General features: G+C 35.1%; 1 protein-coding gene across 6 annotated transcripts; it reads left to right on the top strand.

Annotated features, from left to right (window-relative positions):
* Positions 1-18,299: 18,299 nt before the first annotated feature.
* On the top strand, positions 18,300-35,459 carry LOC115716376 (ACT domain-containing protein ACR3). 6 transcript variants are annotated; one of them, XM_030645161.2, is made up of 9 exons: positions 18,300-18,625; positions 18,881-18,946; positions 19,802-19,918; positions 20,241-20,286; positions 20,431-20,545; positions 20,713-20,780; positions 21,191-21,823; positions 22,190-22,294; positions 34,919-35,459. In XM_030645161.2, the coding sequence occupies exons 3-9, from the start codon at positions 19,848-19,850 to the stop codon at positions 35,243-35,245; spliced, it is 1,365 nt and encodes a 454-aa protein (XP_030501021.2). In that variant the 5' UTR covers positions 18,300-18,625; positions 18,881-18,946; positions 19,802-19,847; the 3' UTR covers positions 35,246-35,459. The 6 variants fall into 6 exon arrangements, with proteins under 6 accessions (XP_030501021.2, XP_060971545.1, XP_030501020.2 ...); XM_061115562.1 differs by having other exon boundaries at positions 18,881-19,033; positions 19,786-19,918; XM_030645160.2 differs by having other exon boundaries at positions 18,301-18,625; positions 19,786-19,918.
* The last annotated feature ends 36,630 nt before the right edge of the window (positions 35,460-72,089 follow it).

The raw sequence follows: 72,089 nt of genomic DNA, 5'->3' as shown, positions 1-72,089 counted from the left end.
TTATTTAAGTATTTTCGAAAAATAGTATAGTTTTATACTTTCTTTTTCAAAATACAATAAATATATTCTCATGAAAATTTATTTTAAGTTGCAAATTAATTTAAATTAATACAACTTAAATAATTTTCTTAATATTTATATATCAAAATTATTACTAAGATGGAAATAATTCAATTTATTTCAATCACCATCTAAGTATAATTTTATAAATATTAAATCAAATTCTAATTTAGAGTTTTAATTCTAAATTCGATATTTAATGAATATATTTTATTATAAATAATAAAGAAAATACATTTTAAAGAATGAGCTTTATTATTATTAAGATATTCGATCTCCATTGCTGGTTTTACATAGCGTTTGTTTTAGTGAGTAATCCTCCCTAATGGAGGAACGTTCATTAGCAAGTTCGCACCGTTTAATCTCGAAAGATAAGTAGCTTTGTAAGTGTTTTATATGGTATGGATCACCCTAATGGTGGCGACTATATTTGACTTACAAAATATGAAACAATGGTAGAAGCTCATAAGATAGAATAGTCTTGACTCTCGCCTAAACGGGACAACGCTGGATTCCAATCTTGATCGAATAAAAGGTTGCTAGAATGTTTAACATTTTAGATGAGCTGACAACTCTATTCAATGGATGGTAGCTTTGACTCTCTCCTAAACGGGACACTGATATCAGTTTGTTAAAAGCCTTGGAAATTATTTAGGATTGTATTTTTTTTAGTATTTTCTCTTATCATTCCTACATGCTATGTGCTTATAATTTCTAAATTGGATTTTGTGTTAAACCATTATTGATTTCTATTTATTATTTTGTAGTATCCTGTATAACAATGATGAATTCCATGTTATCACTCTTGACCGAAAATAAGCTAAATGGATCTAACTTTCCAAAATGGAATGAGAACATTAATATTGCTCTCATAGGAGAAAGTGCCTTGTTTGTGTTAACTGAGCCGTCTCCTGAAGTGCTGGGGGACAATGCATCCAAAGCTGTGAAAGAAAAGTATGAGCGTTGGCAGAAGGCTAACGACAAAGTTGTTGGGTTTTATGCCCTAAATAAAACTCATTTCAATATAATCAGATTTACTTATTCATATAGATCAGAAATAACATTTAATGTTGCATGGTTCACATGATTTATTTCATGATTATATGTACATGATGTATAAATTCATCTGAAACCCTTTTCACATACTTGATCCTGTTTATTGTGTCATCAACACATTCGAAAGTAAACATGACTATGTGAATAAAGTTTCCTAGATTTATCAGACATAGGGTTTTACTGATATGATAATCTACAACAGAGTTTACTTGCATTTGGAGAAGTGCTATGTTCTTTCCAGAGCATTGGTTAAAGTAAAGCACAGGTTGGATGCATGGAGTATGCATCGGAAGGGACCGATATTGAACTTTGACTTAGATTTATTAAACTTACCGTAATATCTATTCAAGTCAATATCGCCTAGTTGATCCTAGATCAAATGATCTTAATCCTGATATGATTAGGCTCAATCTTGAAAGGCTATTCGTGTTCTTTGATTTGTTAGTTAAGCCTACTTTTAGGTCAGGGTGAAACGTACATTTTGGGAACACGGTAGTGCAATTGAGTGGGAGTGCTATCATAAACATGGAATCTATAGCTTCTATCTGGCGAATAGTAAGCACAGGATGATCTCCTTCGAGCTTGACCAAACGAACATAAATGGTGGAGTACTCATTTCACATAAGCTGAAATATCATTTATACGGGGTCAAGTGTTTTAAGGAATAAATACATTGTAGGGTGTAAGGGTAATTTAATCCCTTTACAGTGCAGATCATTCATATAGAGGATCAGTGATCACATTAAGATTATAACAATGGATAACTAATGATGCGTCTATATGGTGGAACATATAGAGCATTCTATATACTGAGAGTGCAATTCTAAGTTCTATGCGTGGATTCAACGAAGAATTAATAAGTTAGTGAATTTTAGTGCTAAATTCTTGATCTACTTATTGGAAGCTCGGTTATATAGACCCATGGTCCCCGCACTAGTTGAGATAATATTGCTTGTAAGACTCATATAATTGGTTTTGATTAATCAATTATAATTCTCAAATTAGACTATGTCTATTTTCACTAAGTAAGGACGAAATTGTACAGAAAGAGTTTATAGGGGCATATTTGTTAATTATGATACTTTGTATGGTTCAATTAATAAATATGATAAATGACAATATTATTTAATTATTATTTATAGTTATTAAATAGTTAGAATTGGCATTTAAATGGTTGAATTAGAAAATTGGCATTTTTTAGAAAATCAGATGCAGAAAAGATAAAACTGCAAAATTGCAAAAAGTGAGGCCCAAATCCACTATGTAGGACCGGCCGCTTTTATAGGAATTTACCTCTGATATTTTCATTATTTTAATGCCAAATAATTCAAACCTAACCCTAGTGAAGGCTTCAGGAAAATTACACTTTTCTTCTGACACTTTCTGAATCAGAAAAACCTGAGCCTTCTCTCTCCCTATCTTTGGCCGAACCCACTCTCTCTTTCTTCTTCCTTAAATTTCGAAATCCTTAGTGTATGAGTAGTGCCCACACACAGCAAGTGATACCTCAATCATAGTGAGGAAGATCGTGAAGAAAGACTTTCAGCAAGAAGGAGTTTCAGCATCAAAGATTCAGAGAAAGAGATCCAGGTTCAGATATTGATAATGCTCTGCTACAGAAAGGAATCAAGGGCTAGATATCTGAACGGAAGGAGTCATATTATTCCGCGGCACCCAATGTAAGGTTTCTTAAACTTTATATGTGTTTATTTCATCGTTTTAGAAAGTTCATATTTAGGGTGTTAATAAACATACTTGTGAGTAGATCTAAGATCCTGGTAAAATAAATTCCAACAAAAGCTCTATACTTCATGCTTTCCAGCATGGTTGACACCCTTAAAACTCAGTTTTCTAAAACCGAAAAGGCTGCTGAAGCTATGACGAAGTTAACTGAGCTATTCGGTAGGGCATCTCTTCAGTCTCGCTTTGACGCGACTAAGAAATACACCAATGCACGGATGGCACCCCATCAAAACGTGTGTGATCATGTTCTCCTCATGGCAAGTTATCCAAGAAGCCCAGGATCATGGTGCTGAAATGGATCACACTACTCAAGTAAGCCTTATCTTGAATAGTCTGATTCCAGCATTTCTGCCCTATACATCAAATTATGTCATGAATAAAAAGGACATAGACTTTCATGAGTTAGTCAATGACCTTCAGACATATGAAAATTTGATTGGAGGACCCAAGAAAAAGAGTAAGCCTCCTAATTCTGGCAATGGTAATGGGACGGTCAAACTTGAGGCAAATGTTGCCTCTGCTTCTAAACTCAAATCAAAGAAGTGGAGAAACACCAAGAAGCGTGCCAAAGCCATGAAAAACAAAAAGGTTGCTGCTTCTGGTGATGCACTCAAAGGAAAGTGTTTCTACTGTAATGAGAAAGGTCATTGGAAACCCCAATGTCCTAAACTTCTTGCAAAGAAACAAGGTATTTCCTTCTATAAACTTTAAGAGTTTTAGTGAATTATTATCCAATTGGATTATTGATTCTGGACTAACTTTGTTTATTTGTTTCTTCTTCTTGTAGGCCAAGCTACTTGAACTCAGATGCTATCTTAGTGAGTTGGATCGGAAAGCTGGACAAAGGGTGAAGATCGTCCAAGATGAAGATGAAGCTCATTTATCTATTTTTGAATTAATTGTTTTAGTTTAAAGACTATTTGGATTTCGAATTTTAGTTAGGGATTTTTATCGTTTTTCTCATATTGTTGCAATATTTTTTTTATTATTAATAAAGTTTATTTTATTTACTATTCAAACAAATTGCAATTTATGAGATTGAGCTTCATTTACTTTATCTTAAACAATAATTACCACATTATATTTATATGTTTGTATGTGTAAGTGTTTTTATTATTGATACAAATTCTTTAATATTTACAACTCTTCATAGAGTTATATTAAATAAACACTAGAAATTATTTCTATGTTTATTAATAATTGTTAATTCTAATACAATTATTAAGAATTTGTTTAATAAAAGGATCTTTTGATCAGATAGGGGTGGAGAAAAGTTAAGAAAACTATGCAGTTCAACGATCTTTTATATCTAATGAACTCTGGATTGTATTCAACTCCACATAATCTCTATAACACTTAGAGAATTATGATCTTTATAACCTTTAGGGGTGGATCATAATCTCTATATACTTAGGGGTGGATTTATCCACAATACCCTATGTAACACACATTCTCTTAAAACATGGAAGTAATATAATGAATTAGCTATTATCAGTATAAATCCTTGATCTTTATTGTATGTTCCAATTTAGTTTTACTGTTGTAGTAAATAATGATACCAATAAAAGTTCTTTGATAATGTTTCACACTACCTTAATTGAGTGGGAGAATTTTAAAATTCTTTACCCATCTTTGTTAGGTTGACACTTGTGATAGGAACTTAAGAACACTACTGAAAAGCAAATCTAACCATTCATGTGGATAGATATAACTTATCAGAATTATGAGAATAAGATAAAAGAATTCTAGTTCAGTCTATTCGAATGACTTAAGCCAAGAATTCTTAATCCTCATAACATTTTATGGTATCTTAATTTTGATTACTTAATCTCTGGCAAGTATTTTTCACTTCAAATACTAGTCTGCTATGTTGATGATTTAGTCTTAAAAGAAACTTAAAGTTTCGGACTAAGACAATAAGTCACAACTAGATAACTCTCCAAACAATAAGAGGTTAAAAGAATTACTTAACCAGACATCTGCTATTGAGTGGGAGCTATCTGAGATGTAATCAAATAAGGAACATTAGAAGATATTCAAGAAATATTTATGAAAGTGATCTATATGTTAGATATTAAGGAACTGTATATAAGTTATCCTTGTATCTACCCCAACTCATTCGAATTTTGAGATGGTGGTTACTTTGGGGGTGGAGGAATTATTCTATAATAATTCAAGCTCTACCAGAGAAGATTTATAACTTTGTAAATTTGAAATTACCAGAAAGTTATATTACTGAAGAAAAGTCTACGCTGTATTATCTCAATTCCATATTTTAAAATATGAGAGATATGTCTTCTGTTTATTCAGATGTACTTTAAACAGTAAGGATTTTAGTATCACTTGATGAGTAATGCATATAGCAAAGGATGTTTCATAAATGTATTTATGAACTAATTTCCAGAAATTTGGGTGGATTCAAATATACTACACTTGATCTGAAGATCAAGACAACAGATTGATTTATTTGCACAGTTTGTTTTATGTTAGTGCAAGTGGGAGTTTGTTGGGTTATGTGCCCTAAATAAAACCCTTTTACAATCTGATTAGTTATCAATATAAGAAATTTGAAGTGATTTATGTTTGCATGAATTTTACATGCTAATGGTTTAATATGTTTATTACATTTATACACAAAATCAGTTAAGTCCAGATCATATGTTTATTCACAATTACAGTATCGTCAACACAGTGGAATGTGATTGTGATCATATGAATCAAAAGACTAAGTCCGTGTTTCATTAGTGTTTTGGATTTACACTGATGTGATAATCAGCGATGATGTGTACTTACACTTGGAGTAAGTGTTATGTTCTTTCCAGGACATTGGTAAAGTATACTAGTTTCGAATGTATGGAGTATACATTGGACTGGACCGATATTGCAACTTAGTTAAGGTATTATAAACTTACCGTTATATCTTTCCAAGTCAATATCAGTAGTTGATCTTAAGATTAAAAGAATCTAAATCCTGATATGCTTAGGCTCAACTCAGGAGTACTATTCATGTTCTTTGATTTATTAGTTAAGCCTACTTTTGGGTCAGGGTGATACGTATATTTTGGGAACATGATAGTATGATTGAGTGGGAGTGCTGAACATAAATATGGAATCTATAGCTTCTACTAGTGTATAGAAGTCAAGTGATGATTCCCTTTGAGCTTAGCTAAATATAAGTAAATGGATGAGCTCTTGTTTAAGTGACTAATTCTTAGATCACTAAACATCATTTACAGGTAGCTAAGTGTTTTAAGGGGCAAAATACGTTGAGGGGTGAGAAAGGTAAAATTATCCCATCTCGATGTAAATCATCTATATAGATGATCTTTTATCACAATAAGATTATAACAACGGTTAAATAAGATAGCATATCTATATCGTGGAACATATAATATGCTCTATATAAGTCTGAGAGTGCAATTCTAAGTTCTAAGAGTGGATTCAACGAAGAATTAATAAGTAGGGATTTACTTAGTAAATTCGGTTCACTTATTGGAAGCTCAGCATATAGATCCATGGTCCCCATTCTAGTTGACACTATACTGCTTGTAAGACTTAATAATTTATTTGTGATTAATCAATTATAATTCTAAAGTTAGACTATGTCTGATTTGTGAATTTTCACTAAGCAGCGGTGAAATTGTAAAGAAAAGAGATTCTAGGTTTATTTATTTATTAATAGACTTTATATGTCTAATTAATAATTAAATGAAATGAAAATATTATTTAATAATCTTAATTAGTTATTAAATAATTAGTTTTGGCATTTAAAAGGTTAGAATTTGAAAATTGGCGTTTTTGAGAAAATAGAAATAAAATTTGTAAAAACTGCAAAATCCAAGTAAGGCCCATTAACACATATGGCCGGCCACTTGGGATGGTTTTTCAAATTGATATTTTCATTATTTTAATGCCAAATAATTACTAACCTAAACCTAGTAGTTGTCTATTAATAGAAAGTGATGGCTCAGTCAAATAACAAGTTTTCATAAGTTTTCAACAAGCTTTCTATCAGAAAATTACTTTTTCAGAAAACTGAGTCTTCCCTCTCTCTTCTATAGCCGAACCTACCCTCTCTCTTTTCCTCTTCATAATTTTGAAACCCTTAGTGATAGAGTAGTGCCCACACATAGCAAGTGGTACCTCAATCATAGATTGGAAGACTGTGAAGGATCACATACAAAGAGAAGGACATTCGGGCTCAGATCTTGATAATACTCTGCGACAGAAAGGATACAAGGGTTAGAGATCTGAGTGGAAGGAGACATTATTCCGCTGCAATCAATGTAAGGTTTTCTTAACTTTATATGTGTTTATTTATCGTTTTAGAAAGTTCATATTTAGGGTGTTAAACAACATACTTGTGAGTAGATCTAAGATCCTGGTAAAATTCCAACAGTTTATGCCTTTGGTGGAATTCAGTCAGAAGAATTGAAATAGAGGTTAACCATTGCACCAATGTTAACATTACCAGTCAGTAAGGAGAAATTACGATTTGATGTGACACTTCTGAACAAGGATTAGATTGTATTCTTACACAACTTAGGAGAATTGTTGCCTAACTACCTAGACCATTGAAGGAATATGAGCAGTGGTATTTCAGTCATTATATTTAATTGGCCGTAATTGATTTGTACTGAAAGTTGGGCATATTATCTGTATGGTGAAAATATGAAGTCTACACGGATCACAAAAGTCTCAAACACTTCTTCTTTTAGAAAGATTTAATTAGGAGGCAAAAACGATAGTTAGAGTTAATTGAAGATTATAACAATATGTTTCTTTACCGCTTTGGGAAGTAAATTGGTAGTAGGTGTTGTAAATCAAAGAGGTCTAGGACAAGTTTGTAAAGCAAAAAGATCTTACCGTCAGTTGTTGGGGATGTAACCAGAATAGGAATTGAGATCGCGATTGGAGAACTTGTTGATATTACATTGTAGTTTAATTTGTTAGAAATAAATAAAATGGCTCAGTGGAGTAACTCCGAACTTTAGAAGCACGAGAAGAGGTTTGGTACCGGCTTGACAAAGGACTTTTGGTTTTGTTTAAAGGAAATTTTATGATATAAACCAGATTGTTGTATCAGTCCAATAAGGATACTGAGTGGAAGATTCTAAATGAGTTTTCATGTAATGACACTTATTAGAGTACTGTTAAAGTGATACTGATGCAGTTTAAAGATTCAAGTTTGTGTATTGCTTATGCAATAGATGAATAGAGATATTAAATTTCAAGTTGGGAATCCTATCTTTCTTCAGGTGGTTCCAACGAAAAGAAAATTTGGAAGTTGGAACAAAAGGAAAGTAAGTCCTAAATTAATCGGTCCGTGTGAGTTTCCAGAAAGGGTAAATCGGGTAGCTTATTAGCTAACCATACCCCTTGTTTTATCTGATAATATATACTTCGATGTTTCAGAACTACAAGGTAGAAGCAATCCATACACAGAGTTGCGAGAATATTGAATTTCAAACAGACTTGTCATATGAGGAACAATTAGTACAGAATTTGAACAAAAAAGAGAGAGTGTTACAGAATTAAGATTATATCACTAGTTACAGTGTTGTGAAAGAACAAAAATAGTGAAAGGTGATGTGGGAGTTGAAGTCACAATGGCAGGATTCGTATCCCGGATTGTTTGAGTAAATTTTGAGGATGAAATTTCTATAAGGAGGGGATAATTGTAATATCCCGAGAATTGTATTGATAATTATTTGGCCATATTTTATTAAATATGTGATTATGTGGGTATTAGAGTAGGATTATAATCCTACTTAAACTAATCATGAGTTGATTAGGGAAATATGAATTAATGAATAATAAAGAGTAATTTATTAATTACGGAGATTGTATTAGAATATGTGGGTATCGTAGATACCGTAATTTGAATAAAATATTTTGGGCCAGGAAACTGTGGAACTTGACAGGAAGGTCAGAAATTTCACGACAATAAAAGATGAATTGAATTGGAATTATATCAGACTAGGTTAAAATGTCGGGAAGTACGAATGTTGAGTTGAAATGACCAAAATACCCTTAAGTTAAGTGATAACTTAAGCTTTAAGGGAGGGGTAGATTAGTCATTTTGTAATTTGGGATGTTTTTGTATTTTAGTATTGCTTTTGGCTGATTATTGCTTAGGGTAAGATATATATTACCTTAAACATATTTCTTTTCTACAAAATAAAAAAATATATATATATAAAAAGAGGATAACCTAGACTATGTTACATAATGTCTTCTCTCTCTCCCTCTCGTGGCCATAGAAAACCCAGCAAGAACTAGGGATTTCTTTGCTACTTCAGCTGTGTTCTAGCAAGGTTTGATCAAGGATTAGAGTTGTCTACACTTGAGGTAAGTTTTCTTCCTTTTCCTGGATTTTTTTCTAAGGTTTGAGTTTGAGTTTGGATAGGGTACTCTATGGATTTTGGGGCGTGATGTCAACAAAGGTTAGATAATGTTTTTAGGTTTGGATTATGATTTGTTAGAGTTTAGTTTAAGTGATTTTAATGGTTGTGGTGCTGAAATTGGGAATTGAGTGTTAGAATTCAATTTCTTGGTTCTAACATGGTGACTTGGACAAATTGTTGAATTGAGGTGATCTGATGCTTTGTGAATGTTGTGTACTTGTACTGGAGTTGTTGGACAGATTTGGAGAGAGTTTGGTTCGAATTTGGGGAAGAAACTCGAAATTTCCTGGTCTGCCAGAACCGGTCGACCGGTTGGTTCTGGTGTACCAGAACCGGTCGACAGGTTTGGGTTTTCCTTGGAATTGATTTTTGGCTCAGGGTTGTACCCAGTATCCTTTTTAGGCTATTTGAGTATTGTTTGGCTTACTTTGGAGCTACTGGAAGTTAGGTTTGGTCCGGTTATGGAAATTAGGGTTAGTTTTCAGAGTTTTGGTTTAAGGTATTTGTTGGTTTTTGTTGTCGTGACATAGGACCCAGGATTGCCAAGCTTTGATTCCATTTAGAAGGGATGCACACTAAACTTCTGGACTGAGGTAAGAGAAGTATTAAATACTGTATAAGGTTAATGTTATGATTGTTACAGTTTCGATTAAGATCGAAATCTTGTCATACGTTGTTGTGACTTAATCCTAATCGAGGTTAACGATATGTACTGGATGTGACTCAATTATGATCGAGGGAAATAATAGGAAACGATTATTATCGTTTCACTCGATTATGATCGAGGGGAAATATTATGAAACGATTATTATCGTTTGACTCGATTATGATCGAGGGGAAAAATTATGAAACGATTATTATCGTTTGACTCGATTATGATCGAGGGAAAAAAATTATTAAACGATTATTATCATTTGGCTCGATTATGATCGAGGAAAGTATTATGAAATGATTATTATCGTTGTGGCTCGATTATGATCGAGTAAAAGAAACGGTTATTACCGTTATGAGTAATTACTCCTGAAACCGCGGATAGGTTTCTTACTTATCGTTTGTTGTATCAGACAACGATAGTGACATATACAGCTCGTGATTAACGAGTGGTAGGGGTACGTTATGAAGTACCTAAATTATGTGGTTATGAAGTTGTGGAACGATCAAGTGTGTTATTATGTGATGAGTTGTAACTAAATATATTGTGTTATGGTATGATTGAATGAACGTTATATTACTTATGAAATTAGTCTCTGTAACTGACAGGGGGTAAAAATACATGTTGAAGGGATGTAAGAATTGAGTGCTTTATGAAGCACTAAGATTATGTGTTTAAGTGCTTTATAAGGCACTGAAATTATGTGGTTACTGTAATATATGAATTAGAGTGATTTACGAAGTACTGAAAGTGAGTGTTTATAATGATGTGTGATTAGAGTACTTTATGAACCACTTAGATGGTTGATTATAACTAGTTATAAATATTCTTTATTACACTAATATCAAATTAATTTTAATAAATCCAGTTAATTTAATTCTGATAATTAGAATTGAAATAGGAATAGTAAATATCTAAATACAAAACTACACGAAAAATCGGAAGTTAATTCCATGAAATAGTATAAAAAACGAAGAAAAACGAAAAATTTGTGAGCTGTACGGATGGTATGCTATTGCATAAACATCAGCGTGCGCCACAAGGGGATCTGGCCGAGAAAACTCGGCGTTGAAGTGTCCCAGCATGATTTCCGCGCGCGGAATGGGGTATGAGACACCCCTGTACGTGTTGCTCGGACAAAAACATGTCCTAACACGCATCTGGTCGAGTGAACGGGCCATCCGCGCGCGCGTGGGATAGGGTGATCAACTTATCTTTTTTCAAATCTTCAAAAAATCATAACTAATTCAAATAAAATCGAAATTGAGTTCTGTAAAAAAAGTAAATTGCTTAATTTTTTCCAAACTATCCAATAAAAATATTTCTAGAAACTAAAATTCAATTATTTTTTACAAAATATCACAAACATTAATCAATCATCATATAACACACAGATCAACATGAAACCATCCAAATCACACACAAATTGTTTTAAGTCTAAATTTCTTGCAAGCAAATCAATTACCATGGCTCTAAGGCCAGGTGTTGGAATTATTTTACCAGGATCTTAGATCTACTCACAAGTATGTTATTTAACATCCTAAATATGAACTTCTAAAACGATATGAAATAAACACATAGAAAGTATAAGAAACCTTACAGTGGTTGCAGCGGAATATAATGTCTCCTTCCACTCAAATCTCTAACCCTTGTATCCTTTCTGTCGTAGAGTATTATCAAGATCTGAGCTCGAATGTCCTTCTTGTTGAATCTAGATTCTTCACGATCTTCCACACTATGATTGAGGTACCACTTGATGTGTGTGGGCACTACTCTATCACTCAAGGGTTTCGAATTTTAATGGTGAAGAAGAAGGCTTAAAGTGGCGGCTAGGTTTAGGGAGAGAAGGCACTCAATTTTTCTGAAGAAAGATGTGTTGTCTTTTCTGAAACCATCACTACCTATTTATAGCAAACCACTAGGGTACGGTTAGAATTATTTGGCATTAAAATAATGAAAAAATAAATGATAAAACCCTATAATAGTGGTCGGCCATGTATGTGAATAATGGGCCCCATTTTTGCAATTTTGTTGCTTTATCATTTCTGCATCTGATTTTCTCAAAAACGTCAATTTTCCAATTTAACCATTTAAATGCCAATTCTAATTATTTAATAACTAAAAATTAATTATTAAATAATAATGTCATTTAATATATTTATTAATTAGACTAATCAAAGTCTCTTAATTAACAAATGTACCTTAGAAACTTTTTCTTCACAATTTTGCCCTTGCTTAGTGAAAATTCATAAACTAGACGTAGTCTAATTTTAGAATTATAATTGATTAATCATAATCAATTAACTGAGTCTTACAAGCAGTATTGTCTCAACTAGTATGGGGACCATGGGCCTATATATCCGAGCTTCCAATAAGCTGATCAAGAATTTACCAAGTAAATTCACTAGCTTATTAATTCCTTGTTGCATCCACTCATGGAACTTAGAATTGCACTCTCAGTTATATAGAACGCTCTATATATTCCACCATATAGATACGCTATTAATTATCCATTGTTATAATCCTAATTTGATCAATGACCCTCTATAGATGATTTACATTGAATAGGGATCCAAATTACCGTAACACCTTTCAATGTATTTTATCCTTAAAACACTTAGCTCCGTATAAATGATATTTCAGCTAAGTGAAATGAGTACTCAACCATTTATCTCTGTTTAGCTAAGCTCGAAGGAAATCATCATTTTACTTTCTATTAGATTTGCTTCTCGGAAGCTCGATTTTATAGGCCCATGGTCCTCATACTATTTGAGATAGTACTGCTTGTAAGACTCAGTTAATTGATTTTAATTAATCAATTATAATTCTAAAATTAGACTATGTCTTATTTATGAATTTTCACTAAGCTAGGGCTTAATTGGGAAGAAAAGAGGTTTAGGGTTTATTTGTTAATTAAGAGACTTTATTAAGTCTGATTAATAAATATATTAAATGATAATTTTATTTGACAATTAATTTTAATTATTAAATAAATAGTTTTGACATTTAAAGGATTGAAATTGGAAAATATGACATTTGTGAAAAATAGGATAAACAATTGAGCAAAATGGCAAAAATTCCAATTTAGTGGTGCCCACTATGTGGCCGACCACTTAAGGGGATTTTTGCCCAATTTTTATCAATATTTTAATGTTATATAATTTAAATCTAACCCTAAGTGAAATAGTATAAAAAGAATAGGATGGTCTCATTATCCAACTAATGACTCATTTCCTAGTTTACTAATTGTCAGACAACTAGAGAGTTTTGAGACCTCGTTCTTCTTTCTTCTTCTTCTATTTCAAAATCCCTAGAGTGTTCTTCAATAAAATTTCGAGCCTCTTAGTGATTGAGTACATGTCGACACATAGCAAGTAAGTACTCAATCATAGTGTGTAAGACTGTGAACAATCCAACACTTGAAGGAGAATCGGGCTCAGATCTTGATAATACTCTGTGACAGAAAGGAACAAGGGTTAGAGATCTGAGTGGAAGGAGTCATTTAATTCTGCTGCAACCAGTGTAAGATTTCTTGAACTTTATATGTGTTTAAATACCATTTTTTTAGAAATTCATATTTAGGATGTTAAACAACATACATGGTAGTAAATCTAGATCCTGGTAAAATAATCCCCAACATTAACTTCTTTTGTTAGACATGTAGCTGACCAGGCAGCTTATGTCTAATCTAAAGTATGCCAGTCACATTTACTTAGCTCTTAATTTTTTGTTTAAAAAAGATTTAAATTTTTTAAGTTTAGCTATGCTTGTTCGATGTCGTACAGTGTGGGTGCCCCACAGTGATCGATTAGACTTATGGTCTCCTAGTCACATGCAATTCACCAAATACTATAGATCTTTGCTTGTGAATTTTCTTAGAGGGACCTGTTTGTATGCATGTAGAATTATAAAATAAAGATCAGATTTAAGAAGTTCTCTTATTAGCAAGTTGTTTGACACAATTTGGAAAGAGAAACTCTTTTATCCATTTATTAGTCTTACATATGTGTTGTTGCTGTGCAACATACATTATTTTTGATAATAAAAGCTTACAATTATAAATTCTGCTTTCATTTATCATTTTGGCTACCCGCACGTAGCATACGGGGTAGGGGCCTTAGCTCTTTTATACTAAATCCTGTACGGTGAGCTGTACTGGAACAACTCCTGAAGAGTAGTGTTTTTACACTGGTTGTACTTTCTGAGGTGTTCTCTATTCTAGTACCTTGGTAGGACAACTAGTTCCATGTTCTCAATGTACCTACCAAGTTTGTACGCACCTTGACTTGTTATCTCTCTAACTTTGAACAAACCTTCCCAGTTTGGTCCAAACACTCCTACTGTAGGATCCTTGGTATTAAGGAATGCTCTTTGAAGCACTAAGTCACCTACGAAGAATTTCATTTCCTTGACTTGTTTATTGAATTACCTAGCATCTTTTTACTGGTAGGCATGCAACTTTAAGTTAGATTGGTCTCTTCTTTCTTCTATTTCGTCAAGGGATTCTGCCAGCAAGATGTGGTTTACATCTTGGTCATAGTAGGCCAAAAGTACCCTTGTATAAGTATCTTTTGGGATAGGCTTTTCCCCCCGGCATGATTTCCATAGAAGCCTTTATGCACTTCTATTAGTAGCCATTCAACTTTGGTCTTAGTGACACATCTTAAAAGTGGTATTGAGAAACCACATCTGTACATGACTTCCTTTTCAATAAAACCACCTCTTGCAACTTACAATGTCACTCAGGCAAACTCAGCCTAGTGTACCAAGCATATAGTATGGACTACCCAATCAAACCTTGTACTACGTCGATAAGTTTTAAACATTTTGTTGTGCCTCTCTACAATTGCACGTGGTAGTTGTCTTTCTAGCATCCCTGAACTTAACTCAAAGTAACTATCATCATCTCCTCTCAAAGTAACCTTGCTCTAACATTCAAACCATCTCAATCCTTCCACATGCCTACATCCCCTCTACGATAGGCCAACTAGGTTCACCTTCCACTGAGATGAACTTGGCTTTGACACCAACTGTCACGGACTCACCTTTTCAGGTAGCAGAATACCCGTGCAACAGCTTGACTTCTCTAAGCCAAGGTTAGCCTTCCAATCATCCGAGTAATAATGGGCTCATTTTTTGCGTAACCGTGTGCCTCGTGCACACTTCCGTCTCTCGAACAACTCCTGTCAAGTCATGCTCGGAAGCATCCATGAGTGCATCCATGAAGCGAGGCTCTTTAGCCAAGATACTCACACTGTCCATAGGTTCTCACTATGATAAGGAAAGTCCCAACATTGTCGCTCACTTAGTCACTCGTGACCAAGGTAGCATGTGTGATAAGATACCAACACTAAGCTGAAGTCTTGATGCTTCTAATCATGCCCCATTCGATACTGTCTAAACTGTCTCCCTCATCTCCCAAGGACCCATATACGTTCATGGTCCAATCCTCAAGGCACCATGCCTCCACGCATGTTGGCATGCCCTCGAGATAAGCCACCAAACTACTAGCATACGTTAGACCCCTGTCTCTTTCCAACATGGTGCATTCGCCCCATGCGCGTATGCAAACCAACCCACGAATGACTACCCATATCATCTCGTGTTGAGACTCGTGGCCAAGGTGCACCACAACGTCTCTTAGAGGTTTAGGCCACGTTCTGTGCAAGCAGCATATCGGCAAGCCAATGGAAACGTACCTGCTAACCTTTGGCAGCATTCTTAGACGCACTACCGGGTCGGCCCGATAATGTCTATGAGTATTCCAACCCATGGAGACATATGAGTCCTCTCGCGGTCCTCATATGCCCGTGTTACTATTCCCACTGACCAGTAGTAGCTCACTTAGCATCAAGGTGCTAGGGGGTGGGGGGAGAGCTGACACTAGGTACTCCCCCCTTAAAGAGCATTCTAAGCTTTAGTCTTCTACCAGGAACATATATGATTTTTGCTATGTAGACATATGGTCATCACCATATACCAAATCATAGAGTTTCTCAAATCTAATTGCATCATTGTATTCGTAGACTCAAATAAATGATGAATACCAAGTTCTGTCCCAGTCCGAACAACATTGAAGATATTTACGAAAATACCACTACCGTACAAACTTAGCATCAACATGCCACTAGCATATACACTAACATGCGCCAACACTTGACTACAACTTGGCCAACTTATGAGCATCACCTAGCTTATAACGTACCATCTTGGCACACAGGTTACACTAAGCATTTATTTATATCTACTTTGATTATGCACATAACTGGTAAAGACAAAACCTAAGGAAGTAATTGTATACGACAAAGAGGAATAATAATATGATTTCTTAAGAATGATCATATTTACATTATTGTTTATTTATTTATGTTTTAATGTTTGAAAGTTGGCTATGGCTATACTTGGAAATTATTTTGTGAATTGGGATTTATTGAGTAATTCATCATGCCAAAGCACTTTAGAAATACACAAACATTGAGTAATTAATAAAAAAATAAAAAATATAAATCATTGTCTCATTTGTTTTAAGTATACATAACAAATTTATTGGGAATGATAGCAACAACTATAAGTGAGATATAGTAATGATAACGACCTTGAATATAGTGGCGATTGTAAATGTGATACGTTGATAACAAGTTTGAAATCATATCATAAATTTACTATAAATTTATCAAATGCCTTTTTAGATATCTACTTTGTGTGAAAATTCTCAATTTCTTATGACATTTAAAGATGACCCTTTGTTTAGTTAGATCAAAAATTGTACAATATATTTTTTTTACAATATTAATTTTTTTGAGTAAAAATAATAAAAAATTTGTAGAATAGTGGCTCTTATTATTAAAAAAACCTTGTATAAAAAATATAAAATTTAAAATTTTAATATGGTTTTATGATTTAGTCATCATTAAATTAAATAAACGCATTTTATCTCCTAGCTTTATATATTTTTGGTAAATCAAATATTTTAAAATTTTAAATTTAGCCACGTCAAAATCGTCGGAAGCTTCAGCTAGTTCATTCCCTTCACATTGTGGGCTAGTAATATTACCCGCAATGACTACGACCGATTCATCTCCAATCTCTTCCGTCGTACAAACAGTGGAAGAACAACTGACATAAATTAGGGCAACCTTGGCCCGACAAAATTAGATTATAACACAAAGGGACGTTGAGATTATAGTCTCCAAAGCCCAATTAAATGCAGCTTTGGAATGACTGAGAGTTGCCTTCACTCCTTTCACTTCTCCTATTTGTGCTTTTACATTAATTTTTTTATGAAAACTTTTACAATACTTTATTCATAAATAATAACACAAAATAAATAAAATAAAATTATAAATATTTAAAAGAAAATTAAAAGAGAAATTTGATTTTCTATACTTAGAAAATCAAAAAATTTGATTCCTAAACCAATAATTTAAACCCTAAAAAAACTATAACTTTTTTTTTCAAAACCCCAAAAATACCCCCAAACTCTCACAGCATCTCTCTTTCTCTCTCTATCTCGGCCGGTCCCAAGAATCCCACACCCCAGGTCCGATGGTCGGACCATATCGGACCCCATCGGACCCCATGGTCCGACCATCGGACCTGGTTTTTTTTTTTTTTTTTCCATTCGATTTGAGAGAGACTTAGAGAGAGGGGGCCCGATGGTCGGACCATGGGTCCGATGGGGTCCGATTGGTCGGACCCCATCGGACCCATGGTCCGACCATCGGACCTGGGGGCTTTTTTTCCTTTTTTTTTTTTTGGCTTTCGATGACCGGCGGTGAAGAGGGGGCCTGGGATTCGTGGGCTTCGACCGCCGGTGATGGGGGGCCTGGGATTCGTGGTCGACGGGGGTGAGGGTGGTTCGGGTTGGGGTTGACGTGGGTGAGGGTGGTTCGGGTGAGGGTGGGCGGTTGGGGTGAGATAGAGGGAGAGAGAGATGATGCAGAGAGAGAGAAAATATTGTGAGGGGGGGTATTTTTGGGGTTTTAAAAAAAAAAGTATAATTTTTTTATGTTTTAAATTTTTGGTTTAGGGAAATTTTTTTTTGATTTTCTAAGTATAGAAAATCAAATTTCCCAATTAAAATTTAACCTGTGGCACAAAAATAAATATATATTTTTTTTTTGAAATGGATCAAAAAAACAAAAATAAATATTTAAATTCATTGCTTAATGGAATGATTTCTTCTAAAAACTGTGCACGAGTACACGAGTAAAATAAGATGTTTGAACGTGTACACACGCGCCTAAATAGAACGCCAGGTATAAAATTAAGAACATGCCCAGAATCGCCCCAATTAGTGGCCTCGCAATTTACTTATAAAAAACTTAAATTAAATTAGTGGAAATACTGTTTCAAAAAAAAAATAGTGAAAATGTTCGATTAATTAAAAATATAAAAGGAAAGAGAAAAGGATTTATATTGTAAAATATGCCATATCATATGGCCTCATTCCCAAGGGGATCGTCATTCGCCAGTGCCACGCTCAAATCTTTAATATTATTTATGAAGAGAAAAAAAAATAAAAAAAAATAGAGAAAGTGGTATGCCGACGTCGAAAGCAGCTTAGTCTACTAGCAATTTGGCTTTAGAACACACCACCCACTTCCACTTCTTTTTTTCAGCACAAAATATCTTTTTCTTTTCTCTTCTCTTCTCTGTTTCACGATGTGAGAAATATTTTCTTTCTTCGGAGTAACACTTTCTAGAGGTTATAATATTTCTCTTTAATCGCTTTACAATTGTAATTGAATCGGCACTTGGAAGTTGGAATTGGACTCTGTTGGAATTTCTTCGTCCTCACCTCTATTCTAAAAAAATTCTCTTTGTTTTTCTGTTTTTTGTTTCTCATCTCTATTTCAGTGGACATATAATATTAACATATGTATATATTATTGTTTTCTGTACATAACTGAAGTAGAGGTTTGTTATGGATAATTATTATTTCTGGTTAAAACTTTGGCAGGTTTTTCCTTCGCTGTTTTCATTTCGTTTCTGGTTTGATTTCGAATTTGAAGCGCTCGAAAATTTGGTAAGTGATGTATATATAATTCTATATGTTTGTAACAGTTAGCAACGAGTTTGCTTCTTCTTCAGTTTAGCTCGTCTCTATTACTTGGTAATTTCAGATTCTGAGTTTGATCTCTAATTTTTTTTTTATGCTAATTAGGTTGAAAGTAATTTAACGCTATTTTTCATTTTGGCCAATTATTAAATTAATAATGGACGGTAATGATCTATCCACAATTTGATTGATGGATGCCGACCGTAGAGATACGTATGGTCGTGGTTAATGCTTAAAAGTAAGGAATCAAATCCTTATTTTACATCAAACTCCTCCTTTTCCCCTTTTTTTACAGCCCCTGCTTTTCTCTCTCTCTAGCTTTTTTTTTCTTAATAAATAAAAGTCAAATGGGAAGTGTATTTATTTACGAATGAAAACTCAAAGGAGCTTTAATCAAATATTCATGGCAGTTGGCAGGTAAATTAGTTGTGTGATTAGACTAACCCAATTTTTCTAAATATTGAATTTACACATAATCCAATAGAAGTACACGTATTGGAATCCATGCAACTTGTGACCCCCTTTCATTTTCAATCATTCAATGGTAGTAGTATGAGGATAACAAAATAATGCTTCCTTTTCCTCATTCAAAAATCGTTTTTATTTTTTTCTTTTAACAACTTTTGGTGGAAAGCATCATTCGTACTCCTCCATATCCAGCATAAAGAATCGGCCTACAGTCCTTGATTATTGTTTATACGCATTTTTCAGTAACTAAATTACCATAATTTGTTGTGTCAATAAGTGACGGCCCTTCATACTCAAAGCAGTAGTTCCATCTATGATTGAAGTGGGAAAGTGTGAAGTTTATTTGTGGCGCAGGTAAGGAGAAGCTTCAAGTTGATTTGATTAAGTTGTTTGAGATTTAATGGCAAGAGTTTGTGGACCGTACTTTGATCCTGAGTATGAGAACTTGAGCACCAGAATCAATCCACCCAGGTGTTTATTTTTCTTTTACTTTCTTTTTTTCTGCCACCTCGATAAAAATGTTAGATGTGTTTTGTTAAGAAGGAAAAAAAAAAAGAGAAAAAAGAAAAGGGTGCTAGAATTGTTGAGTTCAAAGAGTTGGGGAAGCTACCACGACCAAAAATCTCAGTAGCACCTTATGATCTAATTGTTTCAGGCTTAATAACCTGCTTTTGTGACCGTGGTGCTCAATTTATTTGCCACATAACGCAATGCTGGAATTATCTAGATTTGCTGTATATGTCAAATTGGCGTTGCCAGCTATATAATTTCTTCTATTTTGTTCTCTTTTCAGGGTGTCAGTTGACAACTCTTCATGCTCCGACTGTACTCTAATCAAGGTAATGCTTCTTTTTTGTCCTTATTTTCCATAGAGGTAAGAATAATACTATGGTTGGACACATTTTTGTTTTCACTAGTGTACGTCCCCTTCCTAAACCTTTTATAATTATAACGAGTAAAATTGGTATAATTGAGATGTGTAGGTGGATAGTGTGAACAAACCAGGAATTCTGCTTGAAGTTGTGCAGATATTATCAGACATTGATCTCATCATCACTAAAGCTTATGTATCTTCTGATGGCGGATGGTTCATGGATGGTAAAATTGTCGTATTTACTTTGAACGCTTGGATTGTAGAGACATCACATATATACATATAAATGCATATATATGTATATAATTATCCTCGTTCTGTCATTGGAAATTCATTTACGTTAGTAAAATATTAAACTATTTCTGATGTTCTGGATTTGCTTTTGGTCCAGTATTTCATGTCACTGATCAGCAAGGAAACAAAATTACAGATAGAAAAACCATTGAGTACATAGAAAAGGTAAGCCTACTTCTTTATCATCCTCCTATGCTCTTGTGTCCCTTACTTAGAAACCAAAGAAAATGTTCATCCTAGTTAGCTAAACCAGAAATCAATATAAATATGATTGTCAGAATAGTTTTTATGAATTTTTAAGCCGACATTCCAAAGGGAGAAAGCATCATCAACCATCAGGGTAAAAGCTCTTATATACATGTTCTGGCAATATTGGAAACTTTATTTTCTTCATGACAGATTACTTTATACCCCTTCTTTCTGCGTGCCAGAAAACGGACTTATTCTTGTTTGACCAAAAGAGCATACAAAGTCCTTTCATGACATTATGAAAAGCTCCACACGAAGAGAAACAGATTTTGCCACAGATTGGGCGAAATTTGTCTTACATTGTCATCACTTGTTTGTTACAATAGGCTTTAGGACCAAAGGGACAGACCAGAGAGGGAGGACAAACCAGAGAGGGAGTGAAGACTACACCAGGGAGACAAGTTGGTGTCCATTCTATTGGGGAACAGACGGCCATAGAACTCATAGGCAGAGACCGTCCTGGTCTCTTGTCTGAGATCTCAGCGGTGCTGGCCAACCTCCACTTTAACGTGGCTGCTGCTGAAGTTTGGACTCACAATGGGCGGATCGCATGTGTTCTTTATGTTAATGATAACATGACATGTCAAGAGGTACAGGATCCTACCAGATTGTCTTTAATGGAAGAGCAGCTAAAAAACATTCTACGGGGTTGTGAAGATGATGAGAAAGCGGGTTACACTAGTTTCTCAGTCGGATTTACTCACATTGATCGGCGACTCCACCAGATGTTATTTGCTGATAGGGATTATGAGAGTAGTGGAGTTAATAAAGAGATTTCTTCTCCTTCCTTCAAACCAAAGATCACAATAGACCGTTGTGAAGAGAAGGGATATTCTGTAGTGACGGTGCGGTGTAAAGATCGTGCAAAACTGATGTTTGACATTGTCTGCACACTGACGGACATGCAATATGTTGTTTTTCATGCTACCATCTCATCAGATACCCCTTACGCATCTCAGGTATGTGTATAGTTAATCTTGATACTAGCTTTAAATCTAGTACTATCGAAAGATCATATCTTGTACTAAGACTTGCTTTGGAACATCCCAACTCTTCAATATGTCACATATGCATTGCTTGGTGCAGCACTGTAATCTAAATAACTTCTTTATTTTCGAACATCCTCGATAATTGACTATTAGTTTGTACCCACCAATGAAAAGGGGTTATCAAATAAAATTCTGTATTGACTTGAGACTTGAGCTGTTTGAAGCAATGTTTTTTGCTGCCTCTTAAATCTAAATCAGTTCCGGTACCTTTGCCATATATGGCTTAATTTACTCCTAGAAATTTGATTGAAGTTATTGAACCATATGTAACTGTAGGAGTATTATATCCGCCACATGGATGGATGTACACTTGATACTGAAGGAGAGAAGGAAAGGGTCATCAAATGTATCGACGCTGCAATACAAAGAAGAGTAAGCGAGGTTAGTGACAACCTTTCACAACACCATATTAAAGAATCATCTAAGTTAATTTTTTTGCGATTTGAAAATGTTTATAACACGTATTTGACAGTCACAATCATTTATATGTCTATCTACTTAATAGAAACATGAACAACTTTATTAGCTGTCATCCATCTTTTTTTTTTGTTTGTGGTGTTGTCAATAGAAATATGATGATTCTTTGTGTAGGACATGTGTCACATGGCTTTAGGATATTTTGTTTGCACTTGTTCTTCATTAAGTAAATATACATTAAACAACAGAGTCAAGATGCCTGATAAAAATAGTGATGTTTAAACAAATCTAAGTTTAACATTAATTTTTTATTTATTAAAAACTTAAATTTTTAACTGAATCAACAAAAATAGTTAGCATATTTAATATAAATTAAATTAGTTGACTTGTCAAAATTAAATTGGTTTAGAACACAACTTTTTGACGGGGATGTTAGTGTTAGAAATTTATTAGTGCTTCTATAGAAAGACTAATGCTAAAATACAACTCAAAGACAAAAAATACAAGAACAATAATATTGATATAATAATATTATAACTTGATAAAATATACACATAAATATAGAAAAGAAGATGAAAATTACAAAAACATAATAAATAAAAGCACAATATAAATAGTAGTATATATAGATGTGAGAACAATCTCAACACAACTAACACCAAGTTTCAAGTAGGAGAATCACAAAACTTGAATAAAGTTTTACACCTTTGTCCAATAGTTTATTTTTCCTACCACAAGCACTTAGGGAAGAAAGAAATGAAAATAATTTTCTAGATGTATCAAGCTTATAGTTTCTAGCAAGGTGTTTTCTTTGATAGAAAATCAAAAAAATGTGTTTTCACAAGTGAACCAAAGACATCTATTTATAGTGTTTATGATCACACACTTTGAAATTCAAATTCATAATCTCCCATGGATGTTAGTGAATCAAGTGTAACTCATGCATACACCATAACTCCGATAGCATCTAGAATTTAAAATTAAGAAGTGTAACACCTTTCTACACACTTAATATTGGTAATAATTGTAGAGGTTACAAAATGTAAGTAACTCCACCTTTTATGTTACATTTTATGTGAATATTACATGTATACTCTCAATCACATTATATACATTAATCTCATATTAATATATAATATGTCACATTTTAATATTTTAATCTATCTTATATTATAACAAATATAATATAATATTTTCCCACTAGATTAAAACTTGTGACACACAATTGTAACATTATTTAATCAATCAAATATTATATATATCCTCCACTTTAATTGAATAAATTAAGCACTCTTTGCATAAAGTAAAATGTCTTTCGACTTGAATTTTACCTTTAAGCACTCTTATAGAGATCTTGCTTAGATGCATAAAATAAAATGTCTTTCGACTTAAATTTTACCTTAGTGTAGTTACCACAAAGTTTATTGAAATTTTAGTTGCTGTAGCATTGAACCACTATTCTTTTAATACAAACTGGTGATAACACATACATCTTTGCTAGAATTTACTAGAGACCTCATTATGTCTGGCTTGTGCACCGTTAATGGCCATTTGCAATATCCATTTCATGGGCTCTCTAGAGAATAGCTTCCAATCTTCATAATAGGCGGCACCACCTCTAGTCCATATAGAAAAAATAGTTTTTCTCAACTTCTCTTAAGGCACACATCTTTCCATTAAAAATCCTTTCGATTTTAACCCTTTAAATTTTACCATTAGTACTCATTCATAGATGGGACAAGTTAAGTACTGTTTTTCACTCTATTGTCTTATTATTACCTATTGCATTTAAGACTAAATTTTTACTAGTGTTAAGATAAGTTAATATCAATAGTAAAACTCTAAAGGAGTTTAGGTTCCATCTTCGAAATTTTATGTTTTAATGATTAAACGATTTGTTATAACCACACACTTTTTGATTCCAAGCGAATCTTGCTAACCAAAATTAGTGTCTATTATTACATGGCAACTTTTCTCCTTAAGTTTACTTAAGCTTTGAAAATTTAATCATAGAAGATTAGTTTTCACTGTTTCTCAATTTCTCACACATTTTAATACTAAACATATCAAAATTATGTATTAACTTTAGACACTAAACATGTCTAAGTTATACTCAAGTGTTAGACATCAAGCATACATAAATTTCACATATTATTCATTCTTTTACCAAATTTGTTTAATAATATTGGATATCACACCATACTTTTACATTTAATAAATACCACTTTATCTCTAACACTTTTTATTTCCTCCTCGAAATTATTTTACACTAACTTTGACACTAAGCATGCCAAAGTTTATCATCTTTTGCACTCATAATCAATTAAACAAACTTTGATTTATTTTATGGATCTCACTCCCATATTTCTACAATAGGTCAAATCACCATATCACTGTACAAATAAAATTTCTTCCATTTTATTTCTACATATACACACACAGTTTTCATGAATCTTTTGAGATTTCATGGTAATCTCTCAAAAGATTAAAAAATGAACTAAACCACTTTATTAGTTTATTTTTGCTCTTTATTTGCCTAAAAGCAAACTATCAACTCTTAGATTACATATTTAGGTGTGTGCAATATTTTCTTCAAGAAATAGTCACTAAATCACATTTAAATAAAACACTTCCTTGTTTTATTTTATTTCCACATATTATCTTTTCAAGAAAATAATTTATTCACAGTTTATCATTAATCTTTTAAAATTATATGATAACTTCTCAAAAATACAAAATAAATACACACCTACTCAAAGACAAGAATTATAAGAACAATAATATTGATAAAATAATATTACAATTCTTGACAAAATATACACATAAATATAGAAAACAAGATGAAGAGAAAATTACAAAATTACAATAAATAAAAACACAATATAAATAGTAGTATATATATATATAGATGTGAGAACACACTCAACACTACTAACACTAAGTGTAAGTAGGGAAATAACAAAACTTGAACAAGGTTTAACACCTTTGCTCAAAAGTTTATTTCCTCCTACCACAAGCACTTAGGGAAGAAAGAAATAGAAATAATTTTCTGGATTTATTAAGCTTATAGTTTCTAGCAAAATATTTTCTTTGATAGAAACTTACGAAAAAGGTGTCTTCACAAGTGAACCAAACATTTCTATTTATAGTACTTAAGATCACACACTTTGAAATTTAAACTTATAACCCTCATAGATGTTATGGACTCAAATGTAACTTATGCACATACCATAACTCTTATAGCATTAAAAATTTTAAATTAAAATGTATAACACTCTTTTACACATTTAATATTGGTGATAATTGTGAAGATTACAAAATGTAAATAAGTCCACCTTTTATGTGAGTATTAGTTATATGTAACTCTCAATCACATTATATATATATATTAATCTCATATTAATATATAATATATTACATTTTAATATTTTAATTTATCTTATATTATTACAAATATAATATAACACTTGATTCCAACAACTCTTCAATATGTTCGTTCTTTTGTATATATGAGTATTTCAACAAATGCTATAAACATAGATTTTCTCTAAACAGAGTAGAGAAGATTAAAATTGATCAAAATATGCCATACAAAAGATGTTTTGTTTTATAACCATGAGTAATAACTGCTCTACATGTGAATAAATTTAATTTATTAATTTTAAATTATTTTGGATATAAGTGATTATATATTTATATTAATATCATATATTTAAAATACATAAAATATATTAAAATATATAATATTAGAGAGAAAAAAAAAAGAAAAGCTAATAATGTAAAAGTTTGTTAAAAGATAGGAAAACGTACTATGCGGGTGCCTAGCAGTCCAAAAAATATATATATATTTTTTAAAAATACATATAATTTTTTGGATAAATATTATTTTAGACTTTCTATCTTACAAAAGTTACCGATTGAATCCTCTATTTTGTTAAATAACAAAATAGATTTTGTATTTTTTAAAATAGTAAAAATAAGACTTTGAACAAATTTTTTGTCAAAATAAAATTTATTAATAATCCTATCTAAAAGTGTTATGACAAAATTGTTTATATTTTCTGTATCTCTTAAAAAAAATTGTCAGAAATTAAGCTTAAGGTCTTATTTGTACTATTTTGGAAAATACCCTGTATTTTGTCATTTAACAAAACAGAAAGTCTAATTGATAACTTTTGTAAAATACAAGGTTCAAAATGATATTTACTCTATTTTCTTTTACAAATTTTGGAATACATGTTTTTTAAACAAGGGTTCAAAAAAATTTCTTCTTCTTAATGCCCACTAAAATTCAAGCCGGCCCTGGAAGGGCCCAATAAATACTTCTCAACAGTTATTATCCATTAATTGTTACTAAAAAAAACTAAGTATCGTTTTAAAATGTTAAACCATTATTTTTATCCAATCACCAACACTAAAAGAGAAATTTGACATTATGCACATATCTGAAAAAAGAGCGTCTGCCCAATTGTTGCTCTGCGGCAGTTAAAGTCCATTATTGGTTTTTTTGAAGTTTTTTTTTTTTCAGTTTCCTAGCAGTTTTCTGCAGTTACATACTGCTATCTATGATTCCTTGATGTTCTAATCTCTCTTGTGCATTCCAATTCGAGTACCAGATTTAGCCCATTCATTCTTCCTCACGATGGATCCTTACATAGATAAGATGAAATCAACTCTGACCCTTACTGATGAGGAGCAGTCGGTGTATGAATTTGATTTGGGAGATCCTATCTCTTCTGGTTCGGTTGGTAGCCATGTTCTGTATGCAAGAATTATGACCTCTAAAAAAGTATGGTTATCAACACTACAAAGGCAAATGGCGGAGCACTGGGATGGTCGTTTCCCGGTTAAAATTACAGAGGATGATGAATTATTTATGCTGTCTTTCGGTTGTGAAGGAGATAAACTGAGAGTATTGGAGAAAGAACCTTTCCATTTTCAAAATCACCATATCATTTTGTTCTCTCCAAGTATTGGACAGAATATTTCTCCTTCTTTTCTCACCCACACCCCTTTTTGGATTCAAGTTTATCGCCTTCCTTTTATGAGTAAAACAAGAGGACTGGCTGTGGCTCTTGGTAATTTAATAGGCGAATTCATTGAAGTTTTTGAGGATTCTTTATTTGAAGGTTGGGGTCCTTTTATGCGCATCCGAGTTAAGATTGATGTTACAAAACCTTTGTTGAGAGGACGTATGATTGCTCTTACACAAGTAAAAGATAAATTCTGGGTTGAATTCCGCTACGAAAGGTTGCCGGAATACTGCATGGAGTGTGGCAAAATTGGTCACCCTTACAACAAATGTATGGTTTTTCTTGAACAACTTGACAATGGTGCTGAACCTGAATTACCATATCGACCAACAATAAAAGGCTCACCGCTGCCTTCTTCGGGTTATGATCGATATCGAACGGATTTTGGGAAAGGAAATGCTTGGCCTCTGCTTACTCGTTTGGCGAAATCATCTTTAACTGCAGCAGTTCCATCTTTGAATAAAAGATCATTGCCACATCCTTCGATCCTGTTTCAAGGAGAATCATCACAAAAAGGACTGGGAGTTAACTGCTCAATGCCTCTCCATGGATCTCATTCATACCAGCAACAACCACCGAGTTCTGTAGCATTAAACAACAATTCTCCTACTGCTGCTACTGTTACTTTTGCACCAGCCACATTCGTGCCAAATGCCTCCCACATGAATCCTACTATGAACTCCCACAACACACTTCAAAAGGGACTTATTTCTGATGTTAATCGTGGCAAAAGTCTTTCTAAACCGGATTCCTATGATGATTTAACCACTATATACACTCCACCTACTGCTGCTCATAATCATCATAATGTTGTTGCTACTTACCCACCATTACCTTGCACTGTGACTAGTCAAACCAGCAACTACATGACTCTTCCTCTAACTGATATTACATCCTCTCTGTCAATCATTACATCAACAAATTCTGGGGCTGCTGGGAAGGAAAATCAAACTCCAAACATTAGTTTTAAGAGGCACCATGACAGAGAGTCAATGCGTGAAACACTTAAGAGATGCAGGGGATTACCACGGCCAAATCTTACTCCTAATGAGTCTGTTGGGAGGGATCGAAACCAGCATGTTTCCAATGATTTATTGGATTGTTCTGGTTCTAAAGACTTTGCAGCGGAGGCTGAATTTCAGCCCCGCCATGAGCCATGAAAATCCTTAGCTGGAATGCGCGTGGCTTGGGGAATCCTAGCGCATTTCGTCATCTTCGTTTGCTTGTCAAAGAGCAAACTCCTCATGTACTTTTTTTAATGGAAACTAAGTTAGGGTCTAATGTTCTTTCTCGTTTTCGTAATAGTTTACATTTTAGTAATGGTCTTGATGTACCTAGAATAGGTTTGGGGGGAGGGTTGATGTTGCTTTGGAAGGATGATGTTGATGTATCTATTCTTACTTATAATACAAATGTTTTTGATTGTTATATTGCTTTTCATAATCAACCGAAATGGCATTTTACGGCTTTCTATGGGGCTCCTTCTGCTCAACATCGAGTTCTAACTTGGACTCTATTGGAACGGCTTAAGGATGTTTCTCCTTTATCACCATGGCTGGTCATTGGTGATTTCAATGAAATTCTCTCCAATGATAACAAATTGGGTGGGGCTCTCCGTAATGAATCTCAAATGGAGCAATTCCGAAATACAATTGCGAACTGTCATTTAAATGACTGCTCTTTTCAAGGGGATCCTTTCACATGGATTAAAGGACGCCGTACATTGGATACGATAAAGGAACGATTAGACTGGTGCTTTGTTAATGATCATTGGGCATCTGTCTTTGAACCGATTGTCACACAGCATCTGGACTACTATAATTCTGATCACAGAGCTATAGCAGTCTCGGTTAATCTCAAAAACCAGCAGCAGCAAGTTGTCCAAAGGCGAAGCAGGTTTCGTTTCGAACAAATATGGTTGCAGCATGATGAAGCTAAAGCCATTATTGAGAATCAATGGAAGTATTGTCAACAATCGGGTACTGCTATGGACATTTTTCTGCATAATATTGCAGCATGTGCTTCATCTTTACAACAATGGCATGGTTCAAAGTTTGGTAATTTCAAGAAAAAAATCTCTAAGGCACAGAAGGAAGTTGCACGACTCAACAACCAGCAAGATCGAACTCAGGTTTTACTGCATGATTTACAAAAATCTGAGAGTATTTTGGATGAACTTTTAGAGCAAGAAGAGCAATATTGGCAACAAAGATCTCGTGTTGATTGGCTACAAAGTGGGGATCAAAACACCAAATTTTTTCATGCTCATGCCTCATCTCGACATGCCAAGAATAAAATTACCTCTCTCTTGGACAGTAATGGCAACAAAACAACTTCTAAAGACGGAATTGCACACATTATCACCACCTATTTTGCTGATTTATTTTCTGCAACTACTGTTAATCAAGAAGCAATTACTCACGTGGTAGATACAATTCCAGCAAGTATTACATCTGAAATGAATGTGTTCCTGACTGCCCCTTTTACTGTAGCAGAAGTTGAGATTGCTTTGAGAACGATGAGCCCGGACAAAAGCCCCGGTAGTGATGGTATGTCTGCTATGTTCTACCAAAACTATTGGGATATTGTGGGAACTTCAGTTACTGAAGTTGTGTTGAGTGTGCTGAACCATGCACAGGATATGGAACAAATTAATCAAGCTATCATCACTCTTGTTCCTAAAATTAATTCTCCTCAAGTAATGGCTGATTTTCGTCCTATTAGCCTTTGCAACGTTGTCTACAAGCTTATTTCTAAGATGATTGTACTGAGATTTAAAGAAGCTCTTCCTCTTGTGATTTCGGAGACACAAAGTGCATTCCTCTCTAATCGGTTGATTACTGACAATATTCTAGTGGCTTTTGAGCTTGTTCACAATATTCAACATCGAAAACGTGGAGCTAAGTGTTTTTCAGCGCTGAAATTGGATATGAGCAAGGCGTTTGATCGAGTTGAGTGGTCTTTTTTGTGGGCTGTTATGGATAAAATGGGATTTGCTCAAGAATGGATTGATCTAATTGCACGCTGCCTATCTTCTTGTAGCTTAACTTTTTCTATTAATGGTGACATCAAAGGACATGTGAAGCCAACAAGAGGACTCCGTCAAGGAGACCCCCTCTCACCTTATTTGTTCTTGATATGTTCGGAGGGTCTTTCAAGACTGCTGCAACATGAGGAGGCTGTAAATAATCTTCAAGGGCTGAGAATCACAAGAACTGCTCCATCAATCTCACATCTACTCTTTGCTGATGACAGCTTGTTATTTTGTGAAGCTACTACTTCTTCTGCATTGGCTATTCAAAAAATTTTGACCATATATCACAATGCCTCGGGTCAACTCCTCAATTATCAAAAGTCAGTCATGTCTTTCTCCCCTAACACGCCGCAATCGACTCAACAATTTTTTCAGAATACATTGAACATGCCAATAAGTGAGTGTCATGAGCGATATCTTGGTCTACCTTCATATTCAGGTCGTGATAAAAAGGCTCTCTTTAGCCATATTAAAGAAAGGGTATGGAAGTTGATGAATGCTTGGAATGAGAAGTTGTTTTCAGTTGGAGGAAAGGAGGTGTTACTAAAGGCGGTTGTTCAGTCAATTCCTACCTACGCCATGAGTTGTTTCCGCTTAACGAAAACACTTTGCCAACAATTGGAAAGTATGATGGCTAACTTCTGGTGGGGTTCTTCTAAAGATGGTTCTAAAATACATTGGAAGAGATGGAATTTGCTTTGTAAGTCTAAATTTGAAGGTGGTATGGGATTCCGTTCGTTTATTCATTATAACCAAGCCTTACTTGCCAAACAAGCTTGGAGGATCTTTGACATGCCCAATTCGTTACTTAGTCGACTACTTAAGAGCAGATACTTTTCAAATAATTGCTTTTTGGAAGCTCGGCTTGGTAACACTCCCTCCCTTACATGGCAGAGCATACTTTGGGGGCGAGAATTGCTTCTTAAGGGTCTTCGTTACAAGGTTGGTAATGGCTATAATATCCGATGTGGTGTCGACAAGTGGATACCTGGTCATACTAATTTCACTCCGCTCCATTACACTGGTCCACCTACATTGAATGTTTCTTCTTTGATTACTGACAGTAGGGAGTGGAATCTTCAGCTCTTAAAAGATAATTTTAGCCCATTGGATGTTGAAAGAATTTTATCAATTCCATTATCTTTTTTTCCATCTGAAGATAGGCTGGTTTGGCATCATGCAACATCAGGAATTTATAATGTCAAGTCTGGTTACCACTTATCTGCTACTTTGGATGAATGTGACCAAGCTGCAACCTCGGATCTTCATTGTTCGTGGTGGAAAACCTTTTGGCATTTGTCTCTCCCATCTAAGATCAAAATTTTTGCTTGGAAAGTCATGCACAATGCTATTCCTACTGCTGCTGCATTACACAAGCGAAAAGTAATAGATTCTGCAGCGTGTTCGCTATGTACTTGCGCTTGGGAATCTATCGGGCATGCCCTTTTCTCTTGTAAGCATGCGAAATCTGTATGGCTTAACACCTCCTTCTCTTTGGACTATAGGCAGGCACAACAAATGTTTAATGGTGACTATCTTTTCCACCTTTCCAAGCTATTCTCACAGCAAGATTTTGAGCTTCTCATTTGTACAATGTGGGCTATATGGACAAGTCGAAACAAAGCTGTTCATGGTAGCTCTGTTCAGAATGGAAAAGATACTGCTACTTTTGCAAAGGGCTATGTTGACAAGGTTCGGGTTCACTCTGCCAAGCCTCATCAGCATGCTACCAAATCACCTGGCCCTTTTTCTGCTGCTGTTCATAGCAGTAATGTCCAAGAACTGCCTGCTGCAACTTATTGCAGAAATGTCCAGGATCCTCCAGCTGCTACCTCAAGCAGTTTTGCTCCAAATGATCATGTTTCATGGCATCCTCCACCACGCTCGGGTGTAAAAATTAATGTCGATGCTGCTGTCAACGCAGTGTCTAAACAATTGGGGATTGGAGCCATTGTTCGTAATCATCATGGGGAAGTTCTTGCTGCACTTTCAATGCCTGCGCAAGGTGATTTTCGATCGGATGAAATGGAAGCTAAGGCGTTATTTCATAGCCTGAATTGGGCATTGCAACACCAAATGCGCATCTCCCACATTGAAACTGACGCCCTTAGAGTTTACCAGGCTTTAACTTCTTCATCTAGAGACTTATCTAGCTTTTCAGATTTGATCTCTGATGTTCGTTGTCTTTTATCCTTTTTCCCTGAAGCATTTATCTCTCATGTTAAGAGAAACGCTAACCATGCTGCTCATGGTTTGGCGAAATATGCTTTAGCGTTGGATCAAGACGTTTGTTGGTTTGGGGAAATTCCCTTACCTATTTTCACTTCTGTTGTTAATGACTGCTGTTGATTAATAATATTAGTGAATTTTTCTCAAAAAAAAAAAAAAAAGAGAAATTTGACATTTTATGTTTAATTTACTAACTTAATCAAAAAATATCAAAAAATATATATTTTTACACTATATCAACAATATACTTCTATTAGTCAAAAAAACAAAACAATATACTTATATTATAAATATCTAATTTAAATTTAACTCTTATTTATCTCTCTCAAGGTAACAATTTTAATATAAAAATGAGAGATTTTTTATTTATTTTTTTTACAAAATTAAATTAAGTTCAAATTTTTAAAATAGAATCCATATGTAAGTAATATTTATTAAAAGTGTAACGGGGCAATTAATTATGTGTAAAGTGTGAGAGTTTATCTTAAGTACCATCTCCATACAATTATAAGGTAAAGTTTTAATACAAAAATATGTTAGATAATTACACTTAACTATTACAAATTCAATACCATAGACTCAATTAGTGATAATAATATATAAATCATATCTATAATCAAATACGATATTTTTCGTTTTCGTAATAAAACTGTTTTAAAATCTTAATTTTAACTACTAAAAACTCACTGTTATACATAGAGAAACATAATATGTTATTTTTTATTCTTTTTAAATGAAGAATATATATAATATTTCAATTTTATAAAACAACAAAAATTGATCACAAGTTAGAGCTTATATAAGTTCTAAGTTCTTAATGTACCTCTGTTGCTTTAATAATATAGTATCAATTCTAAATTCTATGCTCTTTTCACTTGTATATTGTATTGCATTTGACTTGTGTATATTTGTAGTAAAAACATTGAAATTGATTTCGGACCAATTATTCTTAAATAAATAATTTAGTTTTTTAAAGATAAATAATAATTTACTTGTACATTTAATTTTTTTTTTTAATAAAAATACTAGATTTTGTTCATTTTTAGAAGGGTTAATTTCACAAATGCACAAAAACAACAAAAAAAAAAACAACAAAAATACGGTTTCACGGAATTTTAAATATTTTTACGATTTTTTTGATTTTATTTACATAAAATACGGTTTTTTTATGTTGAAATTTTGTTCATTTGTTGTTAATTTTTTGTTATATGTATGTTATTTTTTATTTTTATTTTTTTGTTGTTATTTTCATATTACTTTTATGTTGTTTTCTTGTTGATTTTATGTTGTTTTCGTGTTATTTTTTGAAAAACTGTAAAAATGTAAAAAAATATTCTTTGAACGTAAAAATGTAAATATTTTACAAAAAATGGTGCCTTATGTAATTATTCCTTTTTAGAATAGGGCGGTTGGGTCGGTGCCCAGGGCCTTCAGCCCAAGCCTAAAGGTGTCCCAATCTATTTTTTCTTTAGGCTTTATTTTAATTTGCACAAAAGGCCCCAAAAAAAATCGGCATATTTTTCAAATTTTGTTTGGGCCTCCTAAAAGCTAGAGAGGACTCTGCCACAAAATAAATTAATAAATAATAAGTATATAATTAGAAAGAGAATTGATAAAATGAATTATTAGTATTTATTATTTTTCTCGATGTCATATAATTTAAGAAAATAGTTTTTAGGAAATATTGTTAATGTTACTATTACATCAGAATATTCACAATAAGTGAGGTGAAGAGAAGAGGGATTTTTTTTTTTTAAGAATTAATTTACAAATATGCTACATTTTATAAAAAATTATTATTCATGATATATATAATAATATTTATTTCTTTAAGTATATTTTATTAATTGTTTTATAATTCTTTTTTATATGTGAATAGATTAATATTATATATTTGAAATGAGTAAAATATATGAAAAAAATTATAAAAAATGAAAATTTGATGATGTATTTAGAAAAGGCTAATGTTAGTATAATGTAAAAATTTAAAATAAAATTGGGAAAATGAAGATTTTATTATGTATTTTAAAAGATAATGTATATATAGAACTTGTTGGGAGTATTCTTATCTTTTTAATTTTTATCAAATTGGTGGCACATGCTATTTACTAGTATATATAATAATATTCTGACCTATTCATTCATAAGCTGCCGAGATGATACAAAATGGGAGCTATAATGGTTGTAGAGACAATATATGTAGCATATATTATTCAATGCTTTTTCATAACAAATGCAAATGGAAATATAATCTCATGGAAGTACAATGGTTTATATTATACATGTAATCAGGGCCTGAGATTAGAGCTGCACGCAAAAGATAGAGTAGGATTACTATCAGAAGTGACAAGGGTTTTGAGAGAGAATGGGTTGTCAGTTTCAAGAGCAGGAGTCTCAACAGTTGGAGAAGAAGCAGTGAATGTGTTCTTTGTCAGAGATGCTTCAGGTAACCCAGTAGACACCAAAATAATTGAGACACTTCGAAAAGAAATTGGGCATACAATGATGGTCAATGTGAAGAAAGTCCCAACAAGTAATTCTAAGGCAGCTGAATCAGCCAGTGGGTGGGCCAAAACAAGTTTCTTTTTTGGGAACTTGTTGGAGAAGTTCTTGACTTAAACTGATGATGATTAACTGATAATTTACATATCAATGTAAAACTTTGACTGCAAATGTACAGAATAACATCAATCTGCTCAGTACCTTGTTTGGATAGAGCTTGTGTAATTGCATGTTCATTGCAAAAAGGTATGCTTGTAACTTTTGATCTTTTGTGGCTCGGACTTTCAAATTAGTATTATGACATCCATTTTGGCAGAGGCCGAGTTGTCCAGTTTTGGATTAGAACACCTCTCAGATATTGAGTAGTCTATAATTTTTATTTTTGGGAATATGTTAAATATCCAAAATTAATTTGGATTATGAACCTGGCCTATTTTACTTTTTTTAAATTTCCCAAGGCTCAACAACATTTGTCAAAACATGCTGGTATTAAGCAAAATTAATGAAATACAGGAGTTATTTTTTTTTTAATGAAGATATATAAGAGTTAGTATTTTCAAAATAGTCATTTTTTTTTTTCATTATTGTACACTTAAAAATTTGGACTAGACTTTTAAGCCACACTCGCTCGCTAGATTGGCGTGAATAAATAAGTAGTTAAATATTTATAAGAGAGACAGAAGAAGTTTATAGTTTTCACCCTTATATCACGATAGTAATGAGACTACGTTTACTTTGAATTTTTATTTCTCACGAGATGGTAATTACAACAATAGACTAAGTGTCACAAGCTCCAAGTTCTAGAGAGAGAAGCTCTGTCCTTGTGGATAGTTTTCTGACCTTGTCAGTAGTTTTCTAAATGTGAAAAATGAACTAAGACAACTCTCCTATTATAGGTGAAGGAGGCCATCAAAATTAGGGAAAAATATAAATAAATTGTTTTTGACCATTGTTTTTGACCTATAAATGATACAATAGATTCCATATCTATGATCAGCGCTCCCACTCAATTGAACTACCATGTTCCCAAGATGTAAATATCCACCATAACCATTAGTTAGCTATCAAATATGCAAATCTTAGTTAGCAATTCTAGCTTTTCTTGAGGTCACGATCAGGAAATCCATGAATCTAGTAATGGTTTACACTAAGTACACAACTATTCAATCATTCTGAAATTTTCCTATCACTAGGATATTTCCTAGAAAGTTTTAGGCAACTGCTAGTAACTAATCAAAGACCCTTCACTTTCATCAACATGCAATCCAAATTTTTAGGGAGGTAAGTTTGGATACAATTTAAAAATTCAACTCTATGATCTTTGAACTACATATCCACCATATATTTCTCCACCCCTATTAGTTGGTGTTGACCGAGGTTTTCGGCAACCAATAAAATAATAAGAGTTAAAAGAGCTGTAAGGAATTAAGAGAAGGATTTTTACGTGGTTGGGGCGTTAATGAGCCTTAGTCCACGAGTCTGTATATTTATGAGTGTATTTAATACAGAGAATGTTCTTGGTGAGTATTTACTCTTTTTGCACTTATGCAACCCAGAATTCTCGACCCCCATTAATGAGCTTTGAGGGGGTATTTATAGTGTTTTTGTGGGGTGATCCCCAGAATTATAGTACATGTATTTCTGTAACTATCAATAAAGTTAGGTATTCCCAATGAATATACCATGGGTAATGCATGGTCAAATCTCTAGGTACTGTAGGGATTTTATGAGGCTTGTCCTTATTCCTTTTTGACCGATGTGATTCTTCACAAAGTAGCCGTCATTAGACTCTAGAGGTCATAGTCTCGTAGGTGCAGAGTGGGGGTTGTGTCATCAGACTTTATTGCGTGTGGCAGTTCCAACACGCCTCCTCCCATGCGGCATTAAATGCGAGATGACTGCTCAGAGGAAGCCTGACATCTCGCGGAGATGCTTTGATGCCACCTTGATCTCCGAGAGCATAGAAAACCTCGTATGCCTTCTCCGAGAGGCACGTCCGAGATAATGTCTTTCTTTATAAAGACTTAGCTATTTATTTTAGTGTTAAAACCTTCGTGTCCACGTGTCCATGTGTCCCTGTCTGGTTGGTCCACGTATTTTGGGCAAAATCAGGGGCAACATTTACCCCAAGCCTTGTTTAATTGTAAAATGAACAAGGCTTGATCAGATGCCTCCGGTTGGCTCCTCGGTTTCCTGGCACGTGCTTCGGGCGCGTGAAGGTGTATTTAATGATCATCATTACTGCAGCGATTCACTTTTTGCAGGTGTCGATTCGTTTCTTGCACATTAATTGATACGGCGCATTAATGGGTGTTAGACGGACACTCAAGCGTTTCCACTGCCTTGATGACAAACCAATTTAGCCGTTGGATCCTGGGAATTCGAATCGTGTGCCTTCCCAACCGCACGATTGGTAGGTGATCACGCCTGTTCCACATGCACTTCGGCCTATAAAAGCCACCATTCTTACTTCATTTGGTTACTTTCAGACTTTCACCAATTTTCTTCGAATTTTTCAGAGAGAAAGAAACCCTCAAACCCTCAAACCTTCAAACACCATAGGTTTCTTACTAACCTTCCTTCGCTATTGTTAGTCAACGTGTCACCGTCGATCAACAACAACGCCCAGTTCTAAAGCTTTATGTAAGTTTTTCGCATCCCATACTTTGTTGTTTGTGCTCATTGCGTGCTTTACTGTTCATCTGCTTTTTCTGGGTTTGATGTTTGAAGTTTCTGGGAATTTTCGTCTTGAGTTTCTGTGTGATACGTTAGATTCCTCTTTTCTGGTGTTTTAGTCACTTTTATTTTGCGTATTATATTTTTTCCAAAGGCCCATCTTTTCTTTACGTGATGACCTTCGAGGGTTCAGAGAGGACTTTGTCTTTCTCGATTTTTACCCTTTTTTCCTTTTCTTTTCTTTACTTGTTCGTAATGTCACCATCTGTGAGATTCTTCCACCCGACTTTTGTCCAGGAAAACCTTCTAAGGCTTTCTTACTGACAACCGTCCGGAGGGGGCCTCTTTCCAGCGGTTAGGGGACCCCCATTCCCTTTTTTGACTTAGGGTTTGGTATGGGGCCTGACTGCTGGAATTTCAAATCTTTTTCAGAATCAAAATGTCTACATCCGGTTCCAAATCTTCTAAGAAAGGAGGAAAATGCCTGGCCACCCTGGAGGAGGTGATGAGAGGTCCCGTTGCCCACGAAGGGTATAAGCCTCGTGCCACGAGGTGGGAAGCGGCCGAGCTTCACTCTACCCTAACTTGCCCTCATCAGCTGGAGCACATTGTGTTGTTGGCCGGCATCAAGCCTGCGACTTCCGGGACTTACCACCGGCCGCCCCGGGACGCGGAGACGCCCAATCACAATTACGGCGGCTTCAAAGCTTGGAGCCAAACACACTTGATGACCGGGGCTATGCTTCCCCTTCAAGATTACTTCATAAATTTTCTTGTATTATTCGGCCTTGCGCCATACGAACTTATTCCTCAAGCTTACCGCCTGCTTTCAGGCTTGTTCATTTTTTACTCTGCCCGGGGCTGGGGCTCTCCCAGTTCGACAGAAGGGGGACAAACTTAAGGGCGACTTTTATGGTTTCCGGGCCCACCCTTTGAATGAGGGCCCGGTCCCCTTTAACCAGCAAAAACACGTCAAGGAGTATCGTCACCGCTTCTTCTTCTCCTCCGGGTTCCAGGCTGTGGAACACCTGGAGCTTCTCACGGAGTAGGTTAGGATCCCTCCTTATGAGCGGACTGCACCTACTCAGCTCTTCCTCCAATGGGCCAAGACCTTCGCCACATATGACAAGAAGGACCTTGACGTCGGAGGGTTGGTCACGACGGAGAATTGTCGGAAGGCCAAGATGAGCCTGGGGCACCAGTCGGTGGAGGACTCCGATCTTTCCAAGGTCATCTGCTCGAACGTAAAGGTTCTGGCCGCGGAGAAGGCATTCCGGGATGGCATCATCGCCACGGCGGAGGATAAGTACCAGGAATACCTCTTCCAAAAGGCCCAGGAGCAGGCTTACGCTAAGGCCCAGGCGGCCGCAGGGAGGCCCCTTCGTATTGGGAACACGGTGGAGAGGAGGGCCCCCAAACCAAGGCCTACCATCCAGGTGCCGAATATGAGGGCTCCCGATGCCAGCACTTCTGGTTCTGGTAAGTCCCCTTTAATGATACATTACGTCCCTCCTGTTCGTGAATATGCTAGCCTTAGGCCTATAGGGTTCGATGAACGTCTCCTTAGGTTTGGGATGCCCTCTACTCGGTGGGGGGATCATGCAAAGGAGTATTACTTCTCCAACTTAGGTGATTATTTAGGCCGTTTCCGGATGAGTTCGGGGCCTCCGGTGCCCGTTCCCTTGGATCCTTCAGCCTATTTGTCTTCTAGCTGGTTCCGTCCCTCGGAAAACTACCTCGGGGATGATGCAGCAGTGTTAAGATTCGGGACTTTGCTAGGGCCGAATTAGAGAGTCAGGGTAGGACTAGCTTGACTGCTTTTTAAGTGTTCACTGCTTTCACAGACATTCTAACACTTGATTTTTTTCTCTTGTTGCAGCAGTTGATCCCATCGATGCGTTCCTAGCCACCCTTGCCGAAGCCCACAGTCCTGATGCTTCCCCTCCCCCTACTTCTTCCCAGATGGTCACCCCCGGGAAAGCTTCTTCCAGTGCCCCTCCGAACACTATTAACTTAGTGGATGAGGAGGAGGTACTTCTTGAGGAAGCTGAAGAAGGTGAAGAAGAGCAAGGGGCTCTTGCTGGGGAAGTTGAAGAAAGTGAAGAAGAGCAAGAGGTTGCTCTGGTGCGCAAGCGCAAAGGCAAGATGGTAGCAGAGGAGTCTTCTAAACAACCGCGGAGGGTGGACACTCTGGCCCCGAGTCATGACTTCGGGATCCCTCCCGAGACGGAAGAGTTTACAGTGTCTCATGGCATTGTGCTGACTCCGGTCCCCGGAGATGAGGAGAGGCAAGAGCTTAGGATTGCCAAGTATAATTATGCCCTTGACGAGTACATCCGGGGGCACGCTGAGGTGGAGGCCTTGAGGAGGGTTTTGCGAGATGAGGTGCAAAACTCTCTTAACAAGGAGAACTACCAAAATCCGTGGGATCTGAACATGGACCCCCTAACGGACTGGTTCAACCGTTTCCTCTAGCCCACCTTGGCCCCTTTTGCCTCCGAGATGACCAGTGAGTACGTCTCCCAGCTGACTCGGTGCGCGCCTAAACGGTACGCTGCTTGTGCATCCTTGAACTCCGTCTACCAGGTTCAAGACATCAGCCATGCCTAGGCTGCGGTAAGTACTTTGTGATTTATTTCTTTCCTCATTATTTTACTTAAGGCCTTCACTCACTCTTACTTCCTTTTCCAGATTACTGCAGAGGCCGGCCGCCTTTCCAAAATCATAATTAATCATGGCTTCGTCTTGTCCGAATTTGGGGGCATTGACGAAGTCGTGAAGGGTCCTGCAGGACCTGTCCGCTGAAAGGCAGGCGTTCTAGGAGGAGGCCGAGCGAAAGGAGGCTCTTGCTAAGGCAAAGTTCGAGGAGGAGGCTAAACAAAGGGAAGCCCAGGCGGAGGCGATGATCCGAGAGGAGGTCCTTCAGAGGGATAGGCTGGAGGCGAAGCACCGGGAGGCGTTGAGGGCAGAGGGCGAGGCTACTGCCAAGGCGAAGCGCGAGCTTCGGGAGGCCAAGGAGGCCTTAGACGAAATGGCCGCCAAGGTGAGGTCCTTAGAGGAATTGCACAAGGCGGACTTGGAGTCCAGGGCTAACTTAGCCATGGAGATGAAGGAGCTCAAGGACTTTAAAGACCAAGCCTTAAAGAAGGCTAAGAGAGACGATCTCCTCTCCCCTGTTTCCTGCAGCCGTTGCATTAAGCGCTTTGATGACGACGTCTACATGGCCTGGTCGACAAATGGCCAGAGTATCAAGCTTAACTTCTACCCAAAACATGCGGAGATGATTGCCAAATTTTGGGAGAAGAAGAAGAAGCTTGACGCCATGCTTGAGGCACGCATTGGTCCTCGCCTTCCTCCTCGCATTGATTAGGCCATTTGAAACCAGTTCACTTCACCAAACTTTATCTTATTTTTTTATATTTACAGCCATTTTTCATTTATTTCAGACAACCTCTATTTAAATACCTAATTTATTTTTTACGGGGAGACAATTATTAAAGCCTATCCCCGGGCCCTTTGTATATATATTTTTTTGACCTGTCCTTGGGAGCAGGATTTTTATATATATGATCTTTTTTTTTTCGATGCATATTATTTCTTTTGGACCTGTCCTTAGGGTCAGGATATTATTTTTTTTTTGGACCTACCCTTTGGGTTAGGATATTTTACTTTTGGCTTGTTTTTCGTCTGTCCGTGTGATATGCCTTAGTACCCCCCTGAGTGGCATGAAAACTTAGTTTTTAAGGCACTCAGTTTTATTTAAAATACAGAGGTTGCATACACTTAGACGGTACAAACCCTTTAAACAAAGCCTAAGTTACACATTTGGACTATTGGTAATATTTTCGGAGGTGATCGGCGTTCCAGGCCCTTGGCACAATGGTTCCATCCATCCTTTTTAGCTTATAAGTTCCGAAGCCGATTTCGTCCTCGATTTCTTATGGCCCTTCCCAATTTGGCCCAAGTACCCCCACTCCTGGTTCTTGGGTGGCTGGGAAGACTCTTCTTAAGACCATATCCCCAATAGCGAATTTTCTGTTTTTAACTTTGGAATTAAAATATTTGGTCACCTTCTTTTGATAAGCTGCCATTCGTTTTTGTGACTCGTCCCGGAGTTCTTCAACTTGATCCAGCACTTCCTGTAATAAAGCTTGGTTTGTAGCCAGATCATAAGTCGTTCTCCTATGGGACGGGAATAGCGTTTCTACCGGGACCATTGCTTCACAACCGTACGCCATTGAGAAAGGCGAGTGACCGATCGTGGTTCTGGGGGTCGTCCAGTAGGACCATAACACTCTTGGCAACTCTTCGAGCCAATTGTTTTTGCAGGCCAGCAGCTTTTTCTTTAGGGTGTCCTTTAGAATTTTGTTGACTGCTTCTGCTTGTTCGTTTGTTTGCGGCCTTGCCATCGCGGAGAAGCTTTTTACGACTCCGTGTTGGTTGCAAAAGTCAGTGAACTCTTCGCAATCAAATTGCTTTCCATTGTCAGAGACTATTTTGTGAGGCAAGCCATATCGACACACTATGTTTTTAATAACAAAGTCTAGTGCTTTTTTAGCAGTTATTGTCTTCATGGGCTCAGCCTCTGTCCATTTGGTGAAGTAGTCTACTGCTACTATTGCATACTTTACTCCTCCCTTTCCTGTTGGCAGGGACCCAATAAGATCTATCCCCCAGACCGCGAAGGGCCAGGGGCTAGTCATCAGGGTAATTTTATTGGGAGGAGCTCTCGGTATGTTCGCGAACCTTTGGCACGAATCACATTTTTGGACGTAGTCTATGCAATCTTTCTTCATTGTTGGCCAGAAGTATCCTTATCTCAATATTTTCTTTCAGAGACTCAGTCCTCCTGTATGATCTCCACAGAACCCTTCATGGACCTCTAGCATAATTTGCCTAGCTTCAGGGTCCGATACACACCTTAAATAAGGCATGCTGAGTCCTCTTCGGTAGAGAATTTTATCCATCATTACATAACGATGAGCCTGATACTGAATCTTTCAGGACAGTGCCCTTTCTTGGGGCAACTCACCTTTTGTTATGTATTCTATGATGGGGACCATCCAGTTGGGTTCTTGCCTAACCGTTACTATGGCCTCTTTTATTTTGACGCTTGGCTCTACCAAGCATTCCACGGGTACTACCCCCAGTCCTTCAATTTCATTGTCTGAAGCTAACATAGCCAGACAGTCCGCGTGAGCGTTCTTTTCCCTTGGGATTCTTTCTACTTTATAGTCCGTGAACTCGTGGAGCAGTTCCCGGACTATCGTTGCATATGCGGCCATTCTTTCGCCGCGCGTTTGGTACTCTCCCGATATCTGGTTCACGACCAGTTGGGAGTCGCTGTAGACTTCTACTCTTTTGGCCCCCACAGGCTTCATACTCGGCTTCGTTGTTTGAAGCTGAGAAGTCGAACCGTAGGGCTGCCTGGAGTCGAAGTCCGCGTGGAGATATCATTGCAACCCCCGCTCTAGATCCGTTTTCATTGGAGGCTCCGTCCACAAATACTTTCCATGTGGGGACCGATGGGACCGGCGCGTTCGCAATTGCCTCAGCTTCATTACATTCGGTGATGAAGTCCGCCAACGCTTGACCTTTTACGGAGATACGGGGTATGTAGTGCAAGTCGAATTGACTTAACTCCATCTCCCACTTGAGGAGCCTTCCGGACGCCTCTGGCTTTTGCAGGACTTGCCGGAGTGGGTGATTGGTCAACACCTTGATTGGGTGCGCTTGGAAATAAGGCCTCAATTTCCTTGAGGCCATTAGGAGGCAAAAAAACTAGCGTCTCCGCCCCTATCATGCGCTTGCTGACGTAGTACACGGGGTGTTGAGTTTTCTCTTCTTCCCGAACTAGGGCCGCGCTTACCGCGTGCTCGGAGACAGCCAAGTACAGGAACAGGTCCTTTCCGAGAACGGGTTTTGACAGGATTGGAGGCTTGGCCATGTGCTCTTTCAATTTTTTGAATGCCTCCTCGCACTCTTTAGACCATTCAAACTTTCGGCACTTCTTCAAAATTTTGAAGAAGGGAATGCACTTGTCTGTAGACCGGGAGATAAAACGTCTCAGGGCAGCAACCTTTCCGGTTGGGCTCTGCACGTCTTTATGCTTCTTAGGGGATGACATACTCAGGAGAGCTTGTATTTTCTCCGGGTTTGCCTCAATCCCTCTTTGGCTGACGATGAAGCCCAGGAACTTTCCTGATTTGACCCTAAAGGTGCATTTCTTTGGGTTGAGCTTCATTCCGTATCTCCGGACTACCTCGAAACATTCTTCTAAGTCGTCCGCATGGCTATTGCACGCTTTAGACTTGACTAACATGTCATCTACGTACACCTCCATGTTTCGCCTTAAGAGGCCTTTGAACATCCGGTTGACCATTCTTTGATAGGTCGCACCAGCGTTCTTCAGTCCGAAAGGCCTGACTAAGTAGCAGTATACCCCCTTATCGGTCCTGAAGCTAGTGCACTCTTGGTCCGCCGTGTGCATCTTTATTTGGTTGTACCCGGCATACGCGTCCATGAAGGACAGTAGCTTGAATCCGGAAGTGGCGTCTACCATCTGATCGATCCTGGGCAGAGGGAAACAGTCTTTTGGGCAAGCCTTATTTAGATCAGTGAAGTCTATACAAACTCGCCAGGTTCCATTAGGCTTCGGCACAAGGACCGGATTGGCTAGCCATTCTGGGTAGTAAACGTCGCGGATCATGCCGTTTGTTAAAAGTTTATCCACCTCTTTCTCTAAGGCCTCGGCCTTTACTGCATCGAGGGGTCATCGCTTTTGTTGTACCGGCGGCATGTCCGGGTTGACGTTGAGGACATGGGTGATGACGTGGGGACTTATGCCACTCATGTCCTCTTGGCACCATGCAAAAATGTCAATGGAGCCCTTCAGTATCTTTATTATTTTTTCTTTTTCCTCCGGCTCTAGGCTCTTTCCTAGCCGGAGTACCTTGGTGGAGTCGAGGTCACACAGTGATACCTCCTCAACGTCCTCAATTGGTTCTACAATCTTTTCGGACCCCACGTGGGCATCCAACTCGTCTTCTTTAACCATTTCTGGCTCAATGGTTTCCCGGACCATCAGCATGGGTAGATGGGTCGCAACGTTGTAGCATTGCCTCGCCTCCCCCTGATTTCGTCTCACCGTCCCTATCCCAGCTTCCTGGGTTGGTAACCTCAAGCACAAGTGCCGTATGGATGTGACTGCGCCGAAGTCTACCAAGGACAGTCGGCCGAGGATTGCGTTGTATGCTGTTGGGCAGTCCACCACCACGAAAGTACAGTACTTGAACGTGCTCTGGGGGTGTCCGGGCACAAGGTTGGAAGTCTCACCTTCCCCATTGGGATAAGTGTCGTTCCATTAAACCCGGTGAGTTGGGAACCGCTGGGTAAGAGGTCTCGGTCCGCCAGGCCTATCGCAGTAAAGGCCTCTTTGAAAAGTAAATTCACGGAGCTTCCGTTGTCGATCAGGACTCTGGCCACCACTTTATTGGCGATGGGGGTCTCTATGACCAACGGGTCATGGTGGGGAAAACGCACCGTCTTAGCGTCTTCCTCCATGAATGTGATGGGTTGATCCATCAGCAAGGGCCTTTGAGCTGGGAGTTGAGTAACTTCCCAAAGCTCATCATGTTTCACGACCCCTGCATACCGCTTCAGTTCTTTGCGGGTAGTTCCTCTGATATGGGGTCCTCCTGAGATCATGGCCACTCTCTCGTTAGGCCTAGGTGGTAGACCAGGGATATGTTGGGCATCTCCGGGGGAGCAACTGGAGCCAGTACTCTTGTCGCACCCCTTGGTGTTCCCTGCGGCACAGCTCCAGCAGCCTGGCCCGGGTTGAGATGAGGCAACTAATTTTTGATCCACTCGTAGAGGTGTCCCAATCAGATTAGGTTTTCGATCTCGTCCTTGAGATTTTTGCATTCATTGGTGCTGTGCCCAATGTCGTTATGGTACTCGCATCTCTTGCTGGGGTCCCTCCGGGAACTATCCTTGTACAGAGGAGGTGGTCTCCGGTAGTGTGTATTTTGCCTAGTAGCAAAGTACACACGTTCTTGGGAGTCCGTCAACTCCGTGTACTAGGTATATTGGGGAATGTACCCCCTTTTTTGTCGCTTTACTTCTGTCCGGGTGCTACCCTTGGAGGACCTCGTACTCTTTTAACCTTGGGAAGGACCAGCCAAGCTGGCAGTCGGAGCGGAGTGCGAGGGGGCTTGTCCATTTATCCCCGAGGGATTTCCAAAATGGGACGACGCGGGGGCCAAGGCCTGGCCCTGGCTGTGTCCGGGAGTAGCGGAGAATTGTATACCGCTCATTGGTAGAGTTGCTGTCGGGACAGTACCTGACGGCTGGGCTCCGGGCACATACCCTGATATCCCGGTGGGATAATATCCTCCATAGGCCACTATTTGGGCCTCTTCAAGATTGATGTATTTTTGGACTCTCTTCTGGAAGTCCTGAAGGTTTGCAGCTCCTTCCTGTTGTAACTCGTTCCAAAATGGAGTCCCTGTACGGATGCCTGCCTGGAGAAGGGCAAGCTGTTGTCCGTCATCAACTTTCTTGGTCTTTGAGGCTTCCTCCCGGAACCTCTTTATATAGTTCTTTAAGGTCTCCGTAGGCAGCTGCTTGATGTTAGTCAAGGCGCTGACCTCCAGATTAACCTTTCTTGCGGCGACAAACTGTCTCCGGAAGTTGGTATGTAATTTATTCCAACAGCCCACGGATCCTGGTTCCAGTTTCTTGAACCACTCCTCCGCGGACCCGCTTAGAATAAGCGGGAAGCACAGACATTTAGCGTCACTGCTGACTCTCATGACCGTCATGACCCGGTTGAACCGTGACAGATGGTCGCTTGGATCGGAGTTCCTGGTATAAGCTGCCATTTCGGGCATCTTAAAATTCTTGGGGAGCTCTGCTTCTAGGATGTGCTTGGCACACGGCTTCCGGTCCTCACAGTCTGAGTCGGAGTCGTCGCCTTTCTGTCTCTGGGAGACTCGGGCGATATCTTTTCGGAGTATTGCGAGTTCGGCCATGATTCCTTCGTTTAACGTTCCCGTGGAAACTGCGGGCCCGTATTTCTTTTGGTCAAGGTGATCGCGGAGGTCACCTTGATTCCCATTGATTTGATTTCTCAAATCAACGGGAGGACATTTCTGTCCTCTTCTTCCTCTACCTCCGGGCTCCTGGTGCACGTAAACGCTTTTTCGGTCCTCTCGATCCTGAGGGCCAAGACTCCCTTTTTGGAGTTTGCCCCTCTGCGGACCTTTCCCTTTCGGGAAATCTGAGCGGACCTTTTGCAGATCCTGCACCTTTTTCTTTTTCCCGGGGGTAGAAGTAGGGTTTTTTTTTTGGTTCTCTTCAGCGGGATACCTTATAGGGCTTGGTTCCCTAGATTTTTTCTGTTGGGTACTTGGCGAGGATTCCTCTGGTTCCTTTCCAAGTCCAGCAGACATGGCTTTGGGATGCACGTGGATGCTAGCTGCCTCCATGGCTTTTTGCATGGGCAACATTACCTCTTGCATCTTTTGGTTTTGTGCTTTTTGGGCTGCGATCTCAGCTTCATGATCGACAGCCTTTTGTCTCAAGAGCACCAATCCTGAGTAGCTACCATCGTCGTAGGCGTACTCATCGAGGTTCCCCTCATAATCATCGTCAGGAATTCCTTCTTCTTCCTCGGAACCCTCAGTTGCTCTTGAGGCTACGTCTTCCTCATTCGGGTCTTAAGCATCTTCAAGAGGGCGAGGTTGACGAGTGCTTCGAGTCTCCACCATTGTTGTAATGTATGCTGTGTTCACAAAAGCTTTCTTCAACTCTCAATGAAAGCACCAAAATGTTGAACGAGGTTTTCGGCAACCAATAAAATAATAAGAGTTAAAAGAGCTGTAAGAAATTAAGAGAAGGATTTTTACGTGGTTGGGGCGTTAATGAGCCTTAGTCCACGAGTCTGTATATTTATGAGTGTATTTAATACAGAGAATGTTCTTGGTGAGTATTTACTCTTCTTGCACTTATGCAGCCCAGAATTCTAGACCCCCATTAATGAGCTTTGAGGGGGTATTTATAGTGTTTTTGTGGGGTGATCCCCAGAATTATAGTACATGTATTTCTGTAACTATCAGTAAAGTTGGGTATTCCCAATGAATATACCATGGGTAATGCACAGTCAAATCCCTAGGTGCTGTAGGGATTTTATGAGGCTTGTCCTTATTCCTTTTTGACCGATGTGATTCTTCACAAAGTGGCCGTCATTAGACTCTAGAGGTCATAGTCTCGTAGGTGCAGAGTGGGGGTTGTGTCGTCAGACTTTATTGCATGTGGCAGTTCCAACACGCCTCCTCCCATGCGGCACTAAATGCGAGATGACTGCTCAGAGGAAGCCTGACATCTCGCGGAGATACTTTGATGCCACCTTGATCTCCAGGAGCATAGAAAGCCTCGTATGCCTTCTCCAGGAGGCACGTCCGGGATAATGTCTTTCTTTATAAAGACTTAGCTATTTATTTGAGTGTTAAAACCTTCGTGTCCACGTGTCCCAGTCTGGTTGGTCCACGTATTTAAGGAAAAATCAGGGGCAACAGTTCGCAAGATCTTTAACCACTTACCTTAATGGTTTTCCACCATAGCTAGAAATTCATGAAATTCTCAAACATTTCAAGTTTCTTTGCATAAGATAAATATGTAGAGTGATCGTTTTAAGAATATAACGATAACTCATATCCACCCCTAAATGTACATCCATATTCTAATACAGATGATCCTTCTTTCAAGTGGATATAGGCATATATTCTCTTTGCAGAGAATAATTGGTCAAAACTACTATGAACAAGATGCAAATGCCATAGATATATCATGTGGTTTGATGAATCTTGGGTCTAGTTATAATAAAGAGTTCTTAGAATAGTCCAAGTGGATCCTGGTCACAGAATACAAAATTCATATTTCATACATAAACATACAGTTTGAATCCATTGACAGAAAAATAACTTGTAAAAGTCGTACTATAATGTTCAATGCATTCTTAGAAACTGAAATTAAAATTTCAATTTGGAATCTAAAATTTAAAGTCAAAGACTTAAATTTATTCCAAATATACAATGAGTAATGATTCTTTCTTAGACCACCACTACTAATCTAACTCTAAGTTTATGTTGCCTATAGTAAGTAATACAAGAAGGAGATTTTAAGATCGAGCATTGATATCATTTCGGGATAGAATGTCGGGAATATAGTCATCTGCGCCATTCAGTTTCATAGAAGAAAATAGAATGGCATCATAAGCAGATGATTTATAAACCATTCATCCAATGATATACTATCTAAGAAAATTCTATATGAAAAAGCTAAGAGAAAAAAACTAAAGGATAATTTTGATTAAAATAAAAATCCAACGATGTCCCGGTAGGCGAGAGTCAAAGTAATCTTATTTTATAAATTTCTTCGTTGTTTCATATTGTAAGTACCAGTCTAAGTTGTCATCTTTGGATGAACAACTATATGTTGCATTTACAAACCTTATATGTCAAATCTAACACTATTTTGTTTGTCTAATAGATGACAATCCTTTGGGATTTGTCCCGTTAAAACAACAAACAAAGTTAAACCAACAATGAAGACTCAAAATTTACACTACAATATTAATTACAGAAAATAACATGATTCAATATAAATTCATACACATTTAGAAATTATTATACATTTACCAAGTAATAAAGACAAGTGAAAATAAAAAAAAAACTATCATATCTTAAATAATTTCAAAGGTTTTCAACAAACTGATACAATGTCCCGGTAGGCGAGAGTCAAAGATATCAGTCATTGAATAGAGTAGTCAACTCATCTAAAATGGACAACATTCTAGCAACCTTTTTTTGATCAAAATAAGAATCCAACGTTGTCTCCGTAGGCGAGAGTCAAGGTCATTCTTATTTTATGAGCTTCCACCATTGTTTTATACTTCGTAAATTTATCTCTTAGTAGTCACTGTAAGGGAGAGTCTAATAGAGACGAAAACTTATTAAATACTTATCTTTTGAGATCTTTACGGTGTTAAATGCTTCAACGAATAACCATCCATAAGGGGAATGAAGTCTAGCGTCTCGAAGTTATATTGAAACAATTAACTATGTAAACCAACAATGGAGATCAAATATACTTATAACTAAAGCTCATTATTTTAAAGAGTTGTATTTTCATTTGATACTCATTTTAATCTATATATTTGAGCATATATTTATTTAATTAAAATTACTAATTTAGATAACTCTAAATATAAATTTTAATTTAATATTTATAAAATTATATCCTAGGAAGATCTGAAAAATAAAAATTTATTTTCCATCCTTAGTATTAATTTTTCAATAATTATTGTGAAAATTACTTAATTTAAGTTGGTCCAAAATTAATTAAAATTAATTTTCAATTCAAATTTAATTTTCTATAAATATATATAATTGAATTCGAAATCCAATGTATTAAAGTAATGCATTTTGAATTCATTAAAATAAAATAAAGTAAAACTAGAAAAATTACTCTAATTTATGTTGGTCTAAAATTAAATAAATAATTTTTAACACAAATATAATTTTTCTATTTGATTAAATATCTTAAGAAAAACATCAAATATTTAAGTGTCTAGAATAAATCAACTTAAATATTAATTTTTGATTTAATTAAATATCTCTAGAACAATACCAAAAGTCTACCTAAAAAATATCTATCTAGATAATTCATAAATTAATTAATTAATTTTTTAATTAAAATATAATATATTTTAGTCTATTAATTTAAATAATCATTAACGAAAATTACTTGATTTGAGTTGATCTAAAATTAATTAACAAATTAATTTTCAACTTTAATCAAGTTTTCAAAATTAAAAATTTCAAAATATCTACATTTAAAATAAATACATTTTAAAATTTTATGTGGGAAATGATTATAAAATAAAATAAAATATACTCTGAAAACTATTCTAATTTAAGTTAATCTGAAAATAAAAAATCTCTAACTTAAATATAATTTTCTTATTCAATTAAAATTATTAAAATAAAAAGAAATAATTAAGTATCTTGTATAAAATCAACTTAATTATTAATTCTAATTTAAGTTCTACGAAAAATATCCTAATTTAAGATGGTCTAAAATTAATTAACAAATTAATTTTCAACTTAAATATATATTTCTACATAATTAAATATTAGAAAATATAAATTTGTTACTTGCAATAACTATTTAGAATCTTTTCTTTAAACTAAGTGTGTTTTTCTAAATTAATTTTAGAATATTCCAATGAAAAATTAATTAATTTATTTCCAAATTAATTATGTTGTTAATTCAATTTTAATTAGGTTAAACTAGTATAATAAGCCTAATACAATCATTTAAATAAGGCAAATAGGCCTTCATAATTGGGATTATTCATGAGAGGGAAGGCTGTGTCTAGTATGTCAACCCACTACTAATGGCCTCTTACCTCTCGCACAAGGCCCAAATGAGAGGAATTTAACCTTTTATTAAATAATTGTTATTCATTGAATAAGCCCAATACTAATTGGGCCTAAATAAAACAATCATATGGTGATTTTTTATTTTAGCAACCTAGTCAATTTATCTATGTAATAAATAAATGGGCTTCCTATATGCATCTAAGCCCAAAAGCAAACATTTAGGCTCACACATATTAAATTGATTTGGATGAGCCCTATCACGTTTCTAAGTTTACATAGATAGAAGAAATTATAAAATTTACCTGTTACAAAGTATTTATAAGATCTATTGACAATTGGACTATGATTAAAATTAGATCATTAGATCTGCCAATAAGTTAATCATAGTAATTTAGATCAAATAAATAATAGGTTTGTTAAAAAAAAGTTTGTGAATAAACAGTTAAATAAAACAAACACAATTTCCATGTAACAAATATCTGAAAAGTAGGTTAAGATATTTCTATTTTAAAATTAAATATTTAAAGAATATCTTAACTAGAATTTAAATTTAGGTTGTTAGAAATATTTGAAAATATTTAAAATCTAACAAATCTCCTAAATATCTAAATTTAAAATGAAATTCAAATATCCAACTAATTTTCAAAATTTTTAGTTTATTTAAATAATTTAAATTAGTTAAATATCTAATAAGATAATATAATATAATATCTTAATTTGAAAATTGAGATAATTTTGATATTATATTTTTAATCTTACAATTTAATAAAATAAATTTAACAAAATAAACAAAATTAAAAATATGATATTTTGAAGGTTAGAATATTATCAATTTTATTTAATAAATATAAAATAAAATAAAATATCCTAATTTTGAAAATTTTATGTTTGGAAAACCTTAAAATATCCATTCAAGCCAAAATTAACCACTTTTCAAAATTTCATGTTATTTCCAAAATAATATATTTTTAATTAAAATAAATATCCAATAAGATAAAATGTGAAAAGTAACATTTTTCTAATCATATAATTTAATTTAATATAAAATATTTTAAAATAACAAATTTTAAAAATTTGATATGATTAGCAAATTTGAAATTTTAAGTGGATTATCTTTTAGTTTTATTAATATTTTAATGTCAAAATAAGATCATTTCAAATTTTATAAATAAAATATGTAAATATCTGATCTTATAATTTAAAATTAATAAGACAAATAAAAAATAATCAAATTTCAAAAATAACCATAAAGGCAAGTTTGTGGAAAAATTAATTTTTCAAATTCAAAGTCCACTAATATCTAAAATTAATTTAAATTGATTAAAAAATAAATAAAATTAATTTTATTCTTAAAATAATATTTTACACAAAATTCTATCAAAATTTGAATTTTATTTCATTGAAAACTTATTTTTAAAAGTTGAAAAAACAAATACAAAAACGGACAAGACATGGGAGTATGCATTGCATACTCCCTTGGGCGCGGATGGGGGGCAAAGGCTGGGCAATGAGGCTACACGCATGGTCTAAATGGGGCGCACGAGGTGCTTAAACAGCATGTTGTCCGAGTTTTCTCGGCCATGTGTATCTGAAATGGTGTTCCGCGCGTGCATGACACCAACCATAGCCTGATATTTTTTTTCAGACTTCAAAAAATCATAACTAATTCAATAAAAATCCTGTAAAAGCCTAAATTCATTAATTTTTCATCTACTTTCTAGAAAAAAATACTTTCAGTACAAAACTAAAAATATTTTTTGTCAAAAAATTGCGATTTCCATACTGTTGACCGAGGTTTTCAACAACCAGTTAAGTAATATATAAGAAGAGTTGTACAAAGTTTAATGCATGGGATTTTTACGTGGTTGGGGCATTAATGAGCCTTAGTCCACGAGTCTTTTTTTTAATGAGAGTATTTATTGCAGAGAATGTTCTTGGTGGATTTCTCTCCTATTTTCTCTCTTTGATTCCTTTAAACCCAGGATGTTCACCACTTTTTCAGTCTGTTTGTGGGGTATTTATAGTATTTTTCTAGGGTGATCCCTAGGAATGGATCACTTGTCTTTTTGTGTTAGCTTCATAGGGGCACATATTCCCAGCAGATACAAAATAGGAAATACATGACCTATACCGTAGGTATCTTAGGAGTTAGATGGATATAATCTTTTATCCCCTCTCGATTGATGAGATCCCACATAAAGTAGCCATCACTAGTCTTATTGATTATAGCGTAATAGCCGAAAAGGGAGGTTACGCCATTTGTCATGTCGTTTATGGAGATTTTAATACGTCTTCCCCCATGCGGCATTAAATGCGGGGTGACTGTTCAAGAGATCTCTGCACCTCCCCGAACAGTCTTAGCATACCTCCGGCCTCCCGGAGAGTAGAAACACTTCTTGTGCTCTTCTCCGGGGGACACCTCCCTAAGATTCTTCCCTTTCGCCTAGGACTTAGTCGATTTCTCATGTGTTGATTCTCACAGATCCACGTGTCAGACTCATCCAGGTCCACGTATTTTGGGAAAAAATAAGGGCAACATTTACCCCCAAGCTTCGTTTAGTGAAGAATAAATGAGGCTTGTTTGGTGCCTCCGGTTGGCTTATTGGTTTAATGGCACATCCTTCAAGCGCGTGGGCTGCATTTATGATGGCCATCATTAATATTGATTTCCTTTTGCAGGCAACGATTCGCTTCCCATCCATTGAGAAATCGACGCATTTACTCCGAGTGTCTGTAAAGTACTCAAATGTTTTCAACCGCCCTGGCGTCCATTTGTCTCCACCGTTGGATTTGTAGAATGCGAATCGATTACGATTCTCACCGTACGATGGCGCCTGATCACAGCAGCCTTGCACCCTTTCTGGTCTATAAAAGCCATCCTTTTTTCTTCACTGGGTTACTTTCACCACTTCGTCATTTCGCCCTAAGAACACCTTCGAGAAAAATTTTAGGAACCATAGATTTTTTACTGCTATTCCTCCGTCGTTGCCAATCGGCATTCTACCGTCGATCACTACCAGCCCCCAATTCACAACCTTTGTGTAAGTTTTCTGGGTACTTTATACTTTTGTTGTTCACTTGCATGCTAGGGTAGAATTTTTTTTTGGTTAAGTGTTGATTTCTAGGAAATGACTTTGACAAAAACTGTCGTGTGGTGTATACATCCTCTTTTATTTGTGTTGTGCTACTTTGTTTCTCTTTTAATTTGCAATCAACCTTTCTATTGCGTGATTGCTTCAGAATATGAGACAGCTTTCGTGCCCGTATTCTGTTTCTTTTATTTTTCCTTTCCTTTTCCTCTACTTTTGTTGCCTTTGAGAGATGTGCACTCGATGTTTGCCTAGGGGAATCCCTGGAATTTCCATGTTTGGCAAGCATCCGGAGGGGGCCTCTTTCTAACGGTTAGGCCCCATTCCCTCTTTTCATATTAGGGTTTGGTTTGGGGGCTAACTGCTGGATTTTCATTTTTTTTTCTGAATCTCATTATTCTTCAAGAATGTCTGTCTCTACATCCGAAGCTAAATCCTCAAACCAAGGCGCGGTTACCCAAGCCACCTTGGAAGAAGTGATGATGGGACCCGTTGTCCAGGAGAAGTACACGTGTCGATCCAACGGTTGGGAGGCGGATGAGCTTCACTCAACCTTGACCTGCACCCATCAATTGGAGAAGATTGTGATTGTGGCCGGGATGAAGCCTTCCGCCTCTTGGGTCTTCCACCGCTTGCCCTAAGACGAGGAGATGCCCAATCCTAACTACGGTGGTTTTGGAGCTTGGAGCCAGACCCACCTGATATCCGGAGCCATGCTTCCACTTCAGGACTACTTTATAAATTTTCAAGTTTTTGTTGGCCTTGCGCCTTATCAACTTATTCCCCAAGCATACCGCCTGCTTTCAGGCTTGTACATTTTTTATGTAGCCAGAGGCTGGGCTTCACCTAGCCCAATCGAGATTTTATACTTTTACGAACTTGTGTCTGTCCCCAAGAAGGGGGATAGGCTTACAGACAGTTTTTTCACACTCTGGGCCCATCCTACTAATGAGGGTCTGGTTCCTTTTAATTTTTAAAAGAATGTAAAAGAGCACCGTCACCGATTTTTCTTTTCTTGTGGCTTCTAAGTCGTGGAACGTCCTGAATTGCTCACTGAGTGGGTTAGGGTTCCTCCGATGCACCGCACCGCCCCTACCCAACTCTTCCTCCAGCACGCCAAGGTCTTCTCCACATATGACAAGGACGGACTGAATGTGGGGGACTTAGTCACATCTGCAAACTGCAGGAGGGATAAGCTCATCACACAGAGCCAGTCTGTGGATGATTTCAACTTATCCAAGGTTCTTTGTCCCAACATTCTCAGTCCACACTCTGAAAAGGCACTCTAGGCAGACATTATTGCCTCAGCAGAAGACCGGTACTAGAAATACCTCTTTAGGAGGGTGCTAGAGTTGGCTTATATTCAGGCTCAGGCCGCTGCCAGGGGGGCCCTTCGGATAGAACCTGGTAAAGAGCGGGCACCTTCCCGGCCTAAGCTGTCGTTCCCGGTTCCTAACACTTGGGCTCCTGGCGCAAGCACCTCCAGATCAGGTAAGTCTCCCTTAGTTGTTCATCATGTCCCTTCTGCTCAAGATTATTCTCGATGTAGGCGTATAGAGTTTGATGAACGTCTTTTTAGATTTAGAATGCCCCTACCTGATGGGGCGATCATGCCAAGAGTTTTTATTTTTCCAACTTAGGTCATTTTTTAGGCCGGTCCCGGATGGGGTCCGGACCTCCAGGACCTATGCCTCTGGACCATTCAGCCTACCTGTTGTAGTATCCTGATAAGCCTAATGGTAAATAATTAGAGTTTATATTTATACTATGGGTTAATCAGGTAATTAGTGGGATTATGATCTTACTAATCTATTTCAGTATAAAATTAAAATTTTGCTATAAATGAGTAAATAAGCGTAATTTGTTAATTACAGATATTTATTTAAAATACATGGATATAATATGAGTTATTTGTGAAATAAAAATATTTTCATGTTCTGCGACCCTGGAGACTCGATTGGAGGCCAAAAATGTCACACCAGTTTTAGTTAGAAATATTGATAGGATTATTAAAATAAGTTGATTTTAGAAATATCAGGGTATTTTAGGGTACTCAAAATTGGCCAAATACCTTAGAAATAGAAATTTCTTAGTGGCTAAGAAATAATTAGATAACTATTAATAATAAAGTTTTTATTAATATTATTATTAATATTATATTATTATTATTAATATATTATTATAATATTATTTATATATAAGTTAATAAATTAACTTAAGTTTATTTATATATATTAAGTTATCAGTGAAACCAAACAAACGAACGAAACCCTCGTTCTCTCCTTCGATAAAATCTTCTCCTCCTATATCTATTTTCTTCGATTTTCAACCCAAAACCTAGTGATCTAAGCTCCGGTAGTAGCAGGGAAAGCTTAAGGTATGGTTTAATTTCTTTTTAATTTTAAAAACAATTGGTTTCGTATAGGGTTTCGTGAATTAGAATAGTTATGAAGGTTCTGACCTTATAAGATTATTCTCGGGTAGTCATGGGACTAGTTCTGATGTTTACTTGTTGAATTTGAGGTAATTTTGAGTTAGAAATCGAGTTTTGAACTTTTTAAAGCTTAGTCCGAACGTTAATGGAATTTTTCATTTAAAGGCTCGATTTTGATTTCTGTTACGTAAGGATGGTAATATTTATGGCATATATACACCCTGTGAAGTTTGGAGTGATTTGGATAAGTTTTGGTAGTGTTTCGGTGAGTGCAAAAATTGAGATTTTCGTATTTCATAGTTTTTAGAAATTCCTAAGAGATCAGAAATTGTATTTTTATCATAACTTTTGGCTCGGGTGTCCGCTTTGGACATTCTATATACCGTTTCGACGATGAGCTCTACAATATGGTGGATAATTTAGAGTCAAAATATAAATTTTATTTTAAATTATTTATACGGCGGGATTTGGTAGAAAACCCTAGATTGTCTTATGTGAATATTATGCTGTGCTTTGGGATAAACACTTATTGATTTATCGTTTTTGTGACATAGGGCCGAGATCATCGGGGATAGTTCTCCACTTGGGTTGGCCGAAATATATGAACATGGATTAAAGGTAAGAAAAGTATATTGTACTACATAGTACATTGTATGTAATACAATTAGTATTGCTATGAATTGATTAATATTGAGATATAGTTAATATTGTTATATAATGAAAGACTAATTGGTTGAATATTGATAATGTGATGTTATTATGGATGTGATATACGAGCTCACCTGATTAGGTGATGCGACTTTCTTGACGACGTACTGGGCGTAAGTACGGGCGTCAATGATATATGATGAGTAGCGAGCGTAGGTAAGAGCTCACCTGATTAGGTGATGCGATTTTCCTGGCGACATACTAGGCATAAGTACGGGCGTCTGTGATATATGATGAGTACCGAGCATAGGTACGAGCTCATCTGATTAGGTGATGCGATTTCCCTGACGACGTACTGGGCATAAGTACCGGCGTCAGTGATATATGATGAGTACTGAGCGTAGGTATGAGCTCACTTGATTAGGTGATGCAATTTTCCTAGCGACGTATCGGGCATAGGTACGGGCGTCAATGACATATGATAAGTACTGGGCGTAGGTACGGGCTCGTCTGATTAGACGATGCGATATTGGTGCTAGATTATGGCACGGGCTCACATGATTAGGTGATGCAATTACATGATATAAGGGTGCCGGTTTTTGGCACAGGCTCACCTGATTAGGTGATGCAGTTATGCGACATATGGGTGCCAGGCTATGGCATGGGCTCGCCTGATTAGGCGATACAATACAAGATTATCAGATTAAAGCATCGACTTGCCTGATTAGGCAGCGTGATGTTATGAAGATGGTTGCTTTATGAGGTAACATTTATATTATTTAAATGAATATGAATTCCAATATTGGTATAATAGTTTTGTATTATCAAATATCTGTATACTGATGTTTATTCGTGGCAGATGCCAGTAGTGATTTGGATTTCGTCTTATGAACAAAGTGTGATGGTTTGATTCTTATTGTGTATAAATGACAATATTCGAATAATAAACTATATGATTGTTATTATTACTTTTCTTATTGAGTCCTTGTGACTCACAGGTGCTATGTGGTGCAGGTAAAGGCAAAGAAAAGCTAGATCAACCATGAGGTGGCAGTCTTTTCCAGCAATGTACATATTGACCTCAACGGCCTGCGTGCCGAGTTGCCAGGAGTTGTTTTGGACTGGCTATATCTGCTGTGTATTTTGATTTTATGTTTAAATGGTTGTCGTATATATTTCTTTAGCAAAAATTTTTATAATAGGGATTCCCAGAACACACTTTTTATGCCATTATAATGTCTGTTTTTAGCGTTTTATTTTAGTCAAAATTTTAATATTATCACGGTTTTTAATAATTAATTATTCTATTAGTATTAAAATAGTTTATAAATTCATACACGTGGTGTCCCTATAGATTAGGGCGTTACACCTGTCTTCCAGCTGGTTTCAGTTGGGTTTTATGTCCTAAATAAAATTCCATTTCAATGTAATCCTTATTATTCAAATATCAATAAAGAAACAGAAGTATTTTCATCACTTATTGTGTCGTTCATGTTATCATTTTTTTGTTTATTTGATTTATAAATTCATCCAAATCCTTATCACATTTATATTCTTGTTTATTGTGTCTTCAAAACAGTGGAAAGTGATCAAGATTATGTGATTAAATATATATTCCTAGATTTATCAGTACACATGGTTTAACTGTTATGATAATCTACAACATAGCTTACTTGCACCTTGGATAAGTGCTATGTCTTTTCCAGGGCATTTGTTAAAGTAAAGCTTGGGTTGGGTGCATGGAGTATGCATCAAAAGGGACCGATATTGAACTTTGAATCAGATATGTTAAACTTACTGTAATATCTATTCAATTCAATATCACCTAGTTGATGCTAGATCAAATGATCTTAATCCTGACATGGTTAGGTTCGATCTCAAGAGTATTGTACATGTTCTTTGATTTGTTAGTTAAGCCTACTTTTTGGTTAGGTTGATACATACATTTTGTGAACATGGTAGTGCAATTTAGTGGGAGCGCTTAACATAGATATGGAATCTATAGCTTCTATCAGGGCATAGAAGTGAAATGATGATTTCCTTTGAGCTTGGCTAAATAGAGATATATGGTTGAGTACTCATTTCAGAGATTATGTTTAGTTCACTAAAATATCATTTATAGGTGGCTAAGTGTTTTAAGGATAAAATGCATTGAAGGGTGTAACGGTAAATTAATCCCTATACAATGTAAATCATCTATAGAGGATCATTGATTATTGGGATTATAACAATGGATAACTTATAGTATATCGTGGAACATATAGAGCGTTCTATATAACTGAGAGTGTAATTCCAAGTTTTATGGTGGATGCAACAAGGAATTAATAAGTCAGTGAATTTACTTGGTAAATTCTGGGTGCGCTTATTGGAAGCTCAGATATATAGGCCCATGGTCCCCATACTAGTTGAGAAAATACTACTTGTAAGACTCAGTTCATTGATTTTGATTAATCAATTGTAATTTTAAAATTAGACTATGTCTAGTTTATGAATTTTCACTAAGCAAGGGCTTAATTGTGAAGAAAGAGTTTCTAGGGTTTATTTGTTAATTAATAGACTTTGATTAGTCTAATAATAAATATATTTAATAATTAATTTTTTAGTTATTAAATAATTAGAATTGGCATTTAAGTGATTAAATTGGAAAATTGGCATTTTTGAGAAAATAAGATGAGAAAATGAGAAAATGGCAAAATTACAAAGTGGGGCCCAATATCCAACCCATGGCGGGCCACTCTATAGCAATTTACCATTTAATTTTTTTCATTATTTTAATGCTAAATAAATATAACCTAACCCTAGGTGGTTTCCTATAAATAGGTAGTGATTGCTTAAGGGAAAAGATGATGCATCTCATTCCTTCAGATAAAAAAAAATTGAGCCTCCTTCCTAACCCTGGCCGAAACCAAACTCTCTTTCTCTTCCTCTCTTCTAAACTGAGCCTATAGTGAAAGAGTGAGTGCCCACACACATCAAGTAGTACTCAATCATAGTGTGTAAGGTTGTGAAGAATCCAGTTTCAAGAGAAGGAGATTCGAACTCAGATCTTGGTGATACTCTGTTGGAAATATTTTTCCAAGATCTAGATTTACTACCAAGTATGTTTCATTAGCATCCTAATATGAATTCTAAAACAATGAAATAAACACATATAAAGTTTAAGAAACCTTACATTGGGTGCAGCGGAATGTAATGACTCCTTCCATTCAGATCTCTAGCCCTTGATTCCTTTCTGTAGCAGAGCATAATCAAGATCTGAATCTTGATCTCTTTCTCTCCTTCTTTGATGCTGATTCTCCACAGTCTTACACACTATGATTGAGATACCACTTGATGTGTGTAGGCACTACTCTATCACTTAGGGAATTTCGAAATTTGAAGAGAAGAAAAGAGAGAGAGGGGCGGCTATGGCTTTTCTTTGAAAGAAACAATGTGCAAGTCAAAGTTTCCTGAAGCCAACACTTTCTGTTTATAGAATGCCAACTAGGTTTAGGTTAGAATTGTATGGCATTAAAATAATGGAAAAATAAAATGGTAAAAGATTGCATAGTGGCCGACCATATTAGGAAATTGGGCCTCACTTTGCAACTTTCTCATTTTATTATTTTTCATTCCCATTTTCTCAAAAATGCCAATTTTCCAATTTAACCATTTAAAAGCCAATTCTAATTATCTAATAACTTAAAAATACTTATTAAATAATATTGTCATTTAATATATTTATTAATTTAGACATGTAAAGTCTCTTAATTAATAAATAAACCTAGAATCTCTTTTCTTTACAATTTCGCCCTTGCTTAGTGAAAATTCATAAACTAGACATAGTCTAACTTTAGAATTATAATTGATTAATTAAAATCAATTAACTGAGTCTTACAAGCAGTATGGTCTCAACTAGTATGGGGAACATGGGTCTATATAACCGAGCTTCCAATAAGTCGAACTAAATTTACCAAGTAAATTCCCTAACTTATTAATTCATTATTGAATCCACACGTAGAACTTGGAATTGCACTCTCATTCATATAGAACGCTCTATATGTTCCACGATATAGATACGTCATTAGTTATCCATTGTTATAATCCTAATTTGATCAATGACCCTCTAATAGATGATCTACATTGAATAGGCACTCAGTTACTGTTACACCTTCAATGTATTTTATTTTTAAAATACTTAGCTCCGTATAAATGATATTTCAGCGAAGTGAAATGAGATCTCCACCATTTATCTCTGTTTAGCCAAGATCGAAGGATATCATCGTTTCACTTCTAAATTCCTATAGAAGTTATAGACTCCATATTTATGTTAGCGCTCCCACTCAATTATCTATCATGTTCCCAAAATGTACGTATCACCCTGACCCAAAAGTAGGCTTAACTATCAAATCAAAGAACATGTATAATACTCCTGAGATCGAACCTTCATATCAAGATTAAGACCATTTGATCTAGGATCAACATGTGATATTGAATTGAATAGATATTACAGTAAATTTTAATATATCTAATCAAAGTTCAATATCGGTCCCTTCCGATGTATACTCCATACATCCGATACTGGTAAACTTTGCCAATGCCCTGAAAAGGACATAACACTTATCCAAGGTGTAAGAATACCTATCACTGATTATACCATGTCAGTCTAAATCCAGTGTTCTGACAAATCAGGGAATAAACTTTCGAACATATAATTAAGATTATATTCCACTGTGCTGACAATACTATAATCATTAACAAATTCATATGTTCTGGACTTAAATAGAATTCATACATTATATATATATAATCATGAAATAAATCATGTGAACCATGCAACATAAAATGTTATTTCTGATCTTTATTAATAAGTAAATCTGATTATATTGAAATGGGTTTTATTTAGGGCACAAAACCCAAAAAACTCCCACTTGCACTAATATAAAACAAAATGTGCATTTTAAATAATCTCAACACCTTGATATACAAATCAAGTGTAATAGTAGTAAACTCCTCGTAATAGGATATGACAGGTTGAATTAAAAACAACCTCTTTTCCACCGTTACTCTTCCTTAATCACAAAATCCTTGATAATGTGAAATTCCTCTCTAGATGTCTACTCTCTTAGGATACTTGATTCTATACTTTTGGCAACTACTTCTTGGTTAATCAGGAAGTAACACTAGTAGTTAAGGCAAGTTGGAACGGTGCCAGAAATGTATTGAACTTTCCTTAGACTGAATAAGTACCTTTCCTGCAACTTTAACATTCAGTCTCTTTCTGGTAGACTAAGAGACTTCAGATAGGTTTTTACACTTCTCCAAAATCACTACTCCACCCCAAGAGTAATCACCATTTTATCAGTAGACTTTCTAGCACAAAGGCAAGTCTTGAAATCTAGAGTGTTAAACACACCCTTATGGACTAACATATAGTTCCTCTTCTTAATCTTAAGATTTACTTGATTGTCTTCCAATGTTCCTCTCCTGGATTAATCTGATACCTACTCATTACTCCCACTCAACAGCAGGTGTCTGGTCTAAGGCATACTAAAGCATATCTGAGACCTCTCACTGTTATTTAAGAAATTCTTTCATAGCTTTATCTTTTCTGGAATAGTTCAGACTTTTCCTTAGATAAATAAAATCTATGCCTAGAAGTTGTGAAGCTTCTATAGATTGCCATTAAAAATAGAATGCTTCAGCATCTTACTAAAGTAGGTTGCTTGCATTAGAGTAAGTAATAACCAGGTGTACCGCAAGCCATAGGTTTAGATAAACTCAAACCTATAATACTAGGAACAGGAAGTTTTGTTAAGTCCGTTGAATAGACTTATTAACGAAAATTTCCTTTTATGTCCTTGTAATAGAAAACTTTAGGTTACTCCATGTGAATGGATTAAACCATAGTTCTCTTGGCTTTCTTCTTAGTTTCTTATCTTGACAATCCATTACTTGTTTAAACTCACAATGGATTTTAATCACTAGCGTCTTCCAAGTCATAAGAAGAGTGAGTTCCTAGAAACTCTCCCACTACGACAATGTACCGTGAACTATGTCTAAGAAAACTAAATGGTATTGACCTCTTCAATTGTGTTAAGACAACAGAGGCAGTGGGATCATCTTGAAAAGAATAAGATGATAGAACACTTATGGAATCAAGAAAAAATATCTCCTTTACTTGCTACTTTATTTTCACACTTAGAAATTTTCTTAGAAAAGTAGTATTTGTTTAAACAAACACTTTCTTATCTAATGACTATGGGATGGTCCACCCCTAATCACTTAGAATAGCTAACAAACATGCAAACCAGGGTTAGCAGTTCTAGCTTTTCTTAAGATTTTGATTAGGTCATCCATGAATCTAGTAATGATTTACATTAAGTATACAACCATTGCATCATTTTGAAATTATATTACCATAGAAGGATTTAGGCAACGACTAGTAACTAACTATCAATATGCAAATTTAATTTCTGGGGAGGTAAGTTTGGATATAATTCAAAAATCAAATTAATGATCTTTGAACTGCATATCTACTAACTTTTTCTCCACCCCTATCAGTTCGCAACATCTTTAACCACTTACCTTAATGGTTTTCCACCATTGCTAGAAATGTTGGAAATTATTTTACCAGGATCTTAGATCTACTCACAAGTATGTTTATTAACACCCTAAATATGAACTTTCTAAAACGATGAAATAAACACATATAAAGTTTAGGAAACCTTACATTGGATGCAGCGGAATATAATGACTCCTTCCGTTTAGATATCTAGCCCTTGATTCCTTTCTGTAGCAGAGCATTATCAATATCTGAACCTGGATCTCTTTCTCTAAATCTTTGATGCTGAAACTCCTTCTTGCTGAAAGTCTTTCTTCACGATCTTCTTCACTATGGTTGAGGTATCACTTGCTGTGTGTGGGCACTACTCATACACTAAGAATTTCGAAATTTAAGGAATAAGAAAGAGAGAGTGGGTTCGGCCAAAGATAGGGAGAGAGAAGGCTCAGTTTTTTCTGAATGAAAAGTGTCAGAAGAAAAGTGTAATTTTCCTAAAGCCTTCACTATCTATTTATAGCATTCCACTAGGGTTAGGTTTGAATTATTTGGCAATAATGTAATGAAAAGATTAGAGGGAAAAACCCTACAAAAGTGACCGGCCCTACATAGTGGATTTGGGCCTCACTTTTTGCAATTTTGCAGTTTTATCTTTTCTGCATCTGATTTTCTAAAAAATGCCAATTTTCTAATTCAACCATTTAAATGTCAATTCTAACTATTTAATAACTATAAATAATTATTAAATAATATTGTCATTTATCATATTTATTAATTGAACCATACAAATTATCATAATTAACAAATATGCCCCTAAAACTCTTTCTTTACAATTTCGCCCTTACTTAGTGAAAAATTCACAAATAGACATAGTCTAATTTGTGAATTATAATTGATTAATCAAAACCAATTATATGAGTCTTACAAGCAATATTATCTCAACTAGTGCAGGGACCATGGGTCTATATAACCGAGCTTCCAATAAGTAGATCAAGAATTTAGCACTAAAATTCACTAACTTATTAATTCTTCGTTGAATCCATGCATAGAACTTACAATTGCACTCTCAGTATATAGAATGCTCTATATGTTCCACCATATAGACACATCATTAGTTATCCATTGTTATAATCCTAATTTGATCACTGATCCTCTATATGAATGATCTACACTGTAAAGGGATTAAATTACCATTACACCCTACAATGTATTTATTCCTTAAAACACTTGACCCCGTATAAATGATATTTCAGCTTATGTGAAATGAGTACTCCACCATTTATGTTCGTTTGGTCAAGCTCGAAGGAGATCATCCTTTGCTTACTATTCGCCAGATAGAAGCTATAGACTCCATGTTTATGCTAGCGCTCCCACTCAATTGCACTACCGTGTTCCCAAAATGTACGTATCACCCTGACCTAAAAGTAGGCTTAACTAACAAATCAAAGAACACGAATAGCCTTTCAAGATTGAGCCTAATCATAACAAGATTAAGAACATTTGATCTAGGATCAACTAGGCGATATTGACTTGAATAGATATTACGGTAAGTTTAATAAATCTAAGTCAAAGTTCAATATCGGTCCCTTCCGATGCATACTCCATGCATCCAACCTGAGCTTTACTTTAACCAATGCTCTGGAAAGAACATAGCACTTCTCCAAATGCAAGTAAACTCTGTTGTAGATTATCATATCAGTAAAACCCTATGTCTGATAAATCTAGGAAACTTTATTCACATAGTCATGTTTACTTTCCAATGTGTTGACGGCACAATAAACAGGATCAAGTATATGAAAAGGGTTTCAGATGAATTTATACATTATGTACATATAATCATGAAATAAATCATGTGAACCATGAAACATTAAATGTTATTTCTGATCTATATTAATAAGTAAATCTGATTATATTGAAATGTGTTTTATTTAGGGCATAAAACCCAACAAACTCCTACTTGCACTAATATAAAACAAAAGTGCGTTTTAAATAATCTCAACACCTTGATATACAAATCAAGTGTAGGAGTAGTAAACTCCTCGTAATAGGATCTTAAAGGTTGAATTAACCACAACCTTTCCTCCACCATTCCTCTTCCTTAATCACAAAATTATTGATATTGTGAAATTCCTCTCTATATGTCTACTCTCTTGAGATACTGGATTCTATACCTTTGGCAACTACTTTTGGTTAATCAGGAAATTAACACTAGTAGTTTAAGGCAATTTGGAATGATGCCAAAAATGTATAGAACTTTCCTTAGACTGAATAAGTACCTTTCCTGCAACTTTAACATTCAGTCCCTCTCTAGTAGACCTAGAGACTTCAGATAGGTTTTTACACTTCTCCAAAATCACTATTCCACCCCTAGAGTAATCAACATATTATCAGAAAGATTTACTAGCACAAAGGCAAATTTCGAAATCTGATATGGTGTAGTCTAAGAGTTTTAAACACACCCTTATAGACTAACATATAGTTCCTCTTCTTTATCTTAAGATTTACTTGATTGTCTTCCAATATTCTTCTTTTGGATTAATCTGATACCTACTCATTACTCCCACTCAAAAGCAAGTGTCTGGTCTAAGGCATACAAAAGCATATCTAAGACCTCTCACTGTTGATTTAAGAAATTCTTTCATGGCTTTATCTTTTCTGGAATAGTTGAGACTTTTCCTTAGATAAATAAAATCTATGTCTAAGAAGTTGTGAAGCTTCTATAGATTGCCATTAGAAAGATAATGCTTCAGCATCTTACTAAAGTAAGTTGCTTACATTAGAGTAAGTAATTACCAGGTATACCACAAGCCATAGGTTTAGATAAACTCAAACCTATAATACTAGGAACAGGAAGTTTGTTAAGTCCATTGAATAGACTTATAAACGTAAATTTCCTTTTATGTCCTTCTAATAGGAAACTTAAGGTTACTCCATGTGAATGGATTAAACCATAGTTCTATTGGCTTTCTTCTTAGTTTCTCATCTTGACAATCCATTACTTGTTTAAACTCACAATGGATTTTAATCACTAGTGTCTCCCAAGTCATGAGAAGGTGAGTTCCTAGAAACTCTCCCACTACGACAAGGTACCGTGAATTATGTCTAAGAAAACTAAATGGTATTGATCTCTTCGGTTGTGACAAGACAACAGAGGCAGTGGGATCATCATATGTTATATAAGATGATAGAACACTTTTGGAATCAAGAAAAATATCTCCTTTATTTGCTACTTGTTTTTCAGACTTAGTCATTATCTTAGAAAAGTAGTATTTGTTTGAACAAACACTTTCTTATCTATTGACAATGGGATGGCCCACCCCTAATCACTTAGAATAGCTAACAAAACATGGTTAATAGTTCTAGCTTTTCTTAAGATTTTGATTAGGTCATCCATGAATCTAGTAAGAATTTACATTAAGTATACAACCATTATATCATTCTGAAATTGTATTACCATAGAAGGAATTAGGCAACGACTAGTAACTAATCATCAACATGCAACTCGAAAAAGTGGGGAGGTAAGTTTGGATATAATTCAAAAAATAATTTAATGATCTTTGAACTGAATATCTACTAACTATTTCTCCACCCCTATCAGTTCGCTAGATGTTTAACCACTTACCTTAATGGTTTTAACCATTGCTAGAAATTAATGAAATTTTTCAAACATTTCAAATTTCTTGCTAAAAGGTATAATCTAGAGTTATCGTTTTAAGAATACAACGAAAAACTCATATCCACCCCTGAATGTACATCCATCTGCGAATGAGATGAACTACTTTCAGTGGATATAGGCATATTAACTCTTTCCAGAGATTGATCTTGTCAAATCCACTATGAACAAGATACAAATGCCATTGATTAAAAAAATTGTAGTGTCTTTTGATGACATAGGTTTAGTTACATCAACGAGTTCTTAGAATACTGCAAATGGATCCTGGTCACAGAATACCTAACTCATATTCCATACAGTTTTAATCCATTAATATAAGATGGATATTAAACACTTGAGAAAGTGTAACTGTATTGTATTCTGGAATTAGAAATTTAAGAAAATTTCTATTGGTAATCTAAAATTAAAGTCAAAGGCTTAAATTTATACCAAATATAATGAGTAATTCTATCTTGGACCAGCACTACTAATACAAACTCTAAGTCAGATTTGCCCATACAAGTAGGAGATTTCTAAGATTGAGGATTTATATCAATTGGGAATAGAATTTTGGGATTATAATCATATGCGTCATTTAATTTCTTAAGAGAAAATATAATGACATGAAATAATTTATAGACCATTCATCCAATGATATATTATTGAGCTAATTCGAAATGAATAAGCTAAGAGGAATTAGGATAATTTCGTTTAAAATAAGAATCCAACGATGCTTCGATTAGCGAAAGTCAAAGTAATCTTATTTATACAATCTTCTTGTTTCATATCGTAAAAATACTAGTCTAAGGTGTCATCAGTTGATGAACAGCTAGATGTCGCATATACAATATTTATCTTTCGAGATCTAACACTATTATGTGTGTCTAATGGTGAAAATCCACTAGGGATTTATCTCATTAGATAAACAAGCCAAGTTAGACCAACAATGAAGATTCGAAATTAAACTACAATTTAATAACAGAAAATAACATGGTTCAATATAAATTCATTCACAATTCAGAAATTATTAAACATATAGCAAGTAGGAATGACCAGTGAAAATACTAAAACTTACAATCCTAAATAATTTCCAAGGTTTTTCAACAAACTGATACAGTGTCCCGTTTAGGCGAGAGTCAAAGCATCATCCATTGAATAGAGTTGCCAGCTCATCTAAAATGATAACCATTCTAGCAACCTTTTATTCGATCAAGATTGGAATTCAGCGTTGTCCCGTTTAGGCGAGAGTCAAGGCAATTCTATCTTATGAGCTTCCACCATTGTTTCATAATTTGCAAGTCACGTATGGTCGCCACCATTAGGGTGATCTATACCATACAAAACAATTACAAACTACTTATCATTCGAGATTAAACGGTGCGAAATTGCTAATGAACGTTCCTCCATTAGGGAGGATTACTCACCAAAACAAACGCGGTGTAAAACCCACAATGGAGATCGAATGTCTTTTAATTAAAAGCTCATTATTTAAAAAGAGTTGTATTTTCTTTGATTCTCTTTATTTATTCTATTTATTTTAAATATATATTTATTTAATTAAAATTTCGAATTTAGAATGAAAAATTCTAAATATAAATTTTAATTTAATATTTATGAATTTTACTTAGATGGATAAGAAAATAATATGAATTATTTCCATCTTAGTAATAATTTCCAATAAATATTTAGAAAAATATTCAATTTAAGTTGTTACAAAATTAATTTACAGTAATTTACAACTCAAATTTAATTTTCTATAAATATATATTGCATTTCGAAAAATTAAAGTATTTAAGAATACAATTTTCGAAATTGCATATTAAAATAAAAAATAAATCCTGAAAAAATTATTCTAATTTAATGTTGGCCCAAAATTAATTAATAAAATTAATTTACAACAAAAAATATAATTTTCCTATTTAATTAAATATGTATAAGAAAAATTTCAAATATTTAAGTATGATGATGAAAATCAACTTAAATATTAATTTTCTATTTAATTAAATACACTAGAAAAATACTTCAAGCAAAAATATCATCTATCTAGAATTTCCTTTGACTAATTAATTCAATTTCTAATAATATACTTTAATTCAATTTATTTTAAATTAATCAATAAATGAAAAAATCATTGATTTAAGTTGGTCCAAAATTAAAAAAAAAATTTACAACTTTAATCTATTTTGCAAATAAAATTCGAAGTTCCAGCATTTAAGAAATGCAATTTCGAAATTTGATTAATAAAAAAAAGAAAAAATATATTTTGAAAATTATTTAAATTTAGTTGAAAAATTAAATTTCAACTAAAAATAATTTTCTATTTAATTAAGTGTCATGAAAAGAAATATTTAAGTATCATGATGAAAATCAACTTAGATATTTAATTTTCAAATTAATTAAATGTATTAAATTCAAGAAATAAATAATTAAGTGTAGAGAAGGCTTAATTATTAATCTCTAGTTTAATACTAGGAAAAATATACTTAAAATAAATTGTACTGAAATTAATTATTTAAATAATTAATTTCACAATGTATAATATTTTCCTATTTAATATTAGAAATAATAAGAAGTCTTGAAATAACTATCTAGAAAATATCTTATTTGACTAAGTATCTTTTCTACAAAATTTGAAAAAATATTTAATTTAGGTTGTATTAGAAAAAATCTAGAACCTAAATATTTTTCAAATTTAAATTAAATTAAATGTCAAAAATTAAGTTGTAACCACTTAATTTGAAAATATTCCATTTTAAGTTAATATTCGAAAAGCTATTAACTTAAAAAATATCTAAAATATTCCATTTTAAGTTAATATTCGAAAAGATATTAACTTAAAAAATATCTAAAGAATCTTAATAACCAATGCCTAAAATTCCTCAACTTAATTTTGAAATTTTAAATCCAAAAGATATTCAGATTTAAGTTGGTTAGTTGAAGATAACTAAATATCAACTTAAATAGAAATATTTAATGAAAAATTTAAATGAAGCTCCAGAAAGAATCTAGATGGTTATACTTCTATATTTAACTAAATACAAGAAAATACATATAGTTTAGCTTAGAATAAAAAATTCTTTAAACTATAATTTTCTTAAATTAATTTCAAAATAAATGAAATTAATTATGTTGCTAATCAATTTTATAAGGTTAAACTAGTTTAATTAACCTAGTACAGTTATTCAAATCAGGCAAATGGGCCTTCACAATTGGGGTGGTTCATGTGAGGGGGTGCTGGGTTCAGTATGTCGTACCCACTACTATGACTCCCAACTCTCACACAAGGCCCAAAAGAGAGGAATTTAACCTTAAAATGAACAACTGTTATTAATTGAATAGGCCCAAAAACTAAATGGGCCTAAATAAAATCTATCAAGAACTATGATAATTTATTTAGCAACAACAACCTATATGCATCTATAATAAAATTAAACACATAGGCTCACACAGGCACACTTTGGATGGGTCCTATCATGTTGCTAGGTCATACACAGATGAAAGAAGTTTGTAAATATACCTGTTACAAATTATTATCTTGACCAAGGGAGCCATCAGATCAATAGATCTGGCAAAAGGTAACCATGGCTATTTGCAATCAAGTAATAATAGGTTTTGAAAACTTACACACAAGCTAAAAACACATACTCCTGCAACAAGGTTAGCTGGATAGTTGGATGTAGGATTTATTTAATTTTAAATTAAATTATTAATTTCGAAATAATTAATTAAATAAAAATAATTTTTCAAAAATTTTAGAAAAATTTGAATAATTCGAAATTTTAAAAAAAAATTAAATTTAAAATTAAACCTACAATTTTGAAAAAATTAGGTTTCAACCAACCTAAATATCATTTCAAAATTTGCTAACTACTTTTAAAATTTGAATGTTATTTTATAAATAAAAATTAAAAAAGATAAATGAATATCTTTTTCAGATTTTAAATGTAATTTAAATAAATAAAATAACAAAATTTAAAAGTTAGCAAAATATCTTACATCTTTTTAAAATTACATGATTATAGTTATCTTATTTTAAATTTAAATAAGGTCAAATTATTTAAAAAAAAATTAAATTTAAAATATTTAAAATCTGACCTTAAATTTAAAAATAAGATAAGATATAATCAAATTTAAAAATAAGATAGATTATTAAGCAAATAAGATAGATACTAACTATTTTAAATTCAAATTACACTAATATCTTGAATTAAATTTAAAAAATATTAAATTAATTCGTAATGATAATTAGAATTGAATTAGGAATAGTAATAGTATAAATACAGAACTACACAAAAAATCGGAAGTTAATTCCATAAAAAAGCATGAAAAAACGAAGAAAAACGAAAAAATTGTGAGCTGTACGGACAGTTTTCGCGATCGCTGGAAAATTTCAGCACAACTCCGTCTTTTTCGAATCTTCAAAAAATCATAACTAATTCAAATTAAATCGAAATTGAGTTCTGTAAAAAAGCA

This window comes from Cannabis sativa, chromosome 5, assembly GCF_029168945.1.
Source record: "Cannabis sativa cultivar Pink pepper isolate KNU-18-1 chromosome 5, ASM2916894v1, whole genome shotgun sequence".
Classification (NCBI taxonomy): domain Eukaryota; kingdom Viridiplantae; phylum Streptophyta; class Magnoliopsida; order Rosales; family Cannabaceae; genus Cannabis; species Cannabis sativa.
The sequence above is the reverse complement of the archived record's forward strand: the minus strand, read 5'-3'. Positions and strand labels throughout refer to the sequence as shown.

Excerpts from the sequence above, each read along its gene's own strand:
- LOC115716376 (XM_030645161.2), top strand. The coding sequence starts at position 19,848 with ATGGCAAGAGTTTGTGGACCGTACTTTGATCCTGAGTATGAGAACTTG. Across the intron at positions 20,781-21,190 it reads CCATTGAGTACATAGAAAAG|GCTTTAGGACCAAAGGGACA; the intron begins GTAAGCCTACTT and ends TTGTTACAATAG. Across the intron at positions 21,824-22,189 it reads ATACCCCTTACGCATCTCAG|GAGTATTATATCCGCCACAT; the intron begins GTATGTGTATAG and ends ATGTAACTGTAG.